This window comes from Sarcophilus harrisii, chromosome 5 (genome assembly GCF_902635505.1).
Source record: "Sarcophilus harrisii chromosome 5, mSarHar1.11, whole genome shotgun sequence".
Classification (NCBI taxonomy): domain Eukaryota; kingdom Metazoa; phylum Chordata; class Mammalia; order Dasyuromorphia; family Dasyuridae; genus Sarcophilus; species Sarcophilus harrisii.
In genome coordinates, this window is record NC_045430.1 from 158,169,685 (window position 1) to 158,241,773 (window position 72,089).

A 72,089-nucleotide genomic window follows, 5' to 3' on the forward strand; every position below is an offset into this window, starting at 1 on the left:
TAGCTTTTTGCTACAGACAATATTTTTGCTACCAAAAAAGGAAAAAAAAATTGATAAGTGCGTCCAAAAACCCTCCAAACAAACCAATCTTTTACTTCACATCAATTTTAACTTGTGAGTCAAAAGTGCAAACTACAGTTTTCTATGCAAATACCTCAAATTTTTCCCCACTTCATCTTAAATTCCAACAGTATTTTAAAAGAAAAAAAAAAAAACAGCAAAATGATGCTTCATTTCACACAACAGCACTGAAGAGAAAAATGTACCTTTCTATATTTTAGTGCTACAAATCCTAAAGATTGTAACAGTAGTTTCTGCTACAATAGGAGTCATTTTGCATGAAATTTTAAGCTTTTTATATAAGAATAAATTTTTAAAATTTAGAAGTAGAAAAAAATAGCAAACTCTGTAAACCTTTGCAATTTTTCTATGCAAACCGTGTTAAGTACTGAGCCCATGTTAATATCTCAAATTAGTTTGGGCAAGAAAGCAGTCTGGATTGAAAAGGGCTTTTTTTTTCCCCCCCTTATACTATTAACTTAAAAGTAATATGGGATCTTCTAGCTCATAGAAAGGAATTGAGCTTGCTTGACTTTCTCCGGAATCTGAGTCATATGGAGCATCAGGAAGCTCCGTGAAACTGTAAGCCAGCTGTTCATCTTCTATATCAGACCGGACATAACTGGAAGGATTGGAGTATTCCTCATCTTCTACACTGTTGAAATCTTGTGGAATATATAACATTCCTGGATAGTTTCTGCTAACCAAGTCAATAGTAGTTTTTAGAGAGATTTTCCTAAAAGCCATTAGATGCATATGAGAAAATTTTGAATACTTGAAACGTTTAAAGCCAAGAGACTCTATAGCAATTTTCCAGCTTTTCATCATCATAGCATGTCGATTCTGATGAGAGGAGTCAGGAGTAATGATGAGTAACAGTCCATTTAATACTAAAAGTTCATGGGCTTTTTTGCAACAAATCCACCGCTGATAAGGTGATGGGAAATAAGAAAGAAGGAGAGAAAAAACAACTACATGAAAAAGCTCTCCAGGAAGAGAATCAATTGGGTTTTTCAGCTGTTTCAAAAAGGCATCTATTGTATCTTGTGCAAGTTGAAGTGGCTGCTGAAGCTGCAGGTTCAGGAAGTCACATTTATAGACACTCTGGGGAGAAGAAAAGTAGAATAAATTAAGACTTTGAAAATTACTGTCTGCTCAGAAATTAGAACAATCATGGGCATACAGTTTCCATTCTCCATAATAAAGCACACATATACTTCCACAAGGCCTTACCCCAAATTATCATCCATTCAAAAAAGATGTTATTCCAAAATCTCTGAACATTTCCTAAATATTTTTGTGATTAACTTTAATTTTCCTCACATATCTCAACCACACCCAATTGTACAGCTTTGGGTAAAGACATTATGAAAAGGTAAGAAAATTGTCAGAAATGGGTAGGTTTACATTTATTTAAGCCTGGATTATCAGATCATAAGTAGAATAAATTATTTGCTGCCATTTAATAATTTCTTTTAAAAGCTTAGAAAATATTTATTTAAAATATCTATGGGGGAAAATATACATTCTAAAATTCAAAAAGATCTTAGCCTGAGATATTGGACCAATACTAACAACTTAACAGAGATAAAGTATTGGATATGGATTTTAAAAATCAATAATCCAATTAGAAGAAGTAGGGATAGAACATCATGAAAGATTGTAGGAGGTTTTAGTTGACTGTTGTCAGAGTCAGTAGCGAACAGGGTTGTCAAACAAGAGTTCATTTGTGGGAACAGTGTCAAGACTCTGGGAATTAAGAGTCTTACTATAGTCTGCTTTGGTCAGAAATTATCTAAATTGCTATGTTTAGGACTAGGTGCTATACACAGATTTATCCAAAAGGGCACCTAACAAGGTAAAGGGAATTATAAGTATATTATATAAGGATTGCTTGGAAGAAGTAGAAAAACTTAATATGGAAACATGTGATAGTCACCTTTATATCTAAAAGACTTATGTGGGAAAAGGACTTTATTTTGCTTTTTGGGGAACAAATAGGAAAAACTGGAATCAATGTTAAAATTTTAGAGCAGTAAATGTAGGCACAAAAACAGTAACCTCTTGAAAATTATTAAATAATGGATTGACTTCTAGAGAACTAAATATACACTCATACCCTCTCCCCCCCCACACCATTTAAAGAATAAATTACTTTGGTCTTTTATTAGTTCATTAATTGTGCAAAAAGCCAACCACATAGTTCAAACAGCCTAGGATAGTATGCCTTTCCACTTGAGAAGGAAATGAGGAAAAGAGACAAATTAGAGAATTTTCTAGGAAAACAAAAAGTTGTAGGATTCCAGGGCTCCACTGGAACTACAGGCCTCCTCTTCCCCCCAACCCCGAAAAAAAAGACCCACAACCCAGATTGTTGGGAGGGGATAAAGAGGCCTTAGCAGGAAGGTAATAAAAGATCTTGGGTCATATATTTAGTCCAATGGCTTCCTTGATGAGAAGTCAGAGATTCAAAGAGGTTGGGTGACTTACTCACAAGTCTCAAGACAGTATGTCAGAGAATAAATTTGAATTCAGATTCTCTTGACTCTTGATGTAGAGTTCAGGTCAGCAAGTGAAAGTCAAATGATGCAATATATTTGATAAAACAGACAAGTATATGGCACATTTTGAGGACAATTTCCATCAAAACATTTAAAATGTACACATAGGCTAATTCCTCAGCTATTTAGAAGAACACACTTCTTTAATATTCCAAATTGGCAAAAGTTTTTAACTGTACTTCAATTGGTATTATGGCCAAAAAAGTGGGAGGGAAGAGAAAAAACAGCAGTTAAAGATCACTGTTAATTACTAAGTAAATATCAAACATTAATATTCGATACTATAAATTTAGTTGTTTTTTTCCCCCAAAAAAAGTTCAGCCAATTAGGTACACAGCCAGTATACTACCCATTTCTGCTGCAAAGGAAGTGAATTTACATTGAAGAATAAGTACATTTTAAAATGTACTTACAAAACATATCAGAACAAAAAACATAAATAACTGATACCTCCACAGCAGGTACAATGTCTATGCCAACAGTCAGAAATTCTTCAAATTTTAAAAATGGATTAAAGCAGCTGCCAACATCAAGTAATCTGATCTTTCCTGAGGGTTGAAGCAACCTAAAAATAGAGATGATGAAAATGACGAATTGTTGCTTAAAAGACAACATTTTACAATTATCTGAAAATAAAAAGGAAAACATAGATAAATATGGTCCAAATACCAGAAGGTGGTGAATCCATTCTTTGACCACTTATATTTGATAAAATATATACAATGAATGAATCTTTTACTCTAACTTGTTTTGGTGATATAAAAAGACCAGTAATCAATTTTATTCTCATTGTTACTAAAGAGTTTTTCTCCACTATCTCACATAGTATATCTGAGAAGCTGCAAGACAATTAAGAAACATGGAAAACTAAAGACCATACACATTACCATTTTAATCGAAATACAGATGTTGCACAAATCAGAAAGATGAATGCTCAAAGACAACAAAAATAAAAACACAGAAATAATGAGCTCAGATTGGATGCACATAATCCTTTTTGGCAAAAAGACAAACAAACAAACAAAACAAACAAATGTAACATGAAATGACAAGATAAAAACTGGGAAAAAATATAAAATATTTTGTTTAAACTTTGCCTGGGAGATCTTAACTTTGAAGGCATGTTGCCTTGATAGTATATCTTCTATCCTATAGGGCTAATAATATAACTAATTTTTTTTTTTAATAGTGATGTTGGTTATATAAAAAAAGGAAGGATAAGTATGGTGAAGTGCAAGAAGACTTTTTCAACTTTGTAACGAACATGTACACTTCCAAACATCTAAGTTATGTTAAAAAAAAAAAAAATTGAAAGTCTGGTAGTTGAAGGCTTATGGTGAGAATTGCTGGTTATGTTATATATTAAACACTTGACAAGTGACCTTGACAATACCAATCTAAACTTATATAGATACAACCACATATTACAATAACTGAAAATTGCTTAGTTGACTTCCCCTTAAAAGCAAGTTATACCAAACTTAGCCTACTATTTTTAAACATAAAAGAATGTGCAGAGCTACAGTGTTGAGCAAATCTAAATCTTCATGACTCAGCAATCTGCACAATATTTCCTTCTGTCAAAGTATCATTACTTAAGAACTGCTTTTAAAAACAAAACAAAATGGAAAAGGAGGTGCAAAAATTCACTGAATAACCCCTTAAAAATTAGAATTGGATTAAGTTGAAGCTAGTGACTCCATGGGACATCAAGAAACAATAGAACAAAGAAAAAAAATGAAAAAAACAAAAGTATGAAATATCTGACTGGATATATAAATATCTGATTTTTCCAAATGACTTGGAAAATATATTAAGGAGAGATATCTCTCCTTATTAAATATATTATATATATTAAGGAGATTATTGGACTACCTGAAAGCCATGTTTTTTTTTTTTTTTTTTAAAGAGCCTAGATGTCTATATATAAAGTCTTCATAAAGAAAAAATACCCCCAATACTTAGACCCAGAGAACAAAACAGAAATTGAAAGAATACACTATCACCTCCTAAGAGAGGTCCCAAAATGAAAACTCCCAGGAATATTATGGCTAATTTCCAGGGTTTCTTTGTTAAGGAGTTTCTTACATCAAACTGCCAGAAAGAAATAATTCAAATACCATGGAGTCAATAAAGATCACACAAGATACAGCAACTTCCATGTTAAAGAATCAGAGGGTTTATGAAGTGATGAGCTAACCCAACAAACAGAAGAGATGAGAAACCAGAATCCAATAATATCCTGTGTATAAAAGACCCATTTGAAACAGAAAGACAGAAATGAAATAAATTGTAGCTGCTGAAGCAGGATCTATTATGCTTCAACTGAAGTAAAAAAAAGATTGGGGTAGTAATCATGATCTCAGAAAAATATAAAGCAAACAGACCAAATTAAAAGAGATAATCAGGGAAACTGTATCTTGCTAAAATGTACCACAGATAACACAATTTCTTATAGCGGGTTTCTCTGATAAAGATTGCATCTTTCAAATATATGTGGAATTGAGGCAAATTAATAAAAATAAGAGCCATTCCCCAATTGATAAATTGTCAAAGGATATGAACAGGGAAGTTTTCAGAAGAAATGGAGTAATATGAAAATATGCTTTAAATCACTACTGATTAAAGAAGAACAAATTAAAACAACTCTGAGTTACCACTTCACATATATCAGAAACAACAAATGCTGAAGTATTGCTGGTGAACTGATCCAACCAATGAGAAATATGCTCAAAGGGCTTTAAAAATGTGCATATCTTTTGATCCAATAATACCACCACTAGGTCTGTACCCCCCCCCAAAAAAAAAGCAAAAAAAAAAAAAAAAAGGAAAAATGACTATAGGTAGAAAATATTTACAGCAATTCTTTTTATGGTGGCAAAGGGCATGTTTATTAATTGGAGAATGACTAAACAAAATTGTAGCATATGATTATGATGGAGTACTAGTGTTACAAAAACTAAAGAAGGGGAGGTTTCAGAAAAATATGGCAAAACCTATATGCTCTATAAGTGAGAAGAACTGGAAAATCATTGTTCAAATAACAGCAAATTTGTAGCAAGTATTAACTCTGAAAGACTTGACTTCTCTGTTCAACACAATGATCATCAAAGACAATACCAAAGGACTCATGATGAAAAAATACTATCCCAGCTTCAGAGAGAGAACTGATGAATTCTTGATTGCAAACCAAAGTATAACTTTCTCACGTTTTTGGCTTTGTTTTACAATAAGGTTAATATAACTGATATCACATTGTTTGCCTTTTCAGTGAGTGAAAGGAGGGATTGCAATAAGAAAAATAATCTGGAACTCAAAATTTAAAAAGTAAAGAATGTTGAAAATAAGTAATTTTTAAAAAAGATTTCAAGTGGATGATTAATTACTTTAAGCATTTTCTTCATATTCAGCTTTTACTTCAGGAGGAATGAAAGGGAAAAAGTATTTGTTAGATTCTTGCTATACTGCGAAGTCCTTTGCTATGTGCAAGGGACACAAACAGAAAAATAAATGAGTTCCCAGTCCCAAGGAGCTCATATTCTAAACAGTGAGCACATATAGGACATTTCTGCTTTAAACTACCTAGGAAAGGCATACTAGTTCTCAATATATGATGGTAAAGCAGATGGTAATGCAATTTATTTTAATGTAACTTCCACTGATAAACCATACTTGAATCATTTGATGATGGGGAAAACATTGTTTTGTAGGTTGTTATTTAGTAGTTAAATATTCTCTTTAATATCTTTTTGTTCAGCGTCTTGCCTGGAGGAAACCAAAGTATTTGTAGATATTGCCTTCTTCCACTGACACAATATGTCTTCTAAGTTTAAAAGCTTCAGTCTCTACATTTCCTTGGTGTAAGAATTTTATAATGCATTTTAAAAAAATCACTGGAGAAAAGATTCCTCAGGATGAAAGAGCTATTTGATTAATTTTTTAGCACCACCATCAAGCTTGTAGCTTGATACCTAGCCATGTACATTAAATGATTAATAAGATGTTTTGGTTCCCCTCTTCCCCTTTAATCTGCAGGGTTACACTTAGATCTACTTAGAAGATGATAATGGGTTTAAGGCTAGGCAGAATCATAATGGATTTAAGCAACTTCTCTGAAGTTTAAGATCAGTTTAAGATATATATTTTTTATTATATTATTTATTTATTATATTTTTTAAAAATCTAGCTAAGTGTTATATAAGTAAAGGGCTTAACTGGAAGAAATCTTAGAAGAAACATCCACCTGAAACTGTAGAGTATGTAATCACTATGAGAGAAAGAATGGAAAATAATCAACCTGAGGTAGCCTTTTAGAAAAACTTTATGCCAAGGAGGTGGGATAAGAAAGAGAAGAAAAAAAAGATTAAGAACTAAAAACTAAGAACTAGGATATCATGTTATAGAAACCAACATAACTAGAGAATATCAAAAAAAAGAGGCTATCAACAGTTTAGTGCTCTAAGAGAGCAAAAGGTTATAGATTAAGAAAAAGCTACTGAATTTGGCAATTAGATGATCAATGACCCCTAAAAAAGCAATTTCATGACAACAGTGAGCACAGAAGCCATATAATAGGAGTAAATGACAATAGAAGATACATGGCTATTATTGAAAGTAAAGGCTAATTTTTATTAGATTAACTTCTAAATTATTTCTAAGACAAAACAGGTATGAATACTAATGACTTAATGATAAATTATGAAAACATAAAGATAAGCTATCTATCTATATATATATATGTGATTTCATTTTAATTTCATTTAAATATGTATAATCTTTGGCACTAGCTTAAAAGTATTATCTTTTATGTTTCCAGAACCCTTTACAGAAGTTGATTTATTTCTAAAGCTGGAAATCTCAAGGGCAAAAGTTCTGAAAATATATTTTCATGACTTTAATGATTTTTATATTCAATATTGGGGAGAATGTTAAGAAAATGAACTAAAAGATTGGTGTTCACATTCATAACAAAGACAAGTAACAAGTTCAAGGTAAGAAAAATCTATTTTGATATAGTGCAGCATAGATCTGATTTAAAAAATGAAAATATTCTCACCTATTAAGACAACGTCAAGACTTATTGATTACCAAGGTGTTTTAAGCTTTAAAAAAATTTATTAAAGCTAAGTACTGAAAAGAGTTCATAGTAAAATTCTGCTACCAGTTGGTTTAGAAAGACTCCCAGTGCTAAGAAAATAGCATATCCAAATAAACACTGATGATTCAGGCAGCCGAGTTATTTTGGATAACTAGGATAGATCTTGATAATTTTGATATTATGCAACAAGGGAAAGCAGCAGAGAATCACTGTATTTAGACATGAATAAACGATCTCTCCTCAGTTCTCTCTCATTTTTAAAATAAGGAAAATGAAGTCCTGGCCAATTATTTAAAAAATACTAGAACTATAATCTAAACATAAATCTTTCAATTCCAGTGCTTATTAAGAATTTGGTAGATTCTGCTTACCTCAGTTTCCTCAATTATAAAATGGAGATAAGCCTGACAATCCAGAGCTGTGAAGATCAATGAGATAATTTATAAAGCACCTAGCAACTCTGGCACACAGGAGGCATTTAACAAATGGTTATTTCCTTCCTTCATTCCACAGAAAATATATGCAGGTGTGCATGAGTCCATGCACTGCTCCTAGATTTAATAGTAGTCTGTTATCTTGTTATTCTAAATGAGCGTGGAATCATAGTATGGTTTGCATAGTTGATAATGTTCTTCATTACCTTATTTATTTTCACAGGTTTTGAGGCAGATAGGATAGATATACAATTAATCTGCAGTTTACATATAAAGAAAATGAGATTCACAGAATCCAAAGTTTGGAGCAATTTCATGAATCAAGATCAATCTAAGAATCCTTTCTACAGTATTTTCCCAAATGTTAATCCAGTGTGCTTCTGAAAACCTCTACTAAGGAGGAAATTGCTGTTATTGTCAGAAACATAAAATGGGTCCCAAATGCTCTGGGGAAAGCTCCATTGAAGTGCAAACACGAAAACTCTATGGGGCAGCTAGATGGCATAGTGGATAGAGCACCAGCCCTGAAGTCAGGAGAACCCGAGTTCAAATTTGACCTCAGACACTTAACCCTAAATTGTCTAGTTAACCCTAATTACAAAAAAAGAAAAAAAGAAAAAACTCTAATCATTTTTTCACACAACAATCATTCAAGCTGTTGAAGACTAACATTATAACTGCCCTATGATGAAACCTTGTCTAGGCTACATAGTGCCATACCTACCTCTGCCAGTTCCTTCTACCTATTCTTGTATGAAATGGTTTAAAACCTTTTCACCATTTTCGATGCACTTTTTGCCTATGATCTTCCTAAAATATGGTACCCAGAATTTAATTTGATATATCCTGATCAGAATGAAATATTTCACCTTTAATTCAATAAATATTCAATATCATTATATGCAATATACCATTCTGGTAATATTCCTTTGGCTCTCCATTTCTGCCTCACAGTCTCAGAGATTAAAAGAATTTGGCAAAGGACTAAAACAACTCAGCCCAGTCTTTTTTTCTAACCTAAATAGCTATTGAAACCTTGGTTATATACTTGGATCCTTATTCTCTTACTTCCAAATTAACAAAAAACCAAAAAAACAACAAAAAAACCACCAAACCATCATCTGATGGCATTTACTTGAATTTCAAACAACTTTCTTTAAAGAATTACCTTTTGTTTCTTGATTCAGTATTTACACTTCAACAGAATTGTTCAGACTCAAATAAGATCACATAAGGATAATTCATTGCAAGCTATAGTACAAAATGTACAACTTATTAATTATTGGTGTAAATAAAGTAGAAGCAAATCTAGGTATCTGGATAAATCAGACATTTAAACAAAATACTATAGAGACTGTGAGGTTGGTAGCACCAAAAATAAGGGGGAAAAAAGATGATGTCCAAATTTAATCTACAGTAATTTTACATAAGTTGTAGAAATTTTGAAAAGGCAAAATGACACAATGCATACAGCTAAATATAGAGTAAGGGAGCTATGTGATTTTGTTTAGTATCCATGTGATCATGGACAAATCACCTTCTCAATAAGGTGTAAAATGTAAAATGGAAACAATAATACTGATAGACCTAACTCACTAGGGTTGTTGCAAGAATCAGATAAGATAATGTAAAGAAAATGCTTTGTAAACATAAAAATATTAATTCAAATGTCAGTTATCATAAGGAAAACAAAATCTTTTGCATAGCAGACTGGATATAACAAAATCTAATTAGGCAACATATGTGATTACAATTTCTGTTTTAACTAAACAAGAAATTTCCCCAGGAAACTCTTGTAGTCATCATTTGTATATCATGAAAGAAATAGCTCATTTTGAAAAACTATCTATTAAGTTAACAACAAACTTAAAATGTAGGTTTCATTTAACTTATATGTTCCTGGAATTTCATGGCTAAATGAAATTCATAAAGTCAACAATATATCGTGGCATGGAATAAAATGTAATAAAAAATGTAAATGTAATAAAAGATCTTAGAAACCAGCCTAAGAGACCCAATCTGAAATAAATAGCAGCTTTAATGTAGACAGAAATGACATGTTCATATTTCTTTTGCATATTAGAGAGGATGTATATTTGCTGTATCTTCTAATAATTTCATAAATAGGCTTTTTGAAAATATTAGAACATGAAGAAAATAGATATTACCTGATGATACCAAATATTTTCTGGAGTTTTAAATATCAAAAGTTTTTATTAACTGCTTAATGTTTTTTATTTTCTGATCTGAAAGGACTCCAAATTTTAAACACCTCTAGATTTATATATGTATTTCAATGGCAGCAGATGAAATTATGTTTCTATAATTTGTTCTTTAATGCACCAACTACTTGGTCTCCATTTAAGTTTGAAACCTTTCCTGAAATACTTTTAGTTGTTTTTATTCAATTGTAATTAGCAAAAAAATCCTTGTCCTATTTATTCATCTATCATGCTTTTAAGCATTAGTTTCCCCATTTATTTCTTCTAACCACATCTTTTTTTGCAGTTATCTCACTGAAAATCATAACTGTTATACCTACTTTTTTTATAGTTTATCTGAAACATAATAAATTCTGCTCTATCCCCTCATTTTTAAACTGTGTGAATATTATAATTGTGTTATTTATATACCGAATATCACTGCAATCTATTGTTTAATCCATTCTGCTATGCTTTCTATGTAAAGGTTAAGTTAATTCTATTAATTTTAATTCTTTCTTTCCATTATATTCCCCAATACCTTTACTTCTTTTGTCTTTGTGTCCCCAATTTAGAGAAGGTTGTTTAAGAAAAGGAATGAGACTACACTAGTGATCTGTAACTGATGTGACCTGTTTCCACTGTATTGCCTTTCTTCTATGCCAGACCCTGATCACAATGCTTATACTTACTTTTCTTTTAATCCTCTCTTATGATCCAGCCTCTAAAGATTGTTTTGTTCAATCCAACTCTCATCCCTCTTCTCTTGTTTCCTTGTCCCTACCCGTTTGCTTGAGTTCAATGCTTACTATGAACTGTTTATGTTTAATTTGTCTTTGTTTAGATCAAATGAGTGAGTTTCATGTAGATGTCAGTTCCAGCTTCCCATCTCAGAATTCATAAAGAAAACATTTTTTCAAAGACTTAAAAATTGATAAATGCAAAATACCACTATAATTCTAGAGGATCAATAATGAAACACACTTCTGATCTCCTCACAAGTGACAGATTAGAGGTACAAAAATGAAACATATGGGCCAATGTGTAGATTTCTTTGACTTGACAGTGCTATTTTATTGGTTGCAATTGGAGGGAGGGGTGAACAACGAGAATTATGATAGTGCTGCAAAAATAGAAAATAACAGTAAATGAAACATTAAAAACAAAGAACAGGATATTAAAAACGAAACAGAAAAACCTTCCCCATCGATTAAAAAAAGAAGCAAAACAGATAACAAATCCTTATAGGAAATGCGAGTAATCAAGCAAAACAAATTCCCCACATTCATGTCCAAAAATGTTATATATCATTCTGCATATAAATCTGGAATCAAATGACCTTTTTCCAAATATTAAATACATCCTTCAAGGGAGGCATACTTGCTGCTACTAAGACTGTTCAAAACAATGTATTGGAGGCACATATACAAAAAATTTTGCTAAACAAGATTATGCTCCAAAAATACCACTTACCTAAATAAGTCACTTTCTTATCTTAGACACTAAGGCAATTGTTTATTTCAAGCCCTAACTAAAATTCCACCTTCTACCGGAAGTCTTTCTCAAATCCTCTTAATTTTAATGCTTTCCCTTCACTAATTATTCATTTTTTTTATCCTGTACATAGTTTGTACATATTTGTTTGACTGTTATCTGCATATTAGATTGACCTCTTTAAGACCAGATGGCCGACTTTTGTCTTTCTTTGTATCCTCAAAACTTAGTACAGGCTTAGCTTACAGTCTACCAGACGGTGAGCTCTTAATAGTTTATTTAAAAAATTTCCATTCCATAATACTTATTTATAAATATTGGAACATGATTAACATGTTTGGTTGGAATATGATTAACATATGATTAACTTCATGAATAATGGCAAGTACTTAAATTTTACTTTAGTCAATAGATGATTTATTTAGTTATTACTCAGAAAAAACTATTATTGACTGAACAAAAGGGTAATTCTAGACAAGGGGGAAACTGAGTAAATGGCCTTGTAAAGGATAACTATCTACAATAGCAATAAGTTTTCTATTTTCTTCTTCGCTGTTTTCCGTTTTCAATGTACAGTTCTATATTCCTATTAATTTGCATTTTTCTGATAAACACTGCATACACTGTTATTTTCAATATTCTTAGTACACAAAACCAGTACTGAATAAAACCCAAAAAGCCTAGTTAAAAATACATCCTATGATACTAGTGGCTACATTTGAATAGCTCTCTGAAATGCTCTTTTTGCACTCATCAATTTTACTGGGTCCAATTATGTAGAAGACCTTTAGCCATGAGATGAAACAGGAATAAACAGCACCTTGAAGCAAGAATTCATAACATATAATCTCTTCATTGTGGAGGAGCTTTTATTCCACTAACCTTTAAATATTCCCAAACTTTCTTCCAAAAAATTCTGATAGGAATTTGGTTTCTAAAAATTTGATAATATGAAACTCCTCTTTCTAAAATCATTATGAAAGGAAATATCAAACATACTTATGTATGTAATCAGGCTTAATTTCCCTTTTTCCTCCAAAATTCCCTCTCCTCTACTTAGCTTGACCCTGGATAAGCATTTAGAGATTTTGTTGCAAATAGAGAACTCAAAAAATAATCACTGGCTGTTTGTTGTCTTATGTGAATATATCCTATTTATCTTTTTGAAGGATTATGTATTTAAATAGTTTAACATTTTTCATATATTCTAAACAGTTTCTACCCTAAAGGAGCTTATATATATTGTTAGATCAGCCTAAAAAAAAATTTATAAAATAAATATTTATTTTAAAAAATTCCTATTCAAAAGCAATTCTGAACTTTCGAAGTAGGAAGGTACGATACTGATGAAGGTGGAGAAAAAGCCCCCCAAGATTAGAGATCTGGACAGGTCCTACAAAACAGGGAGTGATACTACAGAGAAAAAGCCAGAATTTACAGCCTCAACTACTCCCAGAGTCGAGCAGAGAGGAGCACTGAGCCTTAAGTGGGTCACTAGTTTTAAAGTAGACCTTTTGTTCCTTGACAAGACTTACTGCCCTAAAAAGTTTAGTGTCCAATCAGAGAGACAAGTTATAAATAATGTCAATCTCTCTCTCCTCCAACTTATTCCTTCCCCTATAAAAGACTTATTTGTACAGTAATTTCACTAAGACCTATCAGGACCTTAACTCCTGTCTAAGGGTAGCCTGCCAGTCAATGGGTCCATCAGAATTGCAGGTTCATTAGGAACTTACCACACCTCAATGGCATGTTCCTCCAGGTTAACTCTGAATTCCGTGAGAAAACTTAGCTCTCATCTTTCCCCTTAATTGCTAAAACGTCTTTTCTATACTAAAAACTCTATATGCATTTACTCTGCAATCTTTGCCTCTTCATTTGAAGAAGGTCTAAGCCTACAAATTACTTTAAGACAATATGCAACACCAGCCCCAACCCCTATACTTTTGGGGTTCAACACCCCCCCCATCATCAATATAACTAAATGATTACAACCTCTAAATAGAATTTTTAGCACATGTGACTAAATTCAGGCAAATTTATCCCATTCATAGGTTCAGTTTTCATAAATGGCCTTCACAGACTTCCATCTGGATTTGTGAAAGAAGTACCCATTATTAATGAAATGACAATTTAATGAAATACTAAATATTAAAGTACGTTCAAAACAATTTACACAGAAGACACATTTCTCTCACATAATCTGAATGTATGGCAAATATATTATTTTCAAATTTTTTTTAAGCATCTTTAGGAAACTAAACTAAACCAAATTGAAGAGTATTACAAAATAATTATACTGTAGTTTTGCAGCAAATTATTACAGATTTTGTGCGACTTAATTATAACACATATTTATAGTATGCTTATGTTTTTCCCTTTATATGAAATTCCTCTACTCTTTCCTCAAAGAACCAAAGTCTTAACAGATTAAAAATCCTTAAATTTGAATCTCAAAAACTATTTGGAAGACATCAAGACAGGGATAATGTGAATCTTGCTCCTACGTAGTTTTTTATCTCTGAGAGAAAACTTAATTTCTAATATTTGCCTTCATTTTTAAAGTACTTTTACATTCCAGTGGTCTCATTTCTAACAAAACACTAAAAGTTAATACCATCTGCTAGAGTCATTCTTAAAATGGGAGAAATGAAGCATAGAAAATAAGTGATTTATGCTTCTCATGATTATATGTTCTGAATCAGACTTACAGTACAAGGTTTTCAAAGTATCAGAAAGCCTTGAGTAACTGGCACTTTTTCAAAAGTAAAAAATGTCAAAGAAAGTCAAACAACCTATAAAAGTTTCAACTTTCCAAAATTGTACTCTTCCCTGCTTGTTTAAACAAAAAGCCACCTAGAGTTAGAGCTGGAGGCATCCTGAGAAATCACTTACCACTCTGCTACAAAGAAGTTGTGAGAGATTATAAAAGGTAACAAAAACCAGTATAAATACTTTAGAGGAACTTTGGCAACCAGCAGGTATGCCACTAGACTAAAGACTGTAAAATATTTTTTTAAAAATTTGTAAATGATTTTCAAAAAGGGGACAAGTTAATTACTTCCTTACCACAGGCTTCTGAAGAAACCTTAGTTTCCATTAAAGTTAAGGTCATGTCAAGATTAATGTCAATCTCTATAGAAAATCTGTCTTGCTACACAACTAGTTGTTAGTATTCTTTTTGATTCAAACACTATGTGCTTATCTATTTATTTCACAGATCAAGACTAGGAAGTTATTTAAAGGCTATCTAGTTCAACACTCATCTTAAAATAAATACATAGAAGCACAGATCTGAAAAATTTAAGTGATTTGTCAAGATAATACAGTTAGTAAATATAATAGATTTACTCTATGTTTTAAGTCCTATACCAATACCCCCAAATAAAATATAAGCTCTTATTTTTCCTTTTGTAATTTATATCTCTAGTACCCAGCAATAAAATTTTAATACTTCCTAGATTAAATTAGACTAGAAAGTAAAACTTGTGAGAATTTAGGATAAAAAGATTCACTAGGTAAACCAGGGTGACATAAACAATGAATATCAAATATCAATGTTCCTATATAAATTATGCCATAGGTAATCAATATCTATGTTCCTAATACTTTAATAACATACAACTCCCACCTACTTGGTCTGTAATCCTACTGATACACCCTTTTTGGAACAATAAGGCTAAAAGAAGAAAACAATCCATTTATCTGCCACTGAAATATGTGTGGGCTAACCTTAAACAATGCAGAACTGTTTTATAATTTAATACACATCTTCAAAGTTTAAAAGAGACAATAACAGAGGAGGAAACTTCTCGTTTAATTAAATAGGAACAAGGAATACTAAAGAAAATAAAGATTTTTCCATCCAATTTAATTCAACATATATTAAATATCTACTATATGCAAGGTATTATGGCAGGGACTAAGATACAAAACAAATGCCATTATATTTCCAATACAGGGAAAAATAAATATGCTCAAAAATACAAAATAAGACAAAGCAATTTTAAGAGGAAAAGGGTGCTACTACATTGAGAGTAGAAAGGTAAAAATGAAGCCAAAACTATAAATCAGTAACTTTTTAAAAAGGCTAATAAAAAAGATGGTAAAGTGAAGAATAAAGGCTAATGATCTAAAGTGAAACCCTTAATAATGTTGAATAAATGAAGCATTGCTTATTAGATTTAATTATCAACATAATATATCAAACATTCCAAGTGATCTCTCTGCTTTGTCTAATTTCAATTTTTTTTTTAATAGCTTTTAAAACATTCCATCCTCTAAACAATAATTTCTACATTTTGAGTACTGACCTCCTTTGGTATAACTTTCCTGCATTTAGTTTTGGATCCACATTAAGTGATTTAAAAAAAAAAAAAAGAGTTAAACATGGGGGAGGGGTGAAAATAGGCATTTTAGATGGTACTCTTTCCACATGCAAAACAATGTTATTCAAAATGCCTTTTTTGAGAAGCCTATAGTGAACACAGAAGAATCTTACTCATTATGAAGATCAAACAGTGAAGCTCCAGAGGGATGTAAAAAGTGCATAAGGCTATTTGTCCCCATGGTAAATGGTATCAAATTAGTGGGGGGGAGAGTCCCCCACCCACAATTGGCAATGGCCATGTGGCCTATGAATAACCTGCATGGGACCTTCATTGTTTCGGCTTTCCCAGGGAGACAAGTCACTGGAGACCCTGTATACTCTACTCAACTCCTTGGGATCCTAAAGATATTTTACCCAATTCGGGAGAGCACCCCAATTCTGCCTGCTTTCTCCAGATACTGAAGGACAATCAAAAATAGAAGATTGACAAAAAAGTTTTGTTTTTTGAGTTCTTCTGTTTCTACTTTTTGGGGTTTTTCTTTCATCTTGCTCACTGCCATCTTGATGGTACCAGTGTACCTGTCCACCTTAAAAATGACTTTTGGTTAAGATACTATATAGCTTATTACAAAAATTCAAATATAAAATAATAAAAAAAGATTCTTAATAAATTATCAAAGCAACTAGATGGTACAGGAGATGGAACACTGGACCTGTAGTCAAGAAGAACTGAATTAAAATCCTGCCTTAGACACTTACTAGCTATATGATTCTGGATAGGTCATTTTGATCTTTGCCTTGGTTTCCTTATCTGTAAAAAGGAATATCAATAATAGCCCCTGCCTCACAAAGTTATTGCAAGGACAAAAACAAAATAATATTTATAAAGTATCTTGCAAACAATATAAATGCTATCATGATCATAATTATTACTTATGTTTTAGTCAGAAAATGGGACTTATTTTAAAAGCTCAAAAGCTGCTTTAATTTTCCTTCAGAATGTTGATTGGATTTTGAATAAATGATCTCTGGATAACTGAGATGTCTTTTTTGAGGCAGAATAGAAGACTCTCAAACGAGAAAATTTCTGAAAATACCATAGCATGATGTGAGCTGAGTTTTGGGGGTTTGTTTTTTTAATTCCAAATTCCAGTGAACATACTCTATTTATGGAATCTGCTTTATAATATAATTTTAGGGAATAGGCTAAAGGCACCAAGAGGCTGTGACTAGCCGGCGTTTTACTGTCAAGTCAAAGGCAAAATTTGATGTTTGATCTTTTTGATCTGGATAAATGTAAAATTCAAAGAAAGCTTGCAGGATTTTATTAAAAGCAAAGGTAGGATGTGTGCTTTACTCTTTTATTGGAGAGTGAGCCAGAGCACACAGGGCTTTATCCCCATAGCATACTGAAGGTTTCAGGTATCTTTGCAGCTATTGGGAATATGCCTGGATTTAAACAAAATGCCATAATCAAGTCTTTCACTTGGTGAAAAAACATGAAGTTTGAAGTGGACAAGATGGATATATGGGTGGGATTCTAATACAATTAAGGGATTCAAAGCTAGGTGAATGAATTAAGATAACCAAAATAAGATATTAGAGATCCACATCAATCTAATATATCTGCCTATCTTTAGTACTGTCACACCTCTACCACTCTCCAAGATTATTCAAGGACCACTAAACAGCAGTGAAGCAATCAAGATTCAAAAATATTTTAGCAGGCCACAATAATGTATCAAATATAGTAAAATTAAATTTAATAGGTTAGTATGATGGTCAAGTAAGCTGTATCTTCAAAAAATTAGAAATATGCCAATAAAGCACAAGATAAAATCAACAATCATTCATTAAATAAGAAGGAAAAATAAGCTCCTACCAAAAAATGTCCAGAGCAAAAGATATTGGCTTACTACCCCATATGCTCTTTTGCAAATGCCATAGATTTCATTTAGCAATGGCTAGAGACAAAAGATGACTTGAGACCAAAGAAATCTGAGTGGAACCATCAAAGACCTTCATCAGACTTTACCCTTCCTTCCCCCCCTGCTCCCCCCCCGCAGTCTTTTAGGATACCTCCCCTGCATGAATACTGTTGTAATGGTTATAAAGACAGAAAACTACTGGGACTAATAGTAGGTAGTACAGAGCCTCACCAATTGCATTCAGCAGCCAAACTAACATCTACCATAATCTCATGGGGTTTTCTCTTGGCAGGAATTAAAGACTCAGTAAGAAGAAAAAAAGACAATGAGTTAAAAAAGAAAGGCATAACACACACAGAAATGTGATCCTCAAGCATGAAAACTCCCAAGTCAGAGAAAAAAATGCTCCAAGTAGAAGAGAAAATACAAACCATAGAACCACATTGGAATCAGATAGTTCCAGTTATTAGTGTGGGGAAGAATATCTGATATATGATATACCAAGAAGCAAAAGAGAATTAATAATCCTAGGTTATCTTTAAAAGTTAAGCATAATGGAGTCAAGGAAAGAACTTTTAAAAGAATTTGTTACTTCCAAGCACTTGCAAGGAAACTTAATTATGCTTAAAAGTAAATATTAATTATATGTACACCCGCCCCATGCCCCATCCTGTACAATATTTAAGCTTTTAAAGGAAAAACTAAAGCTTATTTAAGATAGTAATCAGTGGATCCTTCAATACACTGTTTTCAGAATTAGACAAAAAGATAACATGAGATGTTTACTCTTGCTAGGTTCTATGCTTAGCAATAAGAAGTAAAAAAGCAGCAAGACAGTTCCTACTCTCAAGGAGCTCATACATTAATAGGAGGGAAGGAGTATGACATGCAAACATATATAAAGCAATCTATATGCAAGATAAAAAGGAAGTAATTAAAAAAGAAAAGTCAAATGAATTAAAATGGGGTTAGGGAAGGTTTCCTGTAGAAAGTAGGATTTTAATTGGGACTTAAGGGAAACCAGGAAGGTCAGTGGTTAGAGTGGAAGAGGTGAAGTATTCCAGATATTAGGGACAATAAGTGAGGAGGTCCAGAACCAAAAAATAATAGTGAATTGTGTCATTGAACATATCAGGAAATAAGGTCTAAAAGGAGTATAAAGGTAAGAAGGGACTACATTATAAAAGATTTTAAATGTCAAACAGGTCATTTTGTATTTGCTCCTGGAAGGAATAGGAAGACACTGGAGTTTATTGAGTAGGGAAGTGACATGACTGTCTTTGCAAGAACTTTGTTGATTATCTAAGAGAAAGTTTCAGAAATATCCACTTTTGGCAATATGTAAGAATTCTTTAGAAGAACTAATGATGCACTATGGTTTAAAGAATTTGTAATCCATAAACAACAAAGAGATCAGTCTTAAATAGAGACTAAATAATTTTATCACAAAGAGGGATGTCAAAGAACACATTAAAGATAAATAAATTAGCTTAGCCTTACAAAACTATGAAAGTAGCTAAATTAATTTCTAGGGGCAAAGTGTCAAAAAAGTATGTGTGTGTATATATATATATATATATATGTAAAAACACATACACATCTATGTACTTTTTGTACTTACAAAAGAGTAAAAGGTCTAATTAATTAGGCATGCAAGAAAACTGAAATAACCAAACAATAGCAATAAAAATGGAAATTCTGAAAAATCAGTGATTTAATCAACAAAATTAAAAATACAATTAAGCAGACAAAACTATGTGCTATTTTTGAAAAAGCAACCATGAAATAGATCAACCATTTGCTAATTTGTTTTGCCTTTAATAAAGAGAAAAACTAAATTGCCAACGAGCCAAAGGAGAAACAAAGAGTAAAAGAAAAATTTTAGAAACTGCTACAAAATTGTATGACAAAAACAAAATTTAAATGAAATAAATATTTACAGATATATAAAATGCCCAAATGAACAAAAAAAGAAAATGGAGACATCCTCTGTAAATAGATATGCAGATGAATTACTGAAAGGATGAACCCTATTATATAAAATATTCACAAAATCAAAGACATTCCACTAAAATTCTGAGACACCAATATCCTAAACCAAGGAAAACAAAGCAATGAAAATTTTCACTAATGAATATTAATACAAAAGTGAGCAAAATATTAGTCATCCTACAAAGCAACATTCCAAAAATTTATCTCAGTGTTCAAGTTCAATATGTGACAGGAATTTTGCAAAGATGGTTTGATATTAGAAAAATTTAAAGGTAATCATAATGAAAATGGGCATAATTTTTCAATATATGGAAAATAAGATACTATAATAAAAATATAGGAAAAACCAGCTAGCATTACTATAAAGTTGAAAAACATTAGAAACTTTTCCTAATATAGCCAGAGTAAAGCAGGATACCCATTATATCCACTTTAATTTGATACAATGTGATAATTAGCCACTGCAAAGAAGAAACAAAGTTCTCTTTTGCAATAATTTAGAAAATTTAGAGAATTACAAAGAATCTATTTTAAAAAACCACCTTAAGATGATAACTTCAAAAAAGTATGATGTAAAAATATTCAATGAACAAAACTTTACAAAGTACAAGAAATTCCATTTAACATAGAATACATTTGGAAATTTATAATTACGAAGGAAATTTTGCAGAAATTAAGAAATCTGAGAATTTTTCAATTTTCATTACACCAAGTCATCCCAATACAACAAAAACGAGTACATTACACAAATTACCCTATAAATTCAATGCTATGAGTCAAATTAGCAGTAATATTTTATTTATTTGGAGAAATAAAAGGTCAAGAATATATTTTAAAATATGTTTTTATCCACATTCAGTCTCTATAGTTTGCTCTCTGGACATGGATGGCTCTTTCCATCATAAATCCATTAGAATTGCCTTAAATCATCTCATCATTATAAAGAGCCAAGAAGCTCAAGAATATTGAGGAAAAAACTTTTAAAAGGGGGAACACAAATACAAACCAATGGTTACGGAAACTATCTGACCATGGATTAACATTAGTGAAAAGGCAATGGATAAGTAATATTTAAATTATGCAATCTATTACAACTCTGTAATCTGGTTCAATCCCTTAATTTGAGAAAAACCTTTTCAGTTTGTTTTTTAATATGATAATATAGTGAGGACTACAGCCCAGGTTACTGATAGTTTTCAACCATACCATGAATTTAAGGAATTACTACACAAGTAAACTATGGAAAATGCTTGGGATCTGGAATAATACACATAAATATATATCAATATATTCATTGATGCCATTTTCTTCCATACATGGTCAATCAAAATAAAAGCTGTTCCCGTATTGTGATTTGATTATTAGAGTATTTAGCACACTGTAGAACACTCAATATACACTGAAGAGCAGCTGGCTTAAAAGACACTTTCATTTTCATTTGTTGTCTACGTGATAACAAGCATTTTCAGATTTTATCTAAGAATGTCTAAGATACTATGGCATCTATGTGAAGCAAACTCAAGAATTTGCTGAATTCATTCGGTTCTCCTTTATGGTAGATGTTCACCTTGCAGACCCCATAGTACTATAATTAAGAAGCTTAAGACTTTATAGACTTCATTTCTGTCAAGCAGTAAAGACCCAAAGCCTCAAATTTATAGAAGAGAAAAATATGGTAAAGGAATGTAAAGCAGTTTCCTCAAGGTCATTCTGGAAGCAATTGTAAAGGTAGGGACAAAATTTAGTCTAGCTTCAGAGATCCTATGGAATACAGCAAAGAAAATTAACTGAGGGAGTGGGAAGTGTAAGAGGATTTTTAATGTGCTATAATTGAGGAATTAGTACTGCTGTTTCAACTGTATGGAAACTTATCATGTCCAAGGGAAGTATTTCTAGGAGAGAGGGATACTCTGGGAAATATAGGTGAGGTAAAAATAAAAGATATAAATAAAAGTTTTTTAAAAACACTATTTTAGGTAAAGGTTTAGGAATGATTTATTACATATTGCTGCTTTTAGTCAGGTAAGAAAAGGCAAACTTCATCAGCATAGATTAAACAGATAAAGATAATTTTTAAAGATGAATGGAAAAGTCTAAACATGTACTAAATTTAAAATGCCTCTGATTTTTAAAAATACAAGGCTCATCCCTTCCTACTGATCTACAATGATTATATTTCTTGAATGATAGCCAAGTTTAAGCAAAAATAATGAGGTGGTATTCTATGAATTTCATATAGGCTATACAAAGCAATTTTGGGCAAAATGCTATATACTTTTTAATTAGCCATTCTGAGCACACAATTATATGCTATCTTCTATTATTATATGTCAGATATATAGTAGGCATTTAAGATTATTTGCTGTACTAAATGTGCCATGCTGACAATTACTAAGCATTTATTACTATAATAATACTCTATATAGAAGACTTAATTTTTAAGGGAAATATATATACATTATTTCTAATTCTTCCCCCACCCCCTCCATTTTCAATATAATTTATTCAAAATTAATTGAAAATACAAAATACTACCAAAAGGCTGATCTGTCTGAACTCCATTCAGGATTTTCTTGCATAGAGTCACTGTACTTTAAAAAAAAAATTCCGTTAAAATATAATGAAATTCTAATAACCTTAATTTTAATTTATACCAGGCAAAATACCAAATAAAAAGTTTCATAAAATTTACATTCTGTTTTAGAATAGAAAAAACAAAAATTCTTGATTACATTTAATTAAAAAGCTTTAGTACAAACAAAATTAAGTGGGAGGGAGGAGTTTATCTCCATTAAGGATCTGATATCTAAAATATATAGGCAACTAACCAAAATTCATAAACAAAACCATTCTCCATTAAGTATTCAAAGGACATAAACTACCATCCAAAGAACAGCAAATTATTAACAACTACAGGTTGGGAACGTACTTAGCATTTAATAAAAACCTGAAATTCCCCCCAGACAGAATAATGATCATAAAATCCAATGAGAAACTGCATGTAATGACTTTTTTTTTCCACCACAGAATTATACCAAGTCAAAAGAAGCCCAAAGGAAAGAGGATGATCTGCAAAGCAGTGCCACCTTAGGTGACCATGTCACTTCTCTCAGCAATACCAAAAAGAAATTCCATGAGAAAGTCACAGAGGGGTCAGTAACTAGACCTTAGAAGACCCAGGGTCTGCATTCAAACCAGGACAGCTCAGATACCAAGTGACTCAGGGTCCCTACCAGGCTATCTTGAAATGTTATACAAGACCCGAAAAAAAAACCAGGAGTAAACCTCAAAAGACTGACCGAGAAGGGGACAGCTAGGTAGTATAGTGGATAGAGCACCAGCCCTGAAGTTAGGAGAACCTGAGTTCAAATCTGGTCTCAGACACTTAACACGTCCTAGCTGTGTAACCCTGAGCAAGTCACCTAACCTCAATTGCCTAAGCAAAAAACAACAACAACAACAACAAACTGGCAGGGAAGGGGGGGAGGATGGACAGAGAGGAAGAAGACACACTCCAGAAGGTAAAAAGTCAGTTTAGGAAAGCCAGGTGTCTCAGGATAAAACCAAGGAAGGCTGACCACCTCACTCACAAGTTCAACAGGGAGAGGACTTTGAACCTGGCACAAAGTCCCAGTTCAGTCTATCCTACTCTACTCAGCAAATCTAATCCCTGGATCAATCCACATAAAATCTGTTGTAGATAACAGTGATTCTCCCCAAAGGAAAGTTAACTCTATAATAGATATAAGAAGAAACTTGAACAAAAGTGGATTTTTCAGATGGACTAAATGAGCACTTAGAAGAAACAAAGCAAAAGATTAAAAAAAAAAATCTTTGGAGAAAAGAATTAGAAAAACAGCTTAGAAGATAAAATGGCATCGTATATATGTAATAGTATAATATCAAGTGGTATCCATGATATTATATACCATAATATTACATGCTATATGCAATATCATACATTATGCATTATTATAAGAGGACAACACTGTAAATAAAAACAACTGAAAAACTTGGATAAAAGAAATGACTAAAGATGCCTCCAGAAGACCAATGATGAAGCATATGCTGCTAGCTGCTTGTTTTCAGAGGTACTGGGCACAAAGCGTAAAGACATACATTCTTGGACACAAGATAATGTGGAAATTTGTTCTGTTGACTACACATGTTAGTTGCAAAAGTTTTATTGTTTTTTGAGAAGAGAAAAAAAGGAAAGAGACATATTTTGGATATAGCCACTGTGTGGATTCATTTTGCTTGACTATACTATTTATTAGAAGAGAATTTTAAGTTTTTTTCTCTTGATTTTTAACTTAGGGAGATGGATTAGGAGGGAACATAGTAATAGTGATGCAAAAAACCCAAGAGGTTCACAAAGATTTTTTTTATGCACAGAAGAAATAAACCCGAGAAAAACAGGAGAATTTTGTAAATAACTCAGAATTTATCATTAAAAAAAAACCAAGTGGTATAAAATGGTTTAATATACATTTTTTTTTTTTTTTTTGCATTATCCATGAAAAAGCTCCTTTGTGTTATTTACGTTCAAAAGCAATTGTTGCTTAGAGAAAAGATGACCTAAATAGCTGGAGGACTATTTAGTGTTCATGTTTCAGTTGTGTCAACATAATAAAAATGACTATGCTGACAAAATTTATCTACATAAAGAATACTTGGTATTACAGATGTAATGTCAAGACACCAAATAGTTTGATAAAATAACCTATTTTGTTGGAGGAAAAAAGTGAACAAAAAAAAGTAGGAATGAAGGGAGAATTTTTTCTAGCACTTTTAGGTTTCAAATTATGTTTATAGAGCAGCAACTACCCAAAACACCTTTTTACTTTTAAAAAATTTGAAAACTAGATCAATGAAACAGTCTAGAATCAGTAATAAGGAAACAATAGCCAACTGTTTATTTAATAAAACCAGAAAATATAAATCAACAAAGAAAGAGTTCCCTACTTGATAATTGCTGAGCAAACTGAAAAGTGACTTGGAAGAATTTAGCTATCTATGAGATGGATTTATCTCACAGAGAATACTATTCTGATAAAAAGGAAAAAGGGAATGACTTCAAGAGACAAATACAGACAACACAATAAACTCACTGATTTACTAATACTGTTATAATAGACACAAGAGATGAGGAAAAAGTAACAGAGAAAGAAAATAAAAGCATGGAACTGCTCTGAAGAAAATATACCTGTAACAATAAACCTGGAACGAAGAAAATGAAGGAAATGCCATGGTCAAAAGAATTTTTAAAACCTAATGTGAGAAAAATAAGAGGTTAAAAAAAAGGAACAGCCAAGTAGCTCAAAGTCAATAAGATAATGAAAAAATAAGCCAGGAAAGTAGTATTCAAGTCTTACTTTACTTTTCTTGGCAAAAGAGAATGATCCTTTTAATGAGAAAAAAAGCAGAAAAGAGTTGGCTAATACCAAATTGATAGCCAATGAAATAGGTTCACTGTTTAAAGCTAATAAAAGCCTTAGAGACGAGCTAGTCCAACTGACTCTTTTATAGTTCAGCAAACTCATGATCTGAAAGTAATTTGTCTACAATTATATAGGAAGTAAAGCCTAGATTCATCAAATCAAGGTCCTCTGACTCTAAATCCAAAGACCTTTCTAGTCACTATGACATAGCAAAATATATAGGGGTATAATAAAACAGTATCAAGCTCTTGATGAATTTAAATCATGGGGCCCACATGAACTATAATTTAGGGTGCATATAATAACTGGCAAGGTGACTGCTTGTCCTTGACAAATTTCAGTACTGGGTGAGACATTTTACTTATTTTTTTCAGCTTTAATAATAATTAACATATTTTAACTAAAATAATTTGTCTTTTTTAACATCACACTTTTTAAAATAGAGGGCTGAGGTAGCCTAACATCTTGGGGTGGGGGGGTTTGGTTTTTTTTTACCTTTTTTTTTTTAAACAAAGTGAGATCAATGTTTAAAGAAACATTTCTCTATATCTAACATTTCTCTAGAACACTAAACACGAGAAGCTTTTGATCTCAGTTAGTGCTAGGTCCACCCTGGTTTCCCAAAGGGATAAGGAAGGAATTTGCCCTTTCCCTCTTTTTCCTCCTTCTTGGTCCGCACTGCTATGCTCTCTGTCCAACTAGAAAAGGGTGGGTGAGAGCTGGGCATGCTCAGAAAGGGTACCACATTTTAGAAAGTTAAGACGTACTTAATTAAGTGCTAATTACAGACCATGTACTGGCAATACAGATCCTTATAAGCAACAAAGGTTGAATGGCATATCTGAGGAAGAACAAGTAAACCAGTATAACTTAATCATGAATTGTTTGAAGGGGAATATATTCATAGTTAGGAACTATATCCTGAATGAAGAACCAACAGGGAGACTGAGGAGTTGTCAGACAAGTGGGAGAATCAGGAGAAGTAGGATAATAAATGAAAGGAAAGTCTATTGAGAAGATGGTGATTAATGGGGGCTTAGTGTGAAGAAGAGGACCATTAAAGCAGAGAGTACCTAAAGGACAGTGATCAAGATGATCAATTATAAGATAATGCCACATATGAATTAAAAGAAAGAATTGGAGATATTTTAGCCTATAGAAGACTTCTTATGGATGAGAATAGTATTCAAAAGTTTGAAAGATGATAACAAAGAAAACGATTCAGACATATTCTGGTTGGCCCCAGAATGCAGAACAAGAAACAATGGGGTGGAAATTGTAAAGAGATAAGTTTATATCAAAACTTCATTTGGTTGGACTACATAGTCCTCCCCCAACTCACATCTTTGTAACGCTGTAAAACTTTCTCTGATTACAAATGAATAACTTTATACCCTTCTCTAAGACTGTTAATACTTCTGTTATGACACGTACCACTCCTTGCCTTGCATCAAAGTTATTTCTGCACAAATCTTCTCTTTTATTGAACTGTAGGCTCCTTGAAAAAAGACTAGCAAGGCTGATCCTCAGTTTCTAATCTGATTTTGCTCTATTCTTTAGACTACAGTAGCAAACCTTTTAAAAGATTTTTAGATACTACAAAAGATAAAGAAATTATGCCCTAGAGAATCAACCAAAAAACTATTAGAAATAACCCACAACTTTAGCAAAGTTGCAGGCTAAAAATAAACCCACATAAATCATCAGCATTTTTATACATCACTAACAAAACCCAACAGCAAAAGATACAAAGAGAAATTCCATTTAAAATAATTGTCAATAGGATAAAATATTTGGAAATCTATCTGCCAAGGTTAAGTCAGGAACTTTATGAGCAAAACTACAAAACACTTTCCACCCAGAGTTAGATCTAAACAATTGGGAAAATATCAAGTCCTCATGGATAGGTCAAGCGAATATAATAAAGATGACAACACTATCTCGACTAAACTACTTATTTAGTGCTATACCAATAAAACTGTCAAGACACTATTTTATTGACCTAGAAATAATAACAACAAAATTGATCTGGAAGATGAAGAATTTCAAGGAAATTAATGAAAAAAAAAATCAAATAAAGGTAGCCTAACTGTATCAGATCTAAAACTATATTATAAAGCAGTGGTCCTCAAAACCATTTGGTACTGGCTAAGAAACAGAGTAGTTGATCAGTGGAATATGTTAGGTTCACAAGACAAAATAGTCAATGACTATAGTAATTCAGTGTTTGACTAGCCCAAAGACCCCAGCTTTTGGGACAAGAATTCACTATTTGACAAAAACTGCTGGGAAAACTGGCCTAGCATGGCAGAAACTAGGCACTGACCCATACATAACACTGTACACTAAGGGAAGGTCAAAATGAGTTCATATCTAGACATAAAGAATGATATAAACAAATAAGAAGAACATAGAACGGTTTACCTCTCAGATCTGTGGAGGAAGGAATTCGTGACCAAAGAAGAACTAGAGATCATTATTAATCACAAAATAGAAAATTTTGATTATATTAAGTTAAAAAGTTTTTGTACAAACAAAACTAAAGCAGACAAGATTAGAAGGTAAGCAATAAACTGGGAAAACATTTTTACATTCAAAGGTTTTGATAAAGGCAGCATTTCTAAAATAGAGAACTGACTCAACTTTATAAGAATTCAAGTCATTCTCCAATTGATAAATGGTCAAAGGATATGAACAATTTCAGATGAAGAATTTGAAACTATTTCTAGTCATATGAAAAGGTGATTCAAATCACAATTGATCAGAGAAACGCAAAGTAAGACAACTTTGAGATAACACTACCTACCTCTCAGATTGACTAAGATGACAGGAAAAGATAATGACGAATGTTGGAGGGGATGTGGGAAAACTGGGACACTGAGACATTGTTGGTGAAACTGTGAATGGATCCAACCATTCTGGAGAGCAATCTGGAACTATGCTTAAAAAGTTATCAAACTGCATACCCTTGATTCAGCAATGACTCTACTGGACTTGTATCCCAAAGAAATCTTAAAGGAAGGAAAGAGACCAACACGTGCAAAAATGTTTGTGGCAGCCCTTTTTGTAGGGACAAGAAATTGCAAATTGAATGGATGCCCATCAATAGGAGAATGGTTGAATAAGTTATGGTATATGAATGTAATGGAATATTATTGTTGTGTAAGGAATGATCAGCAGGATGATTTCAAAGAGGCCTGGAGAGACTTACACGAATTGATAATAAGTGACATGGGCAGAATGAGGAGATCATTATATACTGTAACAACAAGATTATATGATGATCAATTCTGATGCACATGGCTTTCTTCAACAATGAGATGATTCAAACCAGTTCCAATTGTTCAGTGATGAAGAGAGTCGTTTACACCCAAAGAGAGGACTTTGGGAGCTGAGTGTGGACCACAACATAGCATTCTCACTCTTTCTGTTGTTTGCTTGCATTTTGTTTTCTTTCCCAGTTCTTCTTTTCCTTCTTAATCCAATTTTTCTTGTGCAATAAGATAAAGATATAAATATTGAATTTAACATATTTAACAAATATTGGACAACCTGCCATCTAGGGGAGGGGATGGGAGGAAGGAAGGGATAATTTGGAACAGAAGGCTTTGCAAAGGTCAATGTTGAAAAATTACCCATGCATGTTTTGTAAATAAAAAGCTTTAATAAATAAATAGACACTCATATAAAAATATAGAAAGGACGGAAATATCAAATAAGTATTCAATATTCCACACATCAGAAAGGAAATTCAGGAAATCACAGATTTAAAGCTATAACAATGTTCTAGTCATCTGGGCTCCACAGATTCATTTTATAAATAAGGAGACACTGAAGTCCCAGAGGGGAAATTGCCTTATATAGATATATATATAATATAGATATTAAGTACCAAAAAACAGGATTTAAAAATCAGTCCACATTATTAAACTCTATCCATTGTGTCATTCTGACTCTTTAAATAAATGAGACATTAAATTATAAAAATTAAATTCTGAAAGAATCCAAAAGCCAGAAGTAATTTTAAGTTATGGTATTACAGAAAATAGGTCATGTTGTGATAGATCCTGAAAGATGACTACAACTCCAAGAAAAGGAGGGTAGGTAGGGGGAGATGACAACAGAAGCATTCTATAAAGAGAAAATAAGGTGAATATAATCAAAGAGGTAAAAATTCTATAGGCTTCTGTAGAAGATACTAAGTAAATACATTATCTTGTTGGAACAAAGAGTATGTGGAAGGAAGAGCAGGAAGAAAAGTTCATATGTCAGGTTAGGGACTGATTATGAATTTAAGTGTAGATTTAATTCTATATTAGTAAGAAGCTATTGAAAACTTTGGTGGAAGGGAGTTGTTTTGTTTTTAGCAAAAGACTAAATGGGGTCAAAATCTGTTTTGGAAGATTTATCTGGCAACTGGACAGAATGAAGAAGAGTGAAACTGAAAAAGAGTACAGTTAAGATACTAAGAAAAGATACTAGTTTATTTGAGGGCTTTGACTAGGGTGCTGGCTATAAGAAATACTATGACAGCAACAACATTTGGTAATTGGTTCTATCTTTTATGTAAATTAGAATTTTCATATGTAATTTTGTCTGTAAGCATGACTCAGCTATGTTAAATATTCAAAAATATAACTAGTTACATAAAGTACATTTTAAAAATCCATTCACTAAAAATCTAGATATTTTAAATTATTGAATAAAGGGGAAATGTTTTTGGATTGCCTAATTTTTAATTTAACTTATTTAATCCTTTTATCAAAATTTTCTTAACTGAGATCTAAAAACAATAGTATTTAAACATATCAGCCTTCCTCATATTCTAAGCATTAGTAGGTTATATAATCTGAGATATCACATTTCAATTCTAATCTTAAATCTAAAAATATATATTTTTTTACAAACTAGATTTTTATATGATCCAGAATAGATAGTAAATAAGTAACATTTCTGATTCTCATTATATATATACACACACATACATATACATATACATACACACATATACACATATATGTGCCACTATGGTAATGGAATATGAATTTTAAACACTTAGAAAATAATAATAATACATTCCTCATGATGGCTTACACTGACTGATAAATATTTCTTTTTCATTGGCTAAGGACAGATTAAATGCTCCTAATTTCGTATGTAATTAGGGCACCATTTCTTACCTCTTATTCTACTACTAGAGTACATAAAAAGCCTTGGTTAAAATGGAGACAAGCAAATGCAGAAGTCTAAGCAACTAAATGAAACTATTTCTGAAATGTAGTGGAAAGGATTGAGCATGCAAGGAGCACCAAGAGGAAAGTAAGCTGTCTAAATGAGTTGAGTTCAAATCCAGACTCAAGTCACTGTCATCTGTATAACTTAGAGCCTTTGGAATCTTAAATTCTTTGGGTTCTGATTTTCTCAACTATCAAAATGAGAGTTGGGCTAAATAACCCTTACCATTCCTTTGGGGTTCTAAAATTTTGATTCTATGACAACACAAAACATAAAAATCTTATTCAGTCTTTGTGCTAATATGAATCATCAACAAATGGAAATTTGCTATATCACCAAAAGTAAAAACACTTATTATATTCAGATTAAATTGAGTTCAGATAGATTTGGCTAGCTTTAATTTTACATTCTGAAAGTGAAATAAATATCTATTAAAGCATTAAGTAAATATAGAACTTCATAATAATTTGTGAAAAAAAAAATTCCATTGGTTTATCATGTATATATTTACAATGTCACATTAAAACACAATTTAATAAAACAAACAAACAAAAAAAACTTACTCAGTTATATATTCAGGATTTGTAAAGCTGAAGTTGGTTAAATGATCTTCAAATTTAGATGAATCATTAACACTTAAGGCTGGTGTACCTTTAGCAGCAAGTACAGCTCTTTTTTCATCTTTTTCAAGGGCTTTCCTCTTTCCACCATTTTGGAAATATTCTCTGCATACACTAAAGATAAAATGAAGTTATATATAACAGTATATAAATACAAGAAAACATGGTAAAATTATCAACAATAATTAAACCAAAAGTTTGAGCATACTCTAAGTTCAAACTGATTATAGAATATTCAAGAAAGAATGAAGGGTATTAACATAAAAGAGTGATGACAAAAATAAAGAATTTATTATTTGGTATGAAAAAAGATACCCATATGAATGAGGCACTTATACACTTTTCTGGATTTTCTTAAGCAGAAATTATATTCCTTGTGAGAAGATACAGCTTAATAAAATATTAAATAATTTATATTATTTGTCAAAGCAGAAAAATGTTTTAAATATGAATTTTAATGAAAATAGACCAAAGGAAAAACCTTTGGTATATCAAAAGGAAAACTAAAATAAAAATATAATACCAATCTATCAATTGTAACCAAATAAGAATACCTCTTTGCTAATATAAATAGATGCAACTAAAGTAAGGCATCATAAAGTATTTTAGAAAGACAAATAGTTAAATTTAGCCATTTCTATAATTTATATATTTCAACATCAATCTGATTTTGTATTACACTAAAAATATTCCCAAATTGGTGATTTTATAAATACAATGACTTAGCCCATGAGGAACTACAAAAGAATATTTTGATGAGTAATTCTAGACGAATGGGTCAGACATAAAAAAGAAAAATCACATAAAACATGTCAGAATTTGGTTATTATTTTGAACAAAACACAGCATGACTTTATGAACACTTCATATTACAGATATGTAAGTACATAATAAAACATTCATATGATGGTCCTTTATATTAATAAAGTCATACATATATAAATAATGAATGCAAAATATGATTCACAGTGTAAATTGTAAATATTAGACTTGCAGGTACTAAATAAATGGGACAAGAAAAATTTCCTATAACTCAATATCACATATTACAGCAATAAATTGATTCTAAATTACTTTGATCTACTTTACTATCTAAAAATAGACAAAAGCATACAGAAAGTGAAAATTAGCCCCACTATAGTCCAATATGCTTGAGATTAGTCATCCAGCTAAATTAATGTGAAATTCATCTAAAATTACAGAACACATTATTAAGGAGTTCCTGAAAATATATCAATAGAAGCAGAGATCACTAAAAGGGAACAAGACTGGTCATGACAGTCCAACCAAATTTTCTCTTTATATAAAACTACAACTAGCAAACCAGGGAAAGATATAATTAGATGTTGAAACGAAGATTTCAGTAAAACATTTAATAGTATCTCATGCTATGCTTAAATATAAAATAGAATGAAATGAACTAGATTATAAACCAAAAGTTCAATTTCACGGAGAAGATAGCCTGCATCCTACTCACCTTGCCATATAGATAATCATGGATTTTGTTTCCAATATAACTACATCTATTTTTTATTCCTTAACATTTACCCCAATTCTACCAACCTATCAGTAATTCCTTTTCCACTCCATCCCCCATCTCCTCCTTGTGTACAAAGTACCTATTTTCCTTATTTCCACTCCCTCTGAATATGAACTATATTTGGTGGCAACTGACAATAAGGATTGTCTCCCCACTTTTTCATTATGCTAGAATGAGCCACATTGAATGAATGAACATGTTATCTTCCCCTTCAAACTTAAACCCACCTTTCACCTTCCTACTTCCCCACTGTAAAATGTGTAAAATCATCACAACCCAACTAGTTATTATCCACATTCTCATGACTTCACTGTCAACTTTGAGGACAATTTCCCTCAACCATTTCCATATCATATTTATCACCAAATCTTGTGGTTTTTACCTCTACATCTCTCATATCTGTTCTCTTCTCTCTGTTCAAAGCCATAGTTCAAAAACTTATCATTTCTGCCAGTTTCTTAAAGGACAAGTCAAACCATGTCACTCCCCATGCAAAATTCTTAGGGGGTTAAACCTCTGTAATCATCCTCTAATTTCTATTTTTGTATTACAACACATATCAAAAGCCAAATCAATAAGCATTTATTAAGTGCTTACTAAGAGTCACTGGGTTCATCATTGAGGACATAGATATATGGGCCTATAAGAAATGAAGACATAATTAGCCTGTGCATTTCCTTAAAATGGAAGTCTGAGGAAGAAGAAATCAATCAGAAGAAGGGATCACAGGGACAGAGTGAACTTTCATGATGAGAATATGCGGGGGCAGAGTTAAAAGGCTGCTATGGAATGTTGGAAAAGATCCAATCACTACAATCAGTAGTGAAAACCATTTATGGACACAATTATTAGTAAAAAAGTATTAAATCTGTCCTTAGACACTTAGTAGCAGTGTGATCCTGGGCAAGTCAACTAACTACTATATGACTGTTTACACATACATACATACATACACACACACACACACACACACACACACACACACACATGAAAAGGAGCTAATAGGAGATCCTACCTCTAAGGGTGGCTATAGAAATCAAATGAGATACATGCTTAGCATAGTGACTGGCTTGTGTGTGTGCACGCACATGCACATGCACACATTTTTAAAGAGTATCAACAAAGTTTGAGGACCACTGAGCTAGATGAAAATAGAGCTCTTAGTAAGAGGTGGAATTGACTCAAATATAGGACCCACAAAGTCATTAACAGATCCATTTTAACTTGGAGAGAAGCTTTCAGTAGACTGCCCTAAAAGTCTGTTCTTGTTGACTTTTTATTATTGACTTAGATGTAGTCATAAACAGTATGTTGCAAAATGGCAGGATGTTAAGTAAGGAGAAATTGTTAACTAACCAGACGATAGGGTCACTACCCCAAAATTTTAATTGGCCATAAAGATAGTTTAAATTAAATAAAATGAAATTAAACAGTTATAAATGTCAAGTTCCATATCTGAATTTCCAAAAAAATAAAATAAAAATCTTTAAAAATTGATTTTCCTTTTCTTACCCAAAGAGCTCATTCATAGCTGAGTCCCAAATCAATCCATTTCAAGGTAAAAATTAATCCTAACTATTGTATGTCATCTGCACTGCAACTAACTTATCTGTAATAGTGCAAGCTAGAGATTAACTCCCCTTCTCCATTTCCATCAGTATTTTGGATAGCAACACCTCAGTATAAAACACAATTAGTACTCATTAAAAGTGACAAGTGTTGTCTTGAGAGGTCATTTCTCTCTCTCTCTTCAAAGATAATTGCTTACTAGAGATGTTGAAGAAGATTCTTATTAAGCTATGGTTTGAATTAGATAGACATTGAGATTCCTTACAATTCTATGAACTAAAATTTCATGTCTAAACTATACCAATTTTTTGTTCATAATATTTTCCTGATAACTATATCTTTGTTCTATTCAATTTAAATTTGACTTGAACTAAGGGGAAATAATACAAATTTTAAGATTTCATGTAGGAAGATAAACCGACTCCAATGACAATGGAGTAGTCAAAACACAGTGCACATCTAATTGTAAGAATTACTTGACGATGTATATAAGAACACAACTTTAATAATCTAGGTAATTAACAGAGAGCCAAACTCCATGTCGAATGTACAACACAGCAAGTATTATACTATACTATACTATACTATATTATACTACTATAGTATTATACCTACAGAAAAGTCAAAGCAAACCAAACACCAAACCAGTCTAGTGGAAATCTTTCCAACAGAATATTTAAGAAAGCAAACATAATGAATCGTTTTAATGACAATTCTCAGTCACTAGTTCCTCTACTAAATTAAGTTTTATGTCCATAATTTACATTAGTAAAAACTATGTTTAACATAAAAAATTAGTGAAAATTTTGTCTTAAATTTTAGGCCTACCAATGAGAAGAATTACTACCAAAAATCATGGTTTCTAATTTTAATAAGTATAAAAGTATAATTAAGGAAAATGCAAAGGATCATCACTGTACCTATGTCATTAATTCTAACACAACAATTTTTTGATACTGTCATTTTATGTCTTTTATAATGTTCAGAAACAAAACTTCAACAGAATGGCAGACCATTTTAATTTACAGACCAAAAAATTTATCTTCTGTATCCACTTATGAGGGAAATTGCTATATTTGTTTTGATTAAAAAAAAAAAAAAAACTCTTGGAAGAGAGAAAGAATTTACCTTACTCATCTTTTATATTGTCCTCAAATTTTAGTACAATGCTATAAACTATAAACATTTTAAAATGGGCTTCATATTCTAGAATTGGATCTTTATTGAGGCAGTGATAGAATAAGAGACTGAGTCTCCCTATTTTGCATAAGTTAAAAATGCAACAGGAATTTTTTCACAGTCATGATTATCAATCATAATCAGCATAGAAAGTTTAATTCATTCTGTTACTTCTGACCTTGGACCCATCCCTCCCTGTTAAGTGTGGATATATCTGCCTCACCTTCAAAGCAGTAGGGATTAGAGGTATTATCTAGTTGTTGTCTTAAAAAAGTTTTTTTTTCCTGTTGTGTATCTGAGACATGCTCTGAAATAGAGCTAATACATACAAAACTCTATAATACAATGAAACAATAATCTAATTAAAATATCAAAACTAGTAAATTAAAAACAATCTCAAATTCTTCTAATCAACATTTAAGTAGTGCAATATCAAGACAATATTGTTTGCTAAAAACTGAAAGTCCCATAAGGGTTTAAAGGGAAGAACTAGAAAGTAGCTATTATTATGATCTTTTAATTTTATTTTACCCTTACAATGCTGTTTCAGAATATCATCAGGGTAATAAACAGAAGCTAGTGATAACAATGGTGAACATTATCTTCCTTTCCTAAGCAGATACCAGGGTAGGTAGGTAGAACACTGCCATCAAGCTGTGTAGTAAACTAATATAACCCTGTTTTGCCTCAGATTCTCATCTGTAAAATGAACTGGAGAAAGAAATGACAAACCACTCCAATCTTTGCCAAGAAAACCCCAAACGAGTCAGACATGATTGAAACAAAATGGGGGGGAAAAGTAGAAAACAATTTTGTCTAATATAAGTTTTAAGTAACTGATTTCTATAACTCCTCTCTAAAACTGTTCTGACTATTGATATATTTCAATGGAACCTAATGCTTTTTTAAGCAAACTAACCAAAAAAAATCTTAAAGGCAAAAATCACCTCTTCCATAAAATATTTATACATAACTTTTAGCAAACTTTTATTGCTTCAAAAAAGGAGGCTGAAGTTTGAGACTTGTACAAATCTAAGTTCAAATAAATACTCCTGTGGATTAAAAAGCCAAAAATGACATTCTTAAGGACTGATAATTCTAGATTGGTGACTCAACTATACTACCATTATTTTTTGTTATATGAAAGAGCATATCTAAGTGCATTTCATTTATATTTAGTCTTAAAACTATTTTACATTAAAAAAAACTAGGATTGTTTTCTCTTCAAAATAAATATAGCTACATTTTCTTCTTCATCCTGTCTAACCTATTTGTTTAAGCTATCAATTATTTTACTTGCTAAAAATATTGACTCAAACCATAAACTAAAAGATAATCAAAAGATTTCATCTAGATAAGTGGCTAAAGTGGCTAAATTTTAATACTCTTATGGAATAGATAAAACTTTGGTTTCTATAAATTCCTTTTCAAGTTCCCTCAGCATACACAATCATACATTTTAAATGCTCAAATTTAAATATCAAAGTTTAAACTTCAGCACAATAAAAAAAAAACAAACCCAAAACTCAAGAACTAGAAATGTGATAAATAAGAGGAATGTCTTCTAATTTGTAAACAAAACTTCCTAAAAGAAAAGGACTTCCAGAATGTTTATCTAAAATATGTTTAATAACTTGAGAATGGAGTGGTAAAAAGAACACTGAATTAAAAAACTGAAAAAAAATTTAAAAAACACTGATAAAAAATGTGCAGCTTACCAATTAATTATGACCTTAAGTAATTCAGGTCAATGTAAATAAAATACTAACAGTATATACAGGTAAGGCCCATGCTAGACCTTGGGGACAGAAAGAAGAAAATGAAACTCTGTGATATTGAAAAAAATCTTCCAATTTACTTAACCCTTCTGAATCTTAAGCATCTTCATCTCAGAGAATACCTCAGAAAGAACATCTTTAGTTCTGATAAAGGTCTCATTACTAAACTATATAGAGAATTGAGTCAAATTTATAAGAATTCAAACCATTCTCCAACTGATAAATGATCAAAGGATATGAACAATTTTCAGATGAAGAAATTGAAACTATATTTATATGAAAAGGTGCTCCAAATCACTATTGATCAGAGAAATACAAATTAAGACAACTCTGAGATACTACTACATACCTCTTAGATTGGCCAAGATAATAGGAAAAGATAAAGATGAATGTTGGAAGGGATTGTGGGAAAACTGACAACTGTAAACATTGTTGGTGGAATGGTGAATGAATCCAAACATTCTGGAGAGCAATTTGGAACTATGCTCAAAAAGTTATTAAACTGTGCATACCCTTTGATTCAGCAATGACTCTACTGGGTTTGTATCCCAAAGAGATCTTAAAGGAGGGAAAGGGACCGACATGTACAAACATGTTTGTGGCAGCCCTTTTTTGTAGGGGCAAGGAACTGGAAACTAAGTGGATGCCCCTTAGCTGGAGAATGGCTGAGTAAGTTATGGTATATGAATGTTATGGAATATTATTGTTCTGCAAAAAATGACTAGCAGGGTAATTTCAGAAAGGCCAGGAGAGACTTACATGAAGCAAAATGAAAACTAAGCAAAATGAACAGAACCAAGAGATCACTGTACACACACCAACAAGATTATATGATGATCAATTCTGATGAACCCTGGATCTTTCCAACAATGAAATGAATTAGACCAGTTTTAATTGTTTAGTGATGAAGAGAGCCATTTATACTGAGTGTGGTTCACAACACAGCATTTTCACTTTTTTTGTTGTTCCCTGCTTGCATTTTACTTTGCTTCTCAACTTTATTTCTGGTTTGATATGATTTTTCTTGTGCGGCAAGATAATTGTATAAATATATATGCATATACTGGATTTAACACATATTTCTACCATGTTTAACATATATTGGACTACTTGCCATCTACGGGAGGAGAAAAATTGGAACACAAAACCTTGTTGAAGAATTGTTCATGCATTGTGTTTTGAAAAATAAAAAACTTTAATAAAGGGGGGAAGGGGAAAGACTATCTTTAAAGATCTGTTTCAGGACAAAATCTGAAGTCAATGAAACAAAGCCAAGATCCTTTCCTAGTAAAATGAATTCTCCATTAATAAATTATAATTGAATGAAACTATAACAGCAAAAGCTAGAACACTAGAAAAAAAGGAAAACAATGCTTTACTTTAAATGTTAGTAGTAAATGTAACAAAATCTTTTTAAACAATTTAAGGAGAAAATAAATTATCTTAAAAGCTTAAACCAATTACCTGCAACACCATTCAATCCGACCTTCTCCTTCACAAGTTTTTGCCCAATGATTATCTGCAAGATTTTTCATTGCAACAGCATATTCACAGAGTGTTTCTTCATCCTCACAATGCTCTCGCCAGATCTTATCAAAGTCTCCAACTAAAAAGAATAGAATTTTAACATATATTACATTTGTAATGATTATATTTTAAGGCATTTTAAAGTGATTCAAATAAAAACTATAACTGAAGGAATATATATTTTTACAAGCTACGTAGACAATTTTAATATTTCAAATAAAACTGTAAATCAAAGTCTTATTTAGATGTGTTTTATTTTTACATAACATTTATAGACTGGCCCCACTCCATGAGAGATCTAGTATAACAAAGCAAACCAATTAAGTAAAACAATATAGTGACATTCCCTTAAAATATATACATTACATATCCTACTTCTCCCACTGCTCAATTAAATTTTTTTTAAACAAATTTAGTCCATTTTCTACTCCCCTCACTGAAAAAAAAAATTCCTTGTAATAAAGATGTATATTCAAACAAAACATTAAATTCCCTTTTTGATTATATACAAATATAAATGTGTGTGTGTATGTACATACAACATATATGTTTTATTCTGAACCCTAAATCCATCAATTTGATTTCAGAAGGTGGACAATGTTTCCTCTGGAATCATGGATGAATACTGAGGTCTTACCCCCTTTGACAGCTGTATTTCTTTACAATGTTATTATGAAAATAGTTCTCAGCATTCTACCATTTTACTCTACTGGTTTACAAAATTCATCAGAATTGTCCTTTTTAATAATATCCTGTTTTTCTAGTGGTTGTCTTCATTTCCCATCAGGCTTCGAGACTCTGGAGTCTTTACCATGCCTAAGAAACTTCTTCCGCTCTTTCATCTTAGAAGATCACTCCAGCTTTTAGCTATGGAACCACTGCCTGGAACTGGATAGTTCTATTTAATAATTCTATTTAAGGAGGTTGCCCAGGTCAGTCCTGTTTCTGTTTCTCATCAATCTGTATGCTTTGGCTACCTTCATCGTTTCCTTACACACACCCTTCATCTCCCACTTCAGTTTCTTTTAATATAACAGGTTTCCCCCATTAGAAAATCTCTTGAGGATAAGTAATGTCTTTCTGTTTATATCTGAAATTCACAATATTTAGCACAGTGCCTAGGCAAATACTAAGTACCCAAGAAATAGCGTGAAATAACTTGGTGAAGATTCTACTTACTTTTTTGTCTTTACATTACTGTTATCACTGTATAAATCAATCTATTCACCTCACTTTTTATCAGTTCATTTAAGTCTTCCTAGACTTCTCTGAAATCATCTCCTTCATCATTTCTTATAGAATAATAATGTTCCATTGTGCACATACCATGTTTCTTTAGCCAACCCCTAAACAATGGACATCTCCTTCAGTTTCTAATTCTTTGAACCTATAAAAAAGATCGGCTTTCAATATTTCTGTTTATGTTTGTTAGAGTTTATTTTACTTGGAAGTAGCACCTTCCTTAATTTATTCTTTTTCTTATGCTCCCTCCTTCCCTTTCTGTCTTATGTACAACTAAGCTCTCTATGGAAAAAAATTTTAAAGTATCATATGCTTTTAAATTTAATCTGCAGTATTCACATTTTCTCTATTCCTTTCTTAAGTCCAGATAATATGCAACAACAAAAATAAAAACTTGATTAAAAGAGATAAAACAGAGAAACTAGATTATACTGATAAGTAGCATGGATATATAAATTAAAAGGTCAGACAACATAAATATTTTCACTTTTTTGTTGTTGTTGTTAGTTTTTTTCTCTTTTTTTTTCTTTGTGATTTTTCTTGTGCAGAATGATACATGTGGAAATATATTTAAAAGAATTGTAAATGTACTACAAGGGAAGAGGGATAGAGGGAAGGGAAGAAAAAAATTAAAATACATGATTTTGCAAGCATGAAGTTGAAAACTATCTTTGCATGTATTTTGAAAATAAAAAGCTATTATCAAAATAAAGGTGAAAAAAATATGAGGGAGGAGGGAAGCAGATTAAAAAAAAAAATCTACCAACAGTCAAAATTAGTGGTAAATACAGGATATGATCTCATTCTGACTCATATATTCTAAAGATTATAGCTCAGTTGGATGTAATTAATAAATAATCAAGTGAAAAGTCAGTTACAAATTCTAAAGTAAATATTCTCAAATTTAGGGGCCATTAAATTACCTAACTTTGGCATGAAATATCATTTAGAGAACTACATATTAAGATGACCTCTAAGACATAAACTTACAACCTACAAGAATGGCAAAAATATTCAAAAATAAAAAAATATAAAGTGTTCAGTGTTATAAGGAAACTAGCATTCCAATGTGATTAGTGCAAATATTTTGCAGAACAGTAGCTCAATATACAATAAAGTTAACAGAAATTATTTTTTATAATTATTTTTTGGTCCACAAATTTCACTGTTAGGATTCTAACTCCCTTTCCCCCAAATATATATGGATTAAAAAAAGACCTGTTTATACAAAAATCTTCATAGTTACTATATTTGTAAAAAGTACTGTATACTTTCTATAACATTTGGAGAAAGCTAAATAAATTATGATATATAACATAATGAAATACTGTGTTGCTATAAAATACTAAGAATCACAAGGAAATACATAAAATCCTGTATGAAGTAAATAAAGAATAAAAGTATAACCAGAACTATACACACTGATAGCAATGAAAGAAAAGATAACAGGCCCAAATTGCATGCCCTATGAACAACAGTCCTTGGTAACCGTTTCTGCTGTAGATATAATAAAATTAGGAATAAGGGGATAGGAATCCAAGGCCAGGAAAGCCAGTTCAGGAGCTATGCTGAAAGAAGAATGTCCAAAGTGACCTTCTGGAACCCAGACGAGCAGGACTTGTACAAACATGTTAGAAGCTGGTGAGACCAATGCAATTCAGGAATTGATCCAAGTTTGAATCAGTCTACTATCCCACAGACCAAGGGGGTACAAAAGAAAGTTCTGAATGAAATGTCTGCATGTTTGTTCTTGTTATATAATTATGAGCATCATATATTATGTGATGTATGTGTGTGTGTGTGTGTGTGTGTGTGTGTATAATACTGATTATATAAGAGATGGGAAAGAAAGAAGGGAAGGGAGGGGAGAGACTTAAAGATGGCAGAAATTCAGGAAGGACTAGAAAAGAATACTTTTCTTTGTTTATCAGGTTTAGGACAGTTTTTCCCCTATGTGCCAGGTACTGTGCTAAGTACTAGGGATTAAAAAAAAAAAAAAAAAAAAAAAAGCAAAATTTAAATCTCTGACCTGTAAATATTGGTACACAACATGTAAATAATGTACACACATGCTGTAAATATAATAAAAAGGATATAATAGGGAGAGTACTAGAACTAAGAAGAATTCAGAAAGGCTTCCAATAGAAATTGGGATTTTCTTTGGGATGTAAATAAATTAAGTCGCAGAGATGAGGAAGGAAAATGAGTATACCAAGTATGTGGGACAAACAGTAAAAGTGCCTAGAGCCAGTTTTGGTTTTGCTGACATTTTTCATTCTAAAATTAAATTTAAAAAGAGGAATCAAATTATTCATACTAATAAAAATCAGATATATTTAGACTACTCCATTTTCAGAACAATATTTCTACGAATTCTCTTTCACTTTTCACATGTAATCATCTACCAGTTGATTATTTCTGCAACGTCACATTTGTGTTCTTCTATCGACTCCCATTACTATCACCCAAACGGACTTTAGCTTCCTAAAAGGTCAAGTTTCTCCCCTCTCCCCACTTCACCATTAACCCTTTACTTTCTTCTAGCTATCCCCAATTCACTTTTCACTGCCAGAATAATCTGTATGCACTGACCTCTGCTAAAAAAAACTTCAGTAATTCCTACCAAAGGAATTTAATTTTCTTTGCCTGAAATTCAAGACTATCCTCGATCTAGTATAATATTATTTTGAGCTTTATCCTAATTTTTCTTTCCATCACGGTATACTTCAATTGGCAAAGCTTTTAAAATTCACTTGAATTGTTATGTTATAGTTATTAATGCATATCTCATATAGCTCCATTAAACAAAGTTCATGATGGCAGAAACAGGGTCTTATCTAAATTTTTCATCTTCTCCAATGCATAACAAGGTGCTATGCGTATATTAGGCACTTAAAGCTTAGTGAAGTTAACGTTTAAGCAGCCATTCAGAAATCATAAAATTGATCTTAATTTTGGCTTAATATGCTTCACATGAGGAAACTTACTTAATTAGGAAGGTCTAAGACAAGTAGGTACTTTTATATTTAAAGAATTTTATAAAAGATTTATCTCCTGAATATTAAGTATAATTTAAAATATAGTCTAAATCCAAATTTTAACATTTATTTTATCATAAATAATAATTGTAAGAGAATGAATGGCATGGTGAATTGTGAGAATAATCAGAAGGTATGAATTCAAGTCCTCTAACATATTGGTTGTGTGATCCTGGGCAAATCACTTAACCTGTAAGTGTTCTTGGTAACTCTCCAAAAGAGTATATTGCCGAAGGTGCTGACTTGCATTGTTAAAAAATGTTTGCTTACTTGGAAATTCTCTAGATTAATAAAGTAAGATTGTTCCTAGTCCAATAAGAAAATGAATTCTTTGTTTTAATAGTATATCATTTTTCCAACTGGTTTTCAATATTTATTTGCTGAATTGATTGATTTTTCATTCATTCAATCTTAAGAGTTACAAATATTTTTCCTCCCTACCTGCCAATCCCCCCACCCCCGCCAATACAGTAAATAATCTAACATAGGTTATACCTATACAGTATTTTTTGACATTTCCAATTTGAATCATGTTGGGAAATAAAAATCAGAAAAGGAGAAAACCACAAAACAAAACAAAAAAGAAAGATGGTTATGCTGCAATCCACATCCAGACTCCATATTCTTTCTCTCACTGCAGCCCAAGGCTACTGGAATTGTTTTGGATCACTGTATTGCTAAGATCTAAGTCTATCATAATTGACTATCATAACATCTTGTTATTACTGTGTACAGCTTAATATAGTTCTCCTGGTTCTGCTTGCTTCACTCAGTATCAGTTCATATAAGTCTTTCCAGGCTTCTCTGAAATTAGCCTGCTTGTCATTTCTTATAGAATAATAATATTCCATTATATTCATATACCATAAACTTATTCAGCCATTCCCCAATTGATGGGCATCCCCTCAATGTTCAATTCTTTGTCACCACAAAAAGAAACACTACAAACATTTTTGCATATGTGGATCCTTTAGCCTTTTAGGATATTTAGGATATAGAACCAGTAGTGGCACTGCTGGATCAAAGGGTATGCACAACTTTATTTATAGTTCTTTGAGCCTAGTTCCAAAGTGCTCTTCAGAATACCTGGATCAGTTCACAACTCCACCCGACAACACAAAAACTATTTATTCTTTAGGATTATCGAATGGGATAAGTTTGTAAGGACATTTAAAATAAATAAATAATACATTGTCATTGGCCAGGTTAATGTTAGTTATGCTAAGATGTTCTTTTATATTTGTTCAAACTGGCTTTTTGTATTTTAGAATTGAAGATGCTGTTAAAAACAAAATATTAAGGTTTTTTTCCCAACTTAGCAGACATATTAAAAGGGAAAGCAGTTATGAAAGGATCTATAACTAAATAGTTAAAGCAAAATTTGTCCATATACATGTGCTTCCTTTTCTTAGAAAATGGTTTTTGAGCAAATGGAAATCTTTCAAAGGTTAACACATTATGAATAAAACTATCTAAAAGAAACATTGAAAAAACAACAGCACTTTTAAGCATTTAACCTTCTTACCCTAAATGTTGTATTAAACCCAATTAATTCATTAACATAGCAGTTTAGAAAATTGTTCTCCAAGGATTGAAACTTTTCTCTTAAAATAGCAATTCCCGAACTTTATGGTCTCAGATCCCCATTACACTCTAAAAGAGTATTGAGGAATCTCTTTCTACACTTAGAAATTAAAGATTCTAAAAAGCTTCTGTTTATGTAGGACACAGATGGACAGACAGACAGACACACAAATGTGATTTTTACCACACTAAAAATTAAAATCCATGTTTTAAGCATTTATTAATTTAAAATAAGCCCATTAGATAATATAACTTTATTTTTATAAAAATAACTTCTTCAAAACAAAAAAAGAGAAGAGTGGAATTGTCTTACATATTTTGACAAATCTTTTTCAGATCTGACATGACAGAAGACAGCTGAATTCTCTTATCTGCTTCTGCATCCAATCTTTTACTTCGTTATGTCAGTTGATGTATTTGAAAAAAATCTAGCTTTCCAAAGACATGTTGTTGGAAAAAGAGGAATATTTCAATAGGCAAATAATGTCTTAGTCTTATGAAAATTCTTTTGAAGGGAAATGTGATTTTAGAATCACAATTTTGAGAAATGCTGTCTTAAATTTTCTCTTTTTCTCTCCACTTCCCACTCAAGACAAAGGACAGGCTGGATTAGGAAACACAAAATAAAACTCAGAGTAGTCAAATGATTTTCTCATGATTATCAATGAGAGCTGGTAGCAGAAACCAGCCGGAATCAACTATCACATAGTAAGATTTCATTTTTTTATTCATTATTATGAATGAATGAATAATTCAACAAATATTTAAGTTCATACTATGTACCTAGCACACATATAATGGAATTAATTAATGGAGCTCAACCTTGTAGTCGGGAAAACCTTGCCCTCTGGCAGTTCTTGGCTTTGTGACCACAGGTAGACAAGTCACAGTGGCATAGGCAACTCTCAAGAGACTTACAGGAAGCAAATCAGGTAGCTCCCACAGATAGTTTTGTATCTGAGGATACCAAAATAAATAAAGTTCCTAACTTTAAATAATTTACATTCTATGGAAGGGAACAGATATACAGATAATACAAATTGGAGTGGAGGCAGGGAGAATTTAGGGTGATCAATATGGCACTTGAACTGAGGAGGCAGAACTTGAACCAATCCTTTAAGTAAATCAGAGATTCCTTTCTATATTGTCTGGCAGACATAGTAAATGTTTTGCTGCACAGAATGAAGGCTCAGAAGTATTTATTGGAAATTGCATAGTCCAAATTCTAACTAGTGGCCAAAGATAAAATATAATGCTAATATGAATATAACACTAGATCTACAAAAAAGTTAGATGCTAAATTCTTGCCAAATGCAAATGTCTTTTCATAATCTTTGGTCTTCTAGCCTTCCCTTTGCAGCCTGAAATAATAATAAAAGCAAACCTGTATACAGCACCTGCTGTATTTTAGGTACTGTGCTAAGTGCTTTACAATTATCATTTCATATTTGATTCTCACCAACTATTCTTAGTTTCACTTAACATCTTAGGAAACTGAGGCACAAGTTAAAAGGCTTGCTGAAGGTTACATAAGGAATAAGTGTCTGAAGCCAAATATGACCTTCCTGACTTCAGGAAGGCCTTTGACCATTCTTTCAATGACTCATGCTTTCTTATACAAGCTGGTAAATATCTATTAAGAGTGACTGGCAGGCAGCTAGGTGGCGCAATGGATAGAGCACCAAGCCTTGAAGTCAGAAGGACCTGAGTTCAAATGTGACCTCAGACACTTTAACACTTCCTAGCTTTGTGACTCTGGGCAAGTCATTTAACCCCAATTGCCTCAGCAAAAAAAAAAAAAAAAAAAAAAAGTGAATGGTATCCTTTCTGAGAAGGTATCTACTCTCAGCATAGCCAAGTTCAGAGGGGCTTCCAAATCAGCCTACCAGAAGTTTTGACTTTTCACCTACAATCCCCAAAAATACACCTTTTCTATTTAAATGCACAGCTATTTCAAATTCAGCAAGGAAAAAACTAAACCTTTTTTCTCACTTAATTCTTCTCAAAAATAGCGTCTTTAACTCCCCCATTTCTAATAGTATTAAACTCATCATTCATTCCTCTACACCTCTGATTCTTTCCTGCTCTATCCAATATATCATTCTTCTCTTCATTCTCTTACCACTGCCACCAATCTATTGGAGATTTTTCTCACTTCCCAATATGGGTTTCTTAGTTGCTTTTCTTACCTCAATACAAATTCTCTCTATATGTATTTAATTAGTTTTTCACTTTATTCTATAACTACCATCTAAATATTTTAAGGGTTTTTTAAATACAAAGTTCTTAAAGCAAAATTGTCAAAAACAAAATTCAATACAGTGCAGAGTTTAGTTTAAAAAAAGGCTCAACTTGTTCAATGAGGCTTTTCAATATCTAAAAGTTATACATTATCATATATTGATGAGATCCAAGGGCAATTATTAGATATTACTGTGATTTCAGATTATTTATTTAGACTTCAAGAAACAATGGATGAATTCAAGGTAAAATAGACTGGAAACAGCAAAGAAACCAGTTTCAAGACAAGAACTGAGATCTTTGAAAAGTAGAACAAGTAGATCCTGGAAGTGACATCCTCTTCTAAGAATGATCTCTCCTGATTACCAAACCTTTAATAGGTTCCCACTTGCCTTCACAGCTACTAGATGTAACTAAGCTGTGCTACTCCCCAAGAAATACATAATTTGGGGCTAATTATATTGCCTAAAAAGTGAAGCTATATACACAGTCCTGGAAATTTAATTATGAGTAAATGTAACATTTGTTTAAAAAAAAATCAAACACTACAACTACTTAAAAGGCACACACACACACACACACACACACACACACACACACACACACGACAAATCAACTTTTAGTTTTGAAAATGTTTTTCATTTTTACAATTTGTAATTGTAAATTAAGACACAATGAAAAGACAAGAAAATGAACTGTTATGCATAAATCATTATGTTTTATTATCTCTTTTCACCCAACTCTTGGCTATCAGTTAACAAAATGTCCTAGCACAAAGCTAATCTAAACAGTCCTTCTATGGCCAGTATTCACCTAACTCTGCTGATTTAGCAAAGATGCTATCACAAAAGGTAGTACTTTCTGACATTGTACTAGAATAGGTGTAATTAAATAAAAACATATTAAGGTAGCAGAAATTAAAAGAACCCTGAAACCAAAAATAATTTACTCAGGGTTTTTTGCTGTTGTTGGGTGGGTTTGTTTATTTGTTTGTTTGTTTGGGGGGGGAGGGTTAGTAGACTTGTTAAATTTTTGATATTAATTTTTTATATTCTTCCTTTGGGCCTTTTAAAACACTCTGGGGAAAAGAAATCCAGAAAACTCTTAATTAAAGACAGATGATTTGCTACTTTAATTTCCTTAAGGAATTTCAAATCTCTGCTTTGTGGGAAACTTAAATATCTAGATTTTTCTTTGAAATCTCTTCATTTTTTAAACTCATCTACAAACTGCTATGTTTATCTCATAGGACTTTAGAATCAGACTTCTAAGGAACTTTTAGGAATTATCCAGTTCAACCTCAAACCCCATATTTTACAAACAGATCTATATAGGGGAAAAAACTTGTCCAGTCTCATAAGATAGTAAAAGTAGAAGATCTAGAATTTGAGCACAAATCCCTCTAACTCCAAATTCAGTACACTTTCCCCCATACACCATCCAGGACCTCATTCTCATTTAGCTATCTGCTGTGAAGAATTTAATTGACCTGTAAGTATTCATTAAGTACTTACTGTGTGTTTAGCTCTATTAAAGAATCTACCACTCAAAATGTAGTTTACTCTTGTTTAGGCCCATCAGTTAAGATCGTTTCCTTTCTGAATTTAGTTTCCGTAACAAATAGATCCTGAGCTGTTCGATTTTAGTTGTTTTAACCTATAGCTTTATGTGGAAAAATTTCCCATCACATAGCATTTTAAAGTACATATATTCAGTATTGAATGAACTTTTAAAAACTGACTCAAAAATAAATGACCAAAAGACATGTTAAAAAGGCTTAACTATAGAAAATAGCAATCATGGCTTTAATGTCAACAGCTACTGTCATTTATATATAGTCTTGAAGTGTTGATATGGACACCCAATAAGTTTAGAAAAAGAGTTGTCAAATATAATAGAAATCATTCATGGCTTCTTTAGAAGAACAGGATTGTGGGAAAAATAATACAAAGGCACCTGAAAAAACACATGGCTTTACTTCAGTTCTCAGCTTGATGTGTACTTATCAGGCTGATCTGATTAAACAATGAAGTCTTTGTTTGCAAAGCAAAACATGCTGTTTCTTATTATAAGTATGTCTATAATTCCTGTGATACTTTTGAAAGATTTTTGGTTCATGTCTATATTTGAAATTCTACACATTAAAGATAAAAACCATCTAAATATACAGGCAGTACCTGACACATACACACCCAACCTAAAATTTTTTATTATAAAAACTCAACAACTTTTCTCAATGCTGCTGGAAAAATCTTTTCTTCCTTCTCTAGATCCTGAAGATCCCTGTCACTACCTGGAATCCAAGTCCTGGATAAAGTAATATTGAGCAGGAAAGGATCAAAAAGAGTTGTATTCTAGAAGAAGAATGAAAAAGCAAAGAACACTCTAGGAACCCCCCCCAAGGCCATTCCTTTCCTTGGGTCACTCTAAGTCCAAGGTCAGGCTCTACCACCCCAAGCCCCCTGAATGCTTTTTTTATTTAGTCTCAGCTTCAAGAGACAGAAAACAGCTTAAGACAGTCTTCTCTGCAGCTGGCACTTAACAGTAGTGGAAGATGTGTCCTCAACTGCTTAAAAAATTGGAATTCAGAAGATTCTGACCCCCATCCCACAAGAGTACTATAATTTTGGTAAATTAGCTACAAAGGATTTGGTGGGCTAGTTTAGGAGCAATTCTTTCCGTAGGAAAATATCTATTTCAAGTAATCCAACATACCAAAGAACTTTATTTGTAAATAAATTGTAGATTACCATATTAGCATAAAATTCTAACATATAATAGAAAATAAATTTTAAAGTGTAATCATGTACAAAATCCAGTTACTCTTCCATAGATGGCACTACCATTTTTACCTGTGAATTGCATATCACCATACTTGTTAGGAGAATTTAATCGGAGAGACAATTATTTAACTAATAAGGTTTTGTGTGTTAGTGGAACAAAATAAGAGAGACATAGAAATCTAAAGCAATGGCAGAATCCAACAGAAATAATTAGGGAAGTCTAGAATCTTTTAGCCCTGCTAGAATTTGGACAAAATTTTTTTTGAGTACACAGAAATGGATACAACTTTTGATTATGAACTCTAATTATCAACAAGTAGTGTTCCCATGGTTAACATTCAGGTTTAAAAACATGTTTTAACATGTGGGAACTAAGCAAGTGCAAGCAGATTTTAAGAAATCACCACACAAGTTTAATTAGTAGTCTGTTTAAATTAGTAAATCCTATTCCTTTATAAATCAGAGAAAAGTAAAATATTGGTACAAATGAAAATTCTAAACGATTTGTCTACCATTTATTTCCCTACCATAAGATGCATTTTGCTCAAGTTTCTTATATATTTTGCATAAATTATCAAGACAAATATTAAGGAAAGTAATTCACTATTTCCTCATCTTTCCAAACAATGCAAAAACCTACAATAAATACCATTATGTAAGGGCATTCTCTTAAGATCAAGAATGATGCAACAGTTGCTATGGTAACTATTCCTTTTATTGAATAAATTGTGGGCTGAGATAAAACATCCTTTTCAAAACAAAATTTTCTACATTTTAATTATGCCAGTAAGACTATTTCCCCGATGCCACCTATTAAAACCATTATGAGAAACCTTTTAGGGCAACAGATTATTTTATAAGGTCTGAGTTCTTAAGAAAATTAGCTTTAAATTTGTCAAGTTTTATTTGTAAGATTGAATTTATGATTGGAGAAATGTTATAACCACAAAAAAGGAACAAGGATACTTAGTTTGAATTTAGGTTACTTAATTAAATTTTTGTATATATTAAACTTTTTATCTAGATGATAAGTATAAGATTTATATCAGAGTACTGTACTACTAATATCTTAACTTGTTACATTGTATGCAAACTAAAAATAATAATGATGCATATAGAAGTGGAAAGGGAGCCTGTTATTCTGCTAGATATGAAATTCACTGTAAGAAAATTGCTTCCTAATCATTGGAAGGAAAAAGATAAACATTTTTATTTATCATTGAAAACATCTAATACTTATAAGAAAGTGTGATTTTAAGAACAAAGCCACCTATATTCTATATTGTTTGCCCACCTGCATTTTAAGATTGCAATAATATCTCTTCTATTTTATTAATTTCCTTCACACACAAATAAAAGTTATTAAGGTTCTCCAACTAGCTCTTACCATTCTGAGTGGCCACTTATCTACCACTGATTGTAGGACTGGACTCTCAGATACAGCCAGGGAAAAGATTATGACATTAATGACTGATAAGAGGATCCATCAGTTTTAAAAATTATAACTTCCTTTCCTTCCTCTCCCCAAGTCAAAAACATTTTAATACAGGAAGAAGTGGGGTAAAAGGTGGGGGAGATCTGGAATCCGCTTTTAAAGAACACCACACCCACGCAAGGCCTGCTGAGTTCGCAGCCCCCCAAAAGCCAGCGACTCGGTGGATGGGGGAGGGAAGGAAAGGTGGGAAATAGGGGATAAACAACAAAAAAGAGGGAAGTGACAGGAAAGGGATTAGGGGGGCAGCTTTCGTCCTCCCGGTGATAACGGTTTTTACCTATTTTTTTCCCCCTTCACTCCTTTTTCAAGTACTTTTAATTCTCATTGTGTCCCCCTACTCACCCCCAGTCCCAAGCTCGGGAGGGGGGAGGGAGACCCTCAGCGACCTCAGTGACTTGGGCAAGGGGTGGAAGCGTGGGGGGCTGCATTCCTTTTCTCTCAGCCACCCCCCTTTCCCATCGCCAATGCCCCCCCCCCCGTTCTCCCTATCCCCTGGGGGCCGAGAGAAGAGGGTTAAAAGATTGGGAGGCTGGGGACGGGCGAGCAGTGATTTGGGAGGGATGAAAGGGAACGCAGCGACGGGCACAACCCCGCCACAAAGCTGCTGCCATTTACGGTACTTCTTGCGGAGCCGTCGGTGGACGCTCTTCACCAAGCCGGAGAGCTTCTCCTGCCCCAGCTTCCGCTCCTGCTCCCGAGGCGGCTGGCCGCCCGGGGGCCCGGCCCCCTGCCCGCGCGCGGCGCCCCAGCCCCCGGCCCCGGGCTCCATGTCCCTGCCGCCGCCGCCGCCGCCGCCGCCGCCGCCGCCGCCGCCCGCTGCTCGGGCCCCAGCAGACACTCGCACGGCGGAGCGGAGCAGCGGAGGAGGCAGCAGAGGCAGCAGCGGGAGAAGGGGGTAGAAGGCAAAGGAGGAGCAAAAGCAGCGACGGTCTCCCCACCTCCGCGGCTCACCAACCCAACGCACATCATGATTGGTGAGAATTGGAGGGCTGGGCGGAAACGGAAGGAGCCCAAGGCCAATCATGAGGAAGCCCCGGCAGCCGATTTGGGTTATTTGGGAAGGCGAGCAGCTGGAGGGGGCGGGGCTGAGGCTTGGGAGCGCAGGGGCTCCTTTCCTACCCCCACATCTTAACCCGCTCCAACCCACCAGATCCAGAGCGCATGCGCGTTCGAGGCTCCCTAGATCGCTGCCGCCTGGGGGTTCTCTGCTTTGTAGTTTGTTTTCCATTGAAGTGCTGCCTTTTTACCGTGTATTAACTTCCCCCGTCTGAAAGGAATAGTGTACTGGGCTCAAAATGACCATCAGCACGCTCTGACTAAAATCCACCTTGGTTATCGCAGGCTTGTTTTAGCCGGGCGGTATTGCACAAATGTCTTTGTTCCTATAAGCTATTCCTTAGGCTGCTCAAGGTAAATGGCAGCCCCATTTTGCAGACTTAACCCAGCGTCTAGAAGCACTTTCTCTTACGTTATTTCTGTTAGCCTTATACGAGCCCTGTGGGGTAGGCAGAGCAAGCATCAGTGCCATTTTATAGATTACTCCGATCGCAGCCTCCTTTTCCAGACTATACGTTATTGTACGTTGCTGCTGCTTACTGGGGGCCTTCTAGTCGCTCGGAACAGACACTGCATCTCCTGAGCTTGATGACTTTGCTTTTGCCGTCCCCCATACCTCAAATACACTTCCTCCTCATTTGCATCTATCAAAATCCCAGTTGTACTTTAAATCTCAATTAAAGTGCAAGAAACTGTCTTTTCTGATCCCTGAAGCTGTTTCTCCGCCCTATAGAACATAATCTCTTTGGGGCGAGGGACTTTCACTTTTTTCTTCGTATCCCCAGCAATTTAACACGATGTCCGTCACAGAATAGACACTTAATAAACGTTTGTTGATTGATTCATGAAGGAACTGAGACTAATTTAAATTACCCTGTCAACATCATAGACGTCAGGACTTATAATTTAATTTTGTGTGCCAAGAATTAAGAGATGTTCTTAATTTTTTTTTTTTGTTCCATGGACGCTTATGGCAGTCTAATGAAGCCTGTGGACACTTTCTCAAAAATGAGGATTACAGAGAAATCCAGTTATTATAATACAATCATCAAAAGAAAAAAAAATTACGTCATCTTTTGGTTCAGGCCAGGTCCAATGGTTTTATGATAGAGAGAGCCATCTGCTCCAAGAGAGAGAACTGTGGAGACTGACTATGGATTACAACATAGTATTTTTACTTTTTTATTGTTGTTTGCATTTTGTTTTCTTTCTCATTTTTTTTCCCTTTTTGACTAGATTTTTCTTATGCAGCATGATAATCGTGGGAATATGTATAGAAGAATTGCACATGGTTAACATATTGGATTACTTTCAGTCTAGGGGAGGGATTGAGGAGAAGGAAGGGAAAAAATTTTGGAACACAAGGTTTTGCAAGGCTTAATGTTGAAAATGATCTAGGAATATGTTTTGAAAATTAAGAGCTTTAATAAAAAATAAAAATATATTTTAAATCACCTTTTATATAGTCTCTGGTTAAAAATTCCTGAAAGGATTTTAGAGATCATTTATACAAATTTTTTTTTCAAATGAAAATTGGGACCTATACAGGTTAAGTAATAACCAAAATCACAGCTTATTCAGGTAAATAATATAGACATCAGCTTCATTTTATAGAGGAAAAAATATTAGATTGATTAACTCAGCTTGTCCATTGTCACAAGTCAGCAAGTATCAGAGACAAGATTTGAAGCTGGGACCTTTCTACATCAACCTACTCTGCTCATAAATGGGAAAGCTGAGACTAGAACACAGATTATAGTAAGAAGATCTTACTTTTACTACTTACTTCTTACTATACCAAGGTCTCCCAACCTGAGCTTTAAAGTTATGTTTGGAGGAAGAATCATTTTGAAGAAAACAATGAGACTCCAAGAGAAAGGTCTTGTCTGTCAATAAACATCAGGCATCTGCTATATTCAAGATACTGTGTACAAAGAAAGGTAAATGACAACCCCTGCTGTCAGAGAGCTCACCAACCAATAGAGGAGAAAACAGGCAAACGACTGTGTACAATCAGGTTAATATGGCAAAAGAAATAATTTGTGGAGGGAAGAGAAGATAATATGCATTTTTATCGTACCTCCTAAATATCAGGCCCAATATGCTATGCTCTTTTACAAATATTATCTTATTTGATCTTTATAACAATCTTGAAAGGTAAGTGCTATTATTATCCCCATTTAACAATTGAAGAAACAGATGTTAAGTGATTTGCCCAGTCACACGAGCTACATAACTATCAGAAAGCAGATTTGAATTCAGGTTTTGTCACTTCAGGCCCAGCGTTCCAATCTATTGTATCACCTAGTTGCCTATAAGAATTGAGGGGGAACTGAGCAAAGTTTCCAGTAGAAAATGGAATTTTAGCTAGGACTTGAAGGAAGTCAGGAGGCAAAGATGAGAAGGGAGAGCATTCCTGGACATACAGGTTAATAAACATCACAAATGGGATATAATCCTGGCTCCTCAGATACTATATGCAACATTTTCCCTCCAGTATTTATTTAACCCATAGTAAAAGGAGTAAGTAAACAATTGATATTTTCTATTTTAATAGATTTTTTTCCAAGTGTCTTATGTATATAAGATCTCTAAGTTTCCTTTGAGGTCTAAGGTTCTATGGTTTATGTTATAACATTTTTATTTAATTGGGGAATCAGCAGACTCTTTAGCTTGGCCTGAATATCTCAAACAATGCCCTATATACTCTGGTAGATAAGAGGAATGGAGAAAAGAAAATAGGAAAAGGTAAGGAGAGAGGATGAGAGAGGTGGGGAATGATAGAAAAATTGCCAACAGTTGCCTCAGGTCCTACTAGAGGCAACTGTCAAGATAAATGGAAGTTTTTTTTTTCTGGACAAGTGCAAAATTTAGGAAATTATAGTGACTTCAAAGAAAGCAATTGATTCCTGTTTCTGTTTACTTGCAGCAATAAAGTCTAGTGAATCTAGATCATTCATTGTCTGGGACTTGTATTAGTTGAAGTCATAAGCATAGTTATCTTCAGGTATTGATAGAATTCTAGTATTCTGTAAAATTTGATTAGGCCAGCCAATTGTAGACATAAGCTGTGTCCTTTGAACTAATTTTAAAAAGGAATAGAAATGATCTTCTAAATGGCTTCACAATCAAATCATCTCGTCCCAATTAGTATTAAAGCAATTAAATTTCTAACAACTTTAGCCTCTGAAAGTTTTTCATTGATTACTAGTGACTAGAATTTTAAAAATTTAAAACATTTTTATTTAAATGTTCAGCTTACTTTCTTGATTTTGTGAGAGGTTTTTGCTTATTTTTAATTGTTTTTGTGGTTAATGTAATGTTAATCATCCCTGAAATTTTATATTCTGAGATCAAGCACATTTGAGGTGAAATGGATTTGGGATAAAATGGACAAAGACAGTTATGTGTCATAGAAGATGGAAGGCTGGGTCTGAAGACTCATCTTCCTAAGTTCGTATATAGCTTCAGACATTCATTTAGTTGTGTGATCTGGGTAAATCTCTTGATCCTATTTGCCTCAGTTTCCTCATCTGTAAAATGAGCTAGAAAGGGAAATGGCAAACGATCCCAATATCATGAATAGCCAGACACAAATGACTGAACAATTGAACATGGTCTTGGCCACGTATTTCCTGTGTAGCCCTGAATAAGTCCTTTTACCTCTCTTTATCAGGTTTTACTCATCTGTTAAATAAGGAGATTGAATTAGATAAGCTTTCCATTTCAACTTGAAATCCACAACTCTATGATACCTTAATGTGGCATAGAGGTGACCATAGATTCTCAAAAGCCATACCATTTGAGACTCTAGTAGCTCTAAGGAAGTTTGGAAGGGTGTCAGGAATGGATCCAATGACAGAGTGTATTCATTTTCTCAGATGACAAGCCCCACTGAGTTCAGAGATATGTGTCCAAAAAAACTGGCCACCCTGTAATTAAATGTATGACAAATTGTCTCTGTGGACTAATACCAAAAAAAAAAAAAAAAAAAAAAAAAATCACCAAATTCTTCACAGGGACATGGAGTTTCTGCAACACTTCTTGTTGTTTGTGGTATTCGCTCTTGAAGAAGACCATAACATCAGAGAAGTGATATGCAAGTGAATTGGATTTAAGTGGGAGGGCAGAGCAAAAATCACCTGCCTCACTTTCCCCTCCAGAGCCTCTGAGTCCAGTGGCACTGGAGATGGCCCTTGATGAAATGGAAAACTGGCCTTTTTAAGGTAAGGTCTTCAACAGGTCTCAGTTTGTCTGAGACCTCATCCATTCAGTGATTTAGACTAGGTAGCAATTGAGGCAAAAAATAAATAAATAAAACATCCCAACAACAAACCCCCCCTCTCCCACCTAGTCCAAAAAATATATATAAATAATCAAACAAATACGTGAATAAATAAATCTGGAAGGGAAAGACCCTGAGAGTTTCTGGCCAGAACAGAAATGACTGCTATTACTTTCAATCTGAGTCAATTGGGACCCAAAGACCAAATGAAGTTTGGCCATGGACCTATCGGTGGCTAGTTAGAATCAGATTACTTTTGGTTTAAGGCCTGTTCCTTAAGAAAGAAATCTAGCCCACAGAAAAATTTACAGATTGAAAGTGTTCAGACAGGCCTTATTTCATATTGAAGAAGGTAGTTTATTTAAACCATTTTCCAATATGACATTATTTCTGAGGAAGAATTTCTTAGTTTCAGGAGAAGAGAGAAATGAGTTTGGTAAGAATTTTCCATTTAAGAGGAATACATTTCTAATACTCAGAGTAGATAATTTCATTACCCATTCAGCAAATACCATCTCCTGGAAAAAATGAGCATATCTTTCAAATGTTAAACTATTTATTGGTGTGAATATTTCCATATCTTTATGGTTATTGATATTTTTGCTGTTTTAAAGGGTCATAGTGATTGATTTAGAGTTTGACAGGACTTTTAATAAATCTACTCCAATCATTTAATTTTACAGATTGAAGAAACTGATGCCCAGAGAGATTAAGTGGCTTGAACAAGGACAGAAAGGCAGTCGGTATGTGATTGCGGCTGTGGTAAACCTCAAGTCCTTTGATTCCAAATTCATTGTTCTTGGGGGTCAATAGAATTGGGGAAGGAGGGGAAGATAGGATGCAAACTTACCTGCATTTACTAAACAGGAAAAACCTGTTTGGGAGGGAACAAATCTAATCTCTTCAACAAACACTTGATAACTGAATTTCTCATCCTCATTCTTTGCCTCACCTGACTAGCTTCTGCACATTCCCCTATGTTCTTTCAGCTTGTCAAAGTACATATTCTATTTTTTTTTCTTTAAAAAATAATAATAATAGCTTTTCATTTTTAAAAATACATGCAAAGATAGTTTTCAACATTTGCCTTGCAAAATCTCGTGTTCCAAATTTTTCTCCTTCTCCACTTTCCCCCTCCCCTAGACAGCAAGTAATCCAATATAAGTTAAACAGTATGTATCCTATTTCAAAGAACTTTCCAAGGAAGTATCCTTGGAAAGGAAATATCTTTGTTTTTAAAATGAAATTCTTTGTAAAAGAGGGAAAAAACTCAATCTTATATTAGGATCAAGTCTAAAGACAATGAAAAGCATTTAGCAAATGTCAAATTGCCACTTCACATTTATTAAGTGCTTTCTACCCAAAAAACTCAGTGAAATACCTAGGATTAACTTCATTTTATAGGTGTAGAAACCAAGTTTAAGTGACTTGACCAGGATCACATAGCTATTACCAAGAACCAGGAATCAGATTCCAGCTGGTTCTACTATATTGCTCTCATGGATTGGTCTACAATGGTCCCAGTCCAAGCCTTATTTAGTCTTGGATTTAATGTTTGGTTTCTGATGGCTCAAAGTGAATGTAAATAGCAATTGTTTCTGTTTTGACCAGAAACCCTGAGGGTTTTCCCTTTCCCAGACTGATTTTTTTTTTTTTTTTTTTTTTTGAGACTAGGTAAAAGAGGCCATTCTTTGCCATATTTTTACTTAGCTTAATTGCTAAATGGCTGTTGACTCAGACACAAAGAGACCGGTTAAAAACGTCTTTAAAAGGCCGAAGCCTCCTACTGCCTCAGGGCCATCTCTAGTGGTCAATATTTTGCCACTGTACTCAGAGGGCTCTGGAAGACAGAAACTGAAGTTAGTGATTTTGCTTAGCCCTCCCTCAGTTAAATCTAGCTAACTTGCAAATCTTGACATCTCCTTCCCTATGTTCGAGTCCTCTTGGAAAATGAAGGACAAACAACAACAATAACTATACTTCACTTTCTCTTTAATTAAATGCCATTCAATGAAAGTAGTAGTTTCAATCAGCATTGGAAAGAAGACACTGATATACCGAATATTGTCAATGAAAATCTGGTACATCTCCCTAATAACAAATTATAGTGCCCAGGTAATAAAATAATTTTAAACTGTACCTTTCATTTAAGGTTCTAAAAATACATTTTATTTTAGATTAGATTATGCATTTTTTTTTCCCCTCACAAAATATTTATGCTGTAGAGAGGGTGGAATAACAGGTTTGGGAGGGGGGGTTATGGTTGCCTTTGAACTGCCTAAAGCATTAATAATTTATTTGCATTGTGTATTGATTTTCAGTACAACTTTTGCAGTCCCTCTGTACTCACTCCATTACTATACTTTTTTTTAAAAAAAGAGAAAAAAAGGTGCTTACATTTAATGTTAATTGAGTATACACTTGTGTGCAACAGTAGGACAAAAGATCTGATTAGATTTTTAATTGTTGAAAATGGAGTTTTATTTCAAAGTTGGCAAAGACTTTTGCCCCATGATTATTTTAGATATTTATTTTTAGGAATAGGAATAAAAATGACAATAAAATTGGAGGAGAATGCCAACAGTTATTGTTAAGCCATTTACTTCATATTTGCATCATTTCCCAGAGTGAATTATAGAAAAACAACTGCCTACTTAATTAGCCTTGTTCATTCATGTAAATAGAAAGAATCTGCACATAATATTGATATTATAATATCAATTCTATATGTTACATAAAAACTGTCAAAAGGCTTTCTTTTCTAATATTTTCCATTGCATCTTCCTTGGAGGAATGAATTGAATCTTTTTTAATGATACGTTAACAAAAACAAGTATAGCTAAGAAATAGGAAAAGGAAAATTTTATATGGATCAAGTTTTCACATATTATTGGAAGACTACAACTCAATAAGAGCATACTCTTCATCAACAATACTTAGTATGCATTGTAAATAGACTGTAAGTTCCTGGAGGACAGGTACTATTTTTCTTTTGTTTTTGGAGTCAGTCATTAAAGGTCTCTGGGTTGTGCTATGTAGGTACTCAATGAATATTTGGTGGATTGGAGCATTATTCTAATCAACTGCAATTGTTTAAAATCCTATCATACTGAGTAGCATTTGCTACAACCTCTGCTTATGCAGAAAAACTTTAAAGTATAAATCAAATTAAGCCTTTTAATAACTCTGAGAGGTGTTAGGACTACAGTGAATTACAGCTGCTAATAATCATAGTTTGTGACTACCACTAAGTAAAAAAGAAAAATTTATAATGTTGGTGCTATGAAGTGCTTCATGAAATTAGTTAAACATCTATAATAGGATTGTTGAAAGGATAAATTTCCTGATGGAAAAAGGGAAAACTGATATTTTCTAAAGCATGTCTTGACAGGCCCGCTTTATCTGACACAGAGGGATCTTTGAGAGGTTTTTGGAACAAGTCTAGATTGCCTAAAATGGAGACCTCTGCATCATCTACCAGGTAACCTTGATTAACTGCCTGGATTGATGAGGTCCTGAATCATTGCCTTGGGAGGAGTGGTTGAACCTAGAGAAGCTGAAGAGTTGATCCCTGAGGCAAGCAGGGAGAAAGCACAGATAGAGATCAATTTAGCTTCATGGTCCCACCCTCTAGGGAGTTCCAGTCAGAAATCCAAGTAATGTCAACCCCTGAGACCTACCTTCTGTGGGGGTCTTAAGGAGTCTCACCTTGTTATGTCCTGTCAGAAATCCCAGTCATGTCCCTGAGGTTAAATTTTCCCTTTAAAATCTACTTATGGGTCACCCCATGGCTACTACCTTCTTTGGATCAATCCATAACTGCATTCTGCCTGAGGTGTCTTTTCCTTTTCCCTTCCCCCATGTTATGTGGCATTCTCCTAACTCCACTATGCTTCTGAATCCCACTTCTCCTTATAGTTACCTAATTCTTTTGGGATATTGTCCCCTTCAGGATTTAGCCTGTCAGCTAAGGGCATGCTCCAATCTCATGGGGTGCTCCCTTTCTACTGGGTAATTGTGAGTTCCATTGAGGAACTTGTTCTTCATATACTCTCCCACTCTAATTCATATTTACCATTCCTGGTGTCTATTGTAATCCTTCATTTTGTCTGTAATCTATTCCCCTAAATAAATGTACCTTTTGCCAAAGGGAATAGCCATTGTGAATTTTTCACATGATTGAACCCCAACTTTTGGCGCTTTCCATCATCCGGTATCACATCAACCACACACATATTATTTTCCTGCTCAAACCACATCAGCATCTTTAAAAACGATGAAGCTGAGCTGTTCCTTTTTTTCTGCTACTCTTAATTTGTTGTCCAGAGGATGAAGATCACAACAATGGAACCAGTATGAAGAGAAAAACTTTCCTTCTCCTGTTCCCCATGGGACCTGGAAGTACCAGCCATGGTAACTACTTTGGAATCAGGATGAAGTAGCCAGCCCTGGCAGAGAAGCAATAAGAAGAATGCCTGTGATTGGAGTCTAAGGACAGTTTTATATTTGGAACTGAGACTGTGTTCTATGGAAGTCAGGAGGAAGGGGAAGGGAAAAAGGATTGTGTTTCCTACCTTTTGGGGAAGTAAGCTTCTATATTTGTGATTGTGCCTTCCTTTCTGGAAGTAATGGGGAAGAAATGCAAAGGAAGGTGACCTAGTCATACCAGACCTAAAACTATAATACAAAGCAGAATCATCAAAACCTAGCTAGGAAAAAATAGTGGATCAGTGGAATAGATTAGGTTCACAAGACACAATAGTCTATGACCATAGTAATATACTTTGACAAACTCCAGCTTCTAAGATAAAAACTTACTTTTTGACAAAAATTGCAGGGGAAACTGGAAAATAATATGGTAGAAACTAGGGCACAGATCAACATCTCATACCCTATACCAAGATAAGGTCAAAATAGGTTCATGATTTAGATAAAGAGTGAAACTATAAACAAATTAGGAGAACAAAGGATAGTTTACCTTTCAGAACTATGGAGAAGGGAGGAATTTATGACCAAACAGGAAAAAGGAGAACATTATGAAATATAAAATGTATAGTTTTGATTACATTAAAAAGTTTTGCACAAACAAAGCCAATGTAGTCAAGATTAGAAGGGAAACAGAAAGCTAGGAAACAATTTTTATGGCCAGTATTTCTGATAAAGGCCTCATTTCTAAAATACATAGAGAACTGAGTCAAATTTATAAGAATACAAGTCATTTCCCAATTGATAAATGGTCAAAGGATAGGAACAGATAAATTAAAGCCATCTATAGTCACATGAAAAAATGCTCTAATTCACTATTATTAGAGAAATACAAATTAAAATAACTCTGAAATATCATTTCACACCTATCAGATTAGCTAAAATGACCAAAAAGAATATAATAAATATTGGAGAGGATGTAGGGAAAATGGAATATTAATGCATTGTTGATAGTTATGAACTGATCTAGCCCTTCTGGGGGAGCAATTATATCCCAAAGGGCTATAAAACTGTGAATATCCTTTGATCTAGAAGTGTCTCAATAGGATCTATATCCCAAATAGATCATAAAAAAAAAAAAAAGACAGTATCCATATGTGCAAAAATGTTTGTAGTAACTCTTTTTATGGTGGCAAGGGCTTGGAAATTGAATGGGTGTCCATCAATTAGGGAATGGCTGAATAAGTTATGGTGTAAGAATGTAATGGAATATCATTATTCTATAAGAAATGATGAGCAGGCTGATTTCAGAAAAGCCTATAAAGACTTGAACTGATGCTATGTGAAGTGAGCAGAACCAGGAGAATATCATATATAGTAATAGCAAGATTGTGTGATGATCACCTATGATAGACTTATCTCTTCTCAGCAATACAATATCTAAAATAATTCCAATAGACTTGGATTAGAAAGTGCCATCCACATCCAGAGGGAGAATTGTGGAAACTGCATGTAGATTGAAGCATACTATATTTGTTGTTTGCTTTTTCTTTCTTGTAGTTTTTCCCTTTTGTTCTGATTTTTCTTTCACAACATAACTAATATGGAAATATATTAAAATGATTGTACATGTATAAACTATATCAGATTGCTTGCTGTCTTGGAAAAAGTGAGATTGGGAAGGAAGGAGGAAAAAAGTTTGTAACAAAACTTTACAAAAATGAATGCTAAAAACTATCTTTATATGTAATTAGAAATAATAGAATACTATTGAAATTTAAAAAATAAAATAAAATAAGCTTTTCTGTGTAAAAGCTGATATAACTAACAATGGCTAAAGAGAACTGAGGTATAGTGGTTTACTTCCTAGAATTAAGGGGAAAATATCAGTGGAGATTAGAGCCTTTTAATGAGTCTAGAGTGCCAGGGATACTCAAACTTTTAAAATAGGGGGCCAGTTCACTGTCCCTCAGACTGTTGGAGGGTGGGACTATAGTAAAAACAAAAACTTTGTTTTGTGGGCCTTTAAATAAAGAAACTTCATATCCCTGGGTGAGGGGGATAAATGTCCTCAGCTGCAGCATCTGGCGCACTGGCCATAGTTTGAAGACCCCTGCCCGTGCTCAGACATCTCACAGTCACCTAAAGGATATGCAAGAACCTTGTAAATGTGATGTGCCTGGTCTTCAAACATTGGGGAACACTAAAAAAAACCAAAAACAAAAACAAAAAAACAAACCATAAAGATTTGAACAGAAATAAAGCCATTGTCACAGAATGCTCTAGAAGAAAGAATTCCATACAAAGCAATTTACTTCTAATGTGAATCCCTGACATTAGCTACCTTTTTGTTGTTGTGAGATCAAAGATGTCATTGATAAAGAGGATTCTCAGTGAGGAAACTCTACCACTACAAATTAATAAGTTCTGCAATAGTTTTTTTTTTTTTTCCTGAGACAGTTGGGGTTCAGTGATTTGCCCAGGGTCACACAGCCAAGAAGTATTAAGTGTCTGAAGTCACATTTGAACTCAGGACCTCCTGACTTCAGGGCTGATGCTCTATCCACTGAGCCTCCTAGCTGCTTCACTTTTGCAATACTTTTGAAGAATTGTCTCTGGCAGTGGGGTCAAGTAATTTGTCCACTGTGATGCAAACAGTGGCAAGGTGGGACTTGAATCCATATCTTTCTAATTCTGAAGCCAGCCCTCTAACCTTTTTTCCTCTCACTGACTCTCACTGACTACCTTGCAGGACTTTTTTGAGAATTAAATTAAATAATAAGTTTTGGTGTTCTTGGGAAAGTTAGAACTACTACACGAATGTGAAACATTATTATTATTAGGCTTACATACATTGTATTTTTATGGCTTTTTAAGGGCTTGAGAATTTCATATAATTGGCAAAGAGCATCAACTTATATGCTCTTCTTTGTTTTTTTTAAACATTGTGTTTCAGCCTCATAATTGGAATTTCTAAATTTTTCTTTTTGAAAATTTCTCTTTCCTAAAGCTTAAGTATACTCTATAATATCATACTGTACTGGAATGAATACTTTTGAAGAAGAAAAAAAGGGGAAGCAGTGTATGCAGTGTACATGAAGTCATCCTGTTTGGGTCAAGCCATTAAAGTGCCAGAGGTTGAATATCTGGAAAAGTCAGATATAAAGTCTTAGTTACCAAATTAATTTTAATCAAATCCCATTCACATTGATTTACATAATATTTCCAATTTATCTCAAGCTTCTGAAAGTCCTTCATTCTAAATAAAAGGCATCAGAAAGTTTCATTTTGGTAAATTAAAAAAGTAAACAATCCCCCTCCCCCTTTTTTTAGTAGATCATTTACTTACTATTTATAAGTTGGCTTGAATGGATCTTCTATAATCATTTAGGAATCAACTACTTCAGCCTCCTAATTCTGCAGATGAAGAAACTCAAGCCCATAAAACTGTAAATAATTTGCCTAAAGTCAGTTAAATGATAAAGTGGGAACATGAACCCACTGTCTTTACATCACATTATGTTTAATTGTCTAATATTTCTTCAACTTGGCAAAATATATTTTATAAAAAGAAAATTGTCAATTTAGTTAAAAAAAAAGGAGTCAAAGTTTTGGGGCTGAATGTTTTTTGCATCATTTTTACAAAAATCTGTTGCATTTTTACTTTTAAAATACTTATGATTTTTTTGTTGTTGTTTGCTTGTTATTTTTTTCCTTTTTTTCTTGCAAAACATGACACATATGGAAATATGTTTAAAAGGATTGTACATGTTTAACCTATATCAGATTTCATGCTGTCTTAGGAAGGGGAAGATAAGGAAGGGAGGGAGAAAAATTTGGAACACGGTTTTACAAAAATGAGTATTGAAAACTATCTTTACATGTACTTGGAAAAATAAAATACTATTACAAAATAAAGTAGTTATGATGGAATCATGAAGACTCAGAAACAGAATGTCATCTGTTAAGTGCAAAAAACAGGAAGAAGCTGAACACTTATTAGGTAAAAATTAGTCTCTTACCATTGCCCATGACTTAAAAGTTGAAAATGACAGGCAAATACTAAATTCTTAATCAGTACTTTTTGTTCTAATTCCTAGTTGATGAGAGTAACTTACAAGTATTTAGTAGCTTCCAAACACACAATTAAGTATTTTGTTAGAATTTAAATTTTTTCTTTTTAGGGCTATGATATAGGTGTTTACTTATCCACTAATGAGCATGTAGTATTAATTGAACTATTACAATGTGGTCTTTCCTTGGGATGGAAAATGCCACCCAAACCTAGAGAGAGAACTAGGAAATTGAATGTGGATGAATACATAGTATTTTCACCATTTTTTTGCAGGGGCAATGGGATTCTTTCTAGTGGTTTTCCTCTTTTTGGTCTGATATTTATTGTACAACTTGATAAATATAGAAATATGTTTAAAAGAATTATACATGTATAACCTATATCACATTGCTTGCTGTTTTGTGGAAGAGGGAGCTAAAAGGGGGAGGGAGAAAAAATTTAGAACACAAAATCATACAAAAATGAATGTGGAAAACTATTTTTACATGTATTTAGAAAAATAAAATACTATTAAGAAAAAATAAAATAATGTTGTCTTTCCTGTTAATAACTGATAGAAAACCAATTATTTAAAAATTCCATTTGAATTTATTTGCCATGTAATTCAAGTCATCTACTTTGAGGAGACTGAGCTAGGAAAACATTTTTAAAGTTACTCAACATTGCTGTCAGACTTTTATCCCCTGTTTAGCCTCTGATCTTTGTATTATCATGTGAAACTTATAAAACTATTAGTTAAGGTTTAAATTTTCTTGTCTTTTAAGTTAATTCAAGGAAATTCCTAGTATTTAATTTTACTTGTTGGACATGAATTTTTTTGTCTTCATTTCCCCAGTTCAAAGTCCAGATTTAATAGTTGTCTAAATAAATATAAAGATCATTGAGTTTCAGTTGTAAAAATATGGAAATACTACCAAGTATCAAATAAACCTAAATAAATTGTATTTATACAGTGCCCTTATAAGTGGGTTGAATAAAAGTTTTCTTATTTGGTATAAATTCAAAGATAAGCAGTAGATCCCGTTCCCCAAAATATATTGCCTAATGCTATGAGGATAGCTTAATGTAGTGGGAAGAGCACTGGCTGTGGTCTGAGAAAAATGGGTTGAATGCCTAGATCTGCCATAATAAAGGCATAACCTTTTGGCTTTGAACAGATCCACTTCATCTCTATTGACATCAGTTTTCTCATTTGTAAAATGAAACCTTCATTAGAATAATGTGCAAATTTCTTTCCAATAGCAGGTCTATGAAATTCTATTTATAGATTAGTTTTTTTTTTACATCAGAAGATTTCACATTTTAAAAACTCATTAATTATTATAAAAATAATAAAAATATTATTATTTTAAAACTCCATATTATATATGGTCCAAAGAAGGACATCCTTTCAGAACAAGAAGATCTCAGGCCCTCAATTCAGCCTGGAATTGGATGCCACACTGAGGATTTGGAGTTGTTATAGGAGGGCTTCTTTGAGTACTAGTTTAATTCTGAGTCTTTAAAGGTCCGAGTTCCAAATTAATTCTCTAGTTAGATCAAGCCTATAATTTGCAGAGTTAAGATCCTTAGAGCTTGAATACAACTTCTGTTTACTTAATCCTACTTTGTTAGGAAGAAATTGAGACACAAAAAGTATGATTTATTCAAGGTCCAAAGCTATTTAATGGCAAAACTGAGAATAAAATCCAGGTTTTAAGTAAAGATTATTATATCAAACTCTGTTTCTCAGAATCCACTGGGCTTCCTCAAGCACTTCATTAAGGTCCATGGGTTTGAGCTAAGATCCCCTCACAGTGACATTATAGAAGCCTATTTGTGCTGATGAATTTGCTTTCTAATCCACTATCTCCATCCAAATCCTGCTTCTCATCACCTTATATAGGCACTACTGCCTTCTAAATTGACTTCTAAATTGATCCCTTTGTTCCAACTCTCCACCACTCCAACACATCACACGTGTTTCTATCAAATCTTTCTAAAGACAGCCTTTTTTACATCTCCTTCCCTTTTACTTTGTAAAACAAAATTTAAACTCAGGCTGTATTTTGAGGTCCTTCATAACTTGATCCTACTACTCCTTAGCTTTATCTCATACTACTTATTAAAATAATATTCCAAACAGACCGACTCACCACCCCCTAGTTAAATAATGCTTATTTGTACATCATTTGCATTCTTCCCCCTCATATGGTCCCCTTACCTAGAATGGCCTTGTCTTCGTCTCCATTTCCTTTCCTGCTTAGCCTGCAAAACCCAAAGTCTAATTTCCCTTTTTCAAAGCTTTACCTGTCCAAAGCCCCAGTAAACTTGCTGTTTGTATTGCTCCTTAAACATTTAGCATGTACCATGTTGTATCTTCAATATTATTCATCATTTTATGTATATTTCTTAACTTCCCAACTAGATTTTTGAGCCCCTTGAAGACTCTGAAAATGTCTTATAATTCTTTGTATCCCTGATGTCAAACACAGTGCTTTACACAAATGCTTGCTGTTATTGCTGTTGCTGCTGCTAGAACATTGAAATATTTCAATACTGCCTAGAAAAGAGCAAGTATTATACTACTGTTATAAAGACCTTGTATTAGTGTCACTTAAATTTTTTTTAATTTTTAGTTTATGGAATTAAACACACATTAATATAATATATTACAATAAAAATATGGTTGTACATGAAACTACAAATCTATTCTATACAACTTACTATGCCTTTTAAATATATAATAGTTATGATATAAATTTCTTTTTTTCCCTTTTCTTTTTCCCTCCCTTACCAAATCCTAGAGATAAAAAACCCTTTACCCTTACCCCCTAAGGATGAGGCAGTGAACTTGAAATTTGAAAATTTGATTTAGGATTCTAATTCTGTCACTGTTCTATCAGCTGTATAATGGTGGACAAAATAATTGGCTTCTCTAAAACTCAGTTTGCTAACCTGTAAAATAAAAATAATAATCATTACACTATCTGCCTTAGTGGATTGTTATAAGAAAATTAGATTATAAATTGTGAAGGACTTTTTATCATGTATATATAAATGTGTTTGTATCTATAAATAGCATTTATACACATATGTGGATACATAATTTTTAATTACACTTATCTGGACTATGAGTTTTTGTTCCACATTTGTTATTTTTACTTTAGTCCATAGATTTTACTATTTGGGGTTATCTTTCTTACTTTGAAAGGCAGCATGGCACAGTGGACAGAGAGCTTGTCTCATATCCACAAAGACTCAAGTTCAAATCCTATCCTTCACATACACTGACTGTCACTTTAGACTCTAACCAATCACTTAATTTTTCAGTCCTCTAGGCAACTTCCCAAACTATAAATTGCCAGTATTCAGTAGAGGGGATTTTCTCACCTTGGGATTTCCTATATCTATAAAATAACATGTCCAGACTCTATTGTTGCTTACTTTATATTTCCTTTTTATGATCACTAAACCCAATGGAACATTAGTTTTAGGAGACAGAAGTTGAGCAGCAGTGGAGTTGTCTTGGAAATATGAAGATAAAATCAAATGGCAAGGAAATGGAACAAAATAATCACTGAACAGTTTATTGACCCTGGTCTTGTTCATTTCATTAAATTTCTCCAAATTCAAGAAAAAAGAGTATTTCACCTTTTCTGAATTATATTATTTTTATCAATTGATAAGCATTTATAAAGTATTCACTATATTCCAGGCACTGTACTCCTTTTTTTTTTAATCAACATAAACTCTTATTAATTTTTGTTTTCTTTTGACCTTTGTATAATTAATTCTGTTATTGCTATGCCTAGGGAAGGTAGGAATTTCCTGTTATAGTTGGAGTAAAAACCTGGAAAGGTAAAGAACTTACAAAGAAATAAAATGGTGCTGTAAAACAATACATTCAAACTCCAAGCTTTTAACTTAAAGATGTGTCAGCAATTTCAAAAGTAGTTTCTTTTTAGGACACCACAGTGATTACGGTCTGAAGAAGTTTCTGAACTTTTAACTTAAGGTAATGAGCCAGTTAATAGGAGACTGGATTTTGTGTAGGAAGCAATTACACCGATTGATAGGAAACTTGAGAAAATGAGTGCAAGCTTTAATGAGATCGACAAAAAGGTCATGTGTCTGAAAGCTGGGATAGAAGAACAAGGTATAATGCTGGGAGAAAAATCATTAAAGACAATACTATGAAAACCAGTGAAAACAAAGATGAAGAATAATACCACTGAAGCTATCAGTATAAAAGTTTACAGAATTAATGTATGGAAACCTGTCTCTGAGATCAGAGCCCATTTTTTAGTTGGTCTTAGTCTATTTCTTCTCAGTGGCAAAGGGATATGTTAGTAAGTGGGGCTATAGGTGAAAGTTTCTCATTGCAAAACTGAATCAGTATAACCTAATTTGAGGGGAAGAGCTAACATGGATGGGTTTCATATTTTAGGAGAGGTTTCCAAGTTGTGGTTTTTGTAAAATATGTTTTCATATAAATAGCCAAACTAGTTTTTTGACCCTGTATGGCTAGAATTGGAAACAGAAGACCTGAGTTTAAATTTCTGCTCTGCTATTTGCTACCTCTGTAGCAAACTTTCATTAAACGTTGTGGCACTGGGTAAAAAGTATAGACTTGAAATCATAGAATCCTGGATTAGGATTCCTGCTCTATTTCTTATGAGGGTTACAAAAATGGGTAAGTTATGGAGGCAATTAGATGGCACAGTACATAGATCTCTGATCTTGGAGTCTGGAGCATCTGAGTTCAAGTCCAGTCTCAGATATTTACCACTTACTAGAAGTGTGACCTTGGGCAAGTCATTTAACCTCAATTGCCTTACCAAATAAATGGATAAGTTACTTCTCTAGATCTGTTTCTTTATCTATAGAAGAAAGGATTTTGTCTAGAATTCTCTTAAGACCCTTCTTAGTGCTAAAATTATGCTCAACTTTTGTGCAAGGCACAGTGCAAGCTACTGGGATACAATGACAAAAATCATGCAGTCCTAGCCCTCAAGTAATTGATATTTCTCTGCATGAGGATTGGGGGCAGATTTGAAAGGGATAGGCCTTAAAAAACAGATAAATATAATGCAAGATAGGGAGGCATAGGAAAAATATATATCATTTATATATCATTATGTAAAGTAATGTAGGAAAATGTGAGAAAGGAAGGAATCAGAGGAGGCTAAAAAAAGAAGTAGCCCCTGATCTAAGCTTGAAAAAAAGATAAGGTTTCTAAAAGGGGTCACTGATGATCAAGTTCTTTATAGAACCAGCATGACTTGTCACAGGGTACAAAAGCTAGAGATAAGAGTAAGAATATGAGGAAATAGCATGTAATTTGGTTTGGCTGGAAAATACAGAATATGTGAAGGCCTTTGACCTTCTATGTTTTCAGTCTGCTCTAACATTAAATTCAAACCTTTCCCTAATGACAACAATGACAAGACTTACCTAGGGATGCAAAAGAAGAAAGACTAGAAAGTTTATGGTTATTAAAGGGTGTTGTGAAATAAGAGTGCAAAGTGAGTGTCAGATTGTGACAGAATAAAGAGTTGTATTTTATTCTTGAAGCAGTAAGAAGCTACTTTAGTTTTGATGAAAAGGATTAACAAAGTCAAAGCTGTCTCTCGGGAAAATTATTCTAGCCAACTGTATAGAGGATGAACTAGAGGTAGAAAGACCAACTGGTAATCTAGTACAGGCAAGAGGTGATGAGAATATGACTTGAATATTCAAGGATATATCATTAAACAATTAAAAGAGAATAGAAGGACACAACTTGTACAACTATGTCAGGAGGGAAGATTCTTAACTAGAGGAGGGATAGAAGTAATTATAAAAGATACAAACTAATATTTCATCACATAAAATTGAAAAGCTTTTGTGGAAAGTTAATGTTGCTAAAACTAGAAGAGTGGCAATTAATTGGAGGAAACTTTGTCCCAATAACACTTAGGAGGAAGCAAGGTAAAATAGAAAGTGATGGAAATGGAATCAGAGAACCCAGCTTTGAATTCTAGATCTGCCATTTATGATTTGTGTGAGGTTGGTTAAAGGACTTAATTTTTTTTTTTTGGGGGGGGGCTTAGTTTTCTTATCTGCAAAATGAAATGAATGATTAAACTTAATGACCATTAAGATTCCTTCCAGTTCTAGATCTGTGACCTGTGATCCTTGATAAATGCTCACATTCAAGATACAGAGGAAATAGATGCAAATATATAAGAACAAGAGACATACCCCAACAAATAAATGATCAAAATATATCTGCCTTTTATTAAGGCAGATACTGTGCTAAACAATAGGAAAGGCAATAGGAATATCGAAAGTTTTCAGAATAGAAAATTTAAGCAATCTACAACCATATAAAACAATGCTCTTAAACATTAATAATAAAAAAATACAAAAATAATTTTGAGATCTTTACCTTATATCAATCAGATTAGCAAATAAAAAAATAAAATGGTAAATGTTGAAATGGCTGTGATAAGAAAGGCATTTTAACTATCTAGATCTAGATAGATCTAGATAGATCTGTTAGAGTTATGAATTTGTCTAATCATTCTGGAAGACATTTTGGAATTATATGGAATAAGTAAACTAAACTGAACATACCTTTTGACCTAGGTATACTACTACTAATCATAACAGTATGTCAAAGAAAGAGGAAAAGTAATAGAATAATATTGTGGCATAAAAAATGACAAATATAAAGAATAGAGAAAAAGTTGGGAAGATTTTTTTTTCAACTGATGTATATGGAAGTAAATAGAACTATCAGAAAAAAATATATATGATAACCACTATAATTTAGAGGAAAACAAAACAAATACTTGGAAACTCTGGTCAGTACCTTGGTTTTATCATAACTGTTGGTGAAGCATGTCTCAAGT

At 33.0% G+C, this 72,089-nt stretch overlaps 1 protein-coding gene across 1 annotated transcript; it reads right to left on the reverse strand.

The window, feature by feature from the left end:
- Positions 1-529: 529 nt before the first annotated feature.
- Positions 530-52,154, reverse strand: BMT2 (base methyltransferase of 25S rRNA 2 homolog). The gene is made up of 6 exons (XM_031938836.1): positions 51,986-52,154; positions 45,691-45,696; positions 38,925-39,066; positions 31,338-31,508; positions 3,072-3,186; positions 530-1,164 (listed from the first exon to the last, which is right to left on the reverse strand). Exons 1-6 carry the CDS (start codon positions 52,137-52,139, stop codon positions 535-537), a joined length of 1,218 nt encoding a protein of 405 aa, XP_031794696.1. The 5' UTR covers positions 52,140-52,154; the 3' UTR covers positions 530-534.
- Between the last annotated feature and the right edge of the window lie 19,935 nt (positions 52,155-72,089).

What these genes read in the sequence shown, in the direction of transcription:
- BMT2 (XM_031938836.1), bottom strand. Translation starts at nt 52,139, where the DNA reads ATGGAGCCCGGGGCCGGGGGCTGGGGCGCCGCGCGCGGGCAGGGGGCC. An exon ending in CGGATTGAATGGTGTTGCAG is followed by an intron (nt 31,509 to 38,924) that starts GTAATTGGTTTA and finishes TTTTATCTTTAG; the next exon opens with TGTATGCAGAGAATATTTCC. An exon ending in AATCCTGAATATATAACTGA is followed by an intron (nt 3,187 to 31,337) that starts GTAAGTTTTTTT and finishes CTCTATTTTTAG; the next exon opens with GTTGCTTCAACCCTCAGGAA.